This window comes from Cryptomeria japonica, chromosome 6 (assembly GCF_030272615.1).
Source record: "Cryptomeria japonica chromosome 6, Sugi_1.0, whole genome shotgun sequence".
NCBI classification, from domain to species: domain Eukaryota; kingdom Viridiplantae; phylum Streptophyta; class Pinopsida; order Cupressales; family Cupressaceae; genus Cryptomeria; species Cryptomeria japonica.
The window spans coordinates 371,105,911-371,177,999 of record NC_081410.1 but is presented as its reverse complement, the minus strand read 5'-3'; the positions used below and the strand labels follow the sequence as shown (position 1 = coordinate 371,177,999).

At 36.0% G+C, this 72,089-nt stretch overlaps 1 protein-coding gene across 14 annotated transcripts; it reads left to right on the top strand.

Moving 5' to 3' along the window:
- The first annotated feature begins 26,358 nt into the window (after positions 1–26,358).
- LOC131072220 (RNA polymerase II degradation factor 1) lies at positions 26,359–69,362 on the top strand. Of its 14 annotated transcripts, XM_058008333.2 has the most exons (21): positions 27,088–27,219; positions 28,969–29,064; positions 30,082–30,194; positions 42,350–42,637; positions 42,769–42,834; positions 42,932–43,072; positions 43,240–43,372; positions 43,520–43,599; positions 43,930–44,002; positions 44,088–44,200; positions 44,301–44,496; positions 44,596–44,630; positions 44,734–44,778; positions 45,482–45,613; positions 45,899–46,003; positions 46,098–46,148; positions 47,450–47,776; positions 48,110–48,271; positions 48,370–48,429; positions 68,547–68,618; positions 68,723–69,362. In XM_058008333.2, the coding sequence occupies exons 2-21, from the start codon at positions 28,995–28,997 to the stop codon at positions 69,089–69,091; spliced, it is 2,631 nt and encodes an 876-aa protein (XP_057864316.2). In that variant the 5' UTR covers positions 27,088–27,219; positions 28,969–28,994; the 3' UTR covers positions 69,092–69,362. The 14 variants fall into 14 exon arrangements, with proteins under 14 accessions (XP_057864311.2, XP_057864314.2, XP_057864313.2 ...); XM_058008331.2 differs by lacking the exons at positions 28,969–29,064; positions 30,082–30,194 and adding an exon at positions 54,613–54,703 and having other exon boundaries at positions 26,360–27,219; positions 68,550–68,618; positions 68,726–68,863; XM_058008330.2 differs by lacking the exons at positions 28,969–29,064; positions 30,082–30,194 and adding an exon at positions 54,613–54,703 and having other exon boundaries at positions 26,360–27,219; positions 68,550–68,618; positions 68,723–68,860.
- The last annotated feature ends 2,727 nt before the right edge of the window (positions 69,363–72,089 follow it).

The window sequence follows — 72,089 nt, the reverse complement described above, 5'->3', positions numbered from 1 at the left end:
TTCAAAATTATTTCATGCTTCATTAAAAGCAAAGAGGAACAAAAACATAATTAATCATTTGACAGATGATTCGAGTAGATTGGTTGGTAAATCAAAGGAGTTGGAATGCATAGCACTAAAATATTTTGAGAAAATTTTAGGATCTGCGGCGGGGGAGAGTGATGAATCTATTGGATATCTGCTGGATATTATTGACAAGAAGATTACGGAGGAGGATAATGCTATACTAATGTCTCCAATTACAAAAGATGAAGTTAAAAAGGCTACATTTGCATTCCATCCGCATAAGGCTCCTAGACCATATGGGGTGACCATGGAATTTTATCAGAAGTGTTGGAAGTTCATGGGTGAGGACATATGGTTAGTGGTGGAGGAATTTTGTAGGAAAGGCAAATTCGTGAAAGAAGTGAACAACACGCTTATAACTCTGATCCCAAAAAAGCAAAGTTGTTCGAGCATTGTTGATTATAGGCTTATATCTCTGTGTAATTCGTTATACAAGATAATATCTAAGGTAATGGTTAATATGCTGAAGCTTGTTTTGGACAAGCTAGTGTCTCCAGAGCAACATGGATTTACCCCTGGTAGAGAAATCATTGATAGTATAATCACAGTTGCTGAAACCATGCATTCGATGAAAAGGAGCAAGATGCAGGGGATGGGTCGATCAAGGATATACCCCCGATCTACGCCTTGGGAGAGTTAATTCAGTGGAAGTCGGGGATACAACCCTGACCGACACCTAGCGGGAAGGACTTAACAGAAAGCATAGATCAAACAATGGTAATGGTCGGGGTTGTAACCCCAATCACCACCTTTACTCAAAGAATGTAGTGGAGATCGGGTTACAAACATGATCACCACCATCACTCAAGAAAGGTGGGACAAAGTGGGTAGCGGGACTGTGTCCCCACCATACATTATGGAGCAAAGCTCCCATGTATGACGGGGCCACAACCACGCCACACACCAAAAGGGGCATCAAAACAATGGAAATAAAACAAAGGGATGGGTTTGGATAAAAACCCAACACACATCCTAGACTAGGGTTTCCATCAAAAACAATCAAAAATGGCATTACAAGTTTTAACGTTAACCATATTCATTGAAGTAAAAGATGTTAAAATTTTGACAGAGATAAAGCTCGTAACAAAAAAATGAGGATAGGTTCTGGTAAATCTGACTTGGAAAGAAATCAGGCTCCTTAAAAATCTCCACAAAAATAATGAGGGGAATAAGGGCATAAATTGATAAATAAAGGAATAAAAGAAACTCGATGTAAATCAAACCCTCAAATCAATAAATGAGAAGTCATGCCTCATTACGATGTTAATCAAACTTATAGGTCCGATTTACACTATAATGTCTAAAATGATATAAATTGGACTTGTAAGTCCGATTGACACCAATATTGATCACCATGGTGTAAGATCGAGTTTAAAACCCGACTTGACACCTAATAACCAAAAATGGTGCAAGATTAGGTTTAAAATCTAACTTGACACCAAAATAGGAAAGATAACTTTTTAACCAAAAATTTAACCAATAGAATGGAATTCCACGATCGAAATACCAAGTATTCGAGAACAAGTGAGACAACAAAAATGCCTCAAAACTCGACTTTAGAGAAAATAAGACGAATTTGAGAAAAAATCGTAGGGGTTAACTTATTTTTACACAAAACGAAAATAAGGACAACAATATTAAACAATAATAATAAGTATTGTAAAAATAATCATGTTTGCCTTACCCTGTGGTGTGCCACAAAGGTTCACAGATGGTGCCATGATTGGTGTGGCTTGGAGAGTAATAGGTGTGTCACGGTGGATGCAGAGTTGCCACGTTGTCTACAATCTACAAAGGATGCGTTGGGTGACAACCCATGCGCAGTGGTGACCATGCTATGCCCGACACAATCAGTACCACGTACGCAGGATGGTGGGCAATCTGCAGTGGTGGTATGAAGGCAGGTGTGTCTTGGAGAGATAAGGTGTCCACACTAAGTGGAGGGATAAGGTGTGCACGATTATGGAGAGATAGGGATAAGGAGATTAATGGAGAGATAAGGATTGGGGCAATAAGGTGTGTATGGAGGGATAATAAGAGATGAAATTGGCACAAGGAGATATAAGGTGTATATCTGAGGATGAGGCCCGTCAAAAATGTTGTCTCACTTGTTAGTTGCTCCAATCAAAAGCAACATTGGTTCATAGCTCTAGTCAAAAGCGATTCGGCTTCGGCCCCTTACCGATCAAAAAATAATAATAATAAGTATTTAGTTTATATAAAATTTATATTACAATTATCTCTATTATATATTATATTTTATTTAGTTTTTAATATAATATAAATGCTAGATTTATTTGTAATATAAGATAAAAAAAAATTTAAATATATATTTGTTGTTTAATTTTATGTGTATAATATTATATTATAGTTATAACGTATATAAATAATAATTGCAATGTAAAATAGTTTATTATATATCAGAATTTTTCTTATAACAAGTAGAGAACAATAATTTGCTTGACAAAATCAAGCAAATGTGTAGTGATAAGAACGACCAAACTTAGACTTAATACACCACATTGAAGATTGCAATATGGTACATGTTTTAGTGTAAGCAATAAACATTGTATAAAGATAGATATTTATAAATTGCTAAGTTTAAATCTTCAAGAAGACGTAAACGTTTGTGTAGATTTCACTTGTATTATATTTGTCATGTTTTTATTTGGAAAATAGTATGTAAATGTTTATTGACAAATACATGTATGTAAATTGTCAGGGTAAATTTTCCAAATGCATGTCACATATATGTATCATGAAATGCAAAAATTTCTTCTTTCAGTATTGTGTGTTTCCCTTATATTATATATGTGTTAAGTAGAGATGATTATGACAATTTTAAAGATATGTAAATATTTGTTCACGTGTATATATATGAAAAAATTACTTTCTTCAACACTGCATGTTTCACTCATTGTATTAATGTCAAGTGCATTGTTTCATTACTTTTCTCATATCATTACCACTAATTTAGCCTACTATTTCCAAAATACAGATGTTGGACTCTTGCACTGCAAATTGGTGCAGGAGCACCTTCACAATTTTGGCTTGTTTGATCCTTGATGGGATCAAGAATTGAATAAAGGACTATTGTAAGAGTCTACTTGTGTGTTTTAGGTTTCATTATATTTTAAGTTTATCTTAGAGTTGGTTAGATAGTTTTTCTCAAGTTTTCTTCCCAGTTTTGGCCCATAGTGCCTTGTAAGCCAAAAATGGCATTATAGTGCAAATATGCTCAAAACCTTGTAAAAAGCCTAGAAACGAATTGGAGTATGTGTATTTATTTATTTAAAACCATCTCAAATGATTAGGTGGAAGATATTTGTCTTATAGGTCAAAAATGCACTAAGAGTCAAAAATTGCTAATGTTGTCAAGCAATATTTTGACAAAAAGTGAGAAAAGTTGTAAAATCACTCCACAAAGTAGTTATGGATGCCATAAGGGTTTAAATGGTTTGAGTGTGCCTATATAAGGACACTTCAAACATTTTAAATAGGTTGGATTTGTATTAGCAAGAGGAAATTAATAAAATATGATTGTTTTTCATGCTTTTTAAGCTTAATCTGCTGTAACAATCCGTACAGAGCAATATTTCTATATTGTTCTTTCATGGGAGTTTGTGTCATAGTTTTATGAAGGTTTTTCATTCTTTGTGTTAGGGTTTTTACTGTGTTTTGGTTTATCAAAAAAAATCTTTTAGTTTTTGCCAGTTCGCTGCCTTGAACTGGGGTTTTGAAGAAAATGGGTTGAAACACTTGGTCTCCATGGGTAACCAACCAAAAATGAACCTTGGAGACCAAGTTGGACCTTTTTACATATTGTATTTTAAGTTTGTGATGTTCGTTGTGATGGAAAAGGTGAATTTGAGTGAATACTAGGCAAGTATGGTTATTTGGCTAGTAGCATGAACAAAACTCAAGATTTGCACCCAAAAGTGATTTGGAGTGAAAAAATGAATGAGGCAGAGGTCTGGGCATGTGACCAAGATTGGTAAAGGGACAGTTTTGATAGTGACAGTGACAATGACAAATTGATTGATTTTGCAATTGTTGGCCAAGTGTTTGGTAAAATGCTTGTATGGAAAGGGCAGGGGAAGATTTAAATTGCTATGGAATAGGTCTCCAAGTAGTATGGGAGGATGAAACAAGTTTGATGGAGTGAATCCATGGTGTAAGCACCCAAACCCTCTTGAAAACCCTTGTTTTGAGGCTACAAAATAGGACAGTCATAAATTGATCTTCCCAAGACCTCTCTTAGCACTAATTCATGATTTTGGCCAAAAGGGTACTCAAAAATATTCGCCGTTTTCAAATATTCCAAGTTGGGAGTGAGTAATGAGCAAAATAGTGTTTCAGGAGGGCTAAAAAGGGCTTATTCCTTGTAGCCTTGTTTTGCAAAAAGTGTGAACCCGATTTGTGCAAGGTTGATTGGTATTGAAGAACCTTTGGAATCCATTTTAAAACACTCAAGAAAGTCTCCTGACACCAGTGGTACTATATTTGGGGTTTAGACCTATAGTAACGGTTTGAGTAAGCCATGAGCAAGTGAGCTTGAACTAGGTCTTTGAGAACAAAACCAAAAGCAAGTTTTTAACTCCTTGTCTAAACCTTTTAAAGAAGTCTTTTAACAAGAAGATTATACTTAGCTTTAATTGGTCCTCCTGTGGGTTCCTCCCTATCACAAAAAGTCAAGCTAATTGTAGACACCTAAATTTGTCCATACCCAACTACACTTGACCTTATCCCATTCTAGCTAATTAAATAAATATTTATTATTTATTTAATTAATCATTTATCTTAACCCACCACCTTTAATTAAATAAATTTATATTTATTTAATTAAATTTAGCCTTCTCCCTTAATTAAATAAATTTGCATTTATTTAATTAAATTTATCCTTTACCCTTAGTTAAATAAATTTACATTTATTTAATTAAATTCAACCTTCACCATTAATTAAATAAATTTACATTTATTTAATTATGCCCAACCTTATCCTACAAATCCTCCTACTAAATCAATTAATTAATTCCTACTTAATTAATTGATTAGGCTAATTAATCTCCATTATCATTTTTCTTATTATTTTATTCAACCTCATCCTCAATCCTTGTCCATTAAATCCTAGCCCTTGAATCCATCTACCTGGATCAAGATGTAAACTTGTCATCATGTGACAAGTGTCCCTACCCCCCTCTTGCACACACATGTGTGCCATGAAAGGTCGCATCATAGCCACCCTACCTCTTACACATGTCATAGACATATCACTTTCACAAGCCCTCTACCTTTTACACATGTGACTTTCCAAGTCAACATATCTCTTACATGTCATAGACATGTCCCTTTCATGAGTTTCCCCATGTGTGTGAGCATACTTGCCCTTGCACCTCACTTCTCCTTGTGACACTTGCCACAAGGCTAAGAACATTATTGGACATGTACATCAACACTTGGAACCCTCAGGATGCATTATGTAGAAACAACACAACATATCGATCTTTACTTGACAATCTATGCTTACTAAACATAGCTTAAATATTTGCTACAAATCCCTCTCATGACTATGAAGAGATAATTAATCATGTCCAAAGGCACGCAAAATTCAAAGAGGGAGTATGCTTATGCAAGAAGGAGAAAAAACTAGAGTGATGATACAAAGCTCCATGTAAAAAGCATACTATTTGTACCTTATCATGTGACAATACTAGTAAGAAGAAATATGGACCTACAAGAAATGATGATAGGTTAAACATACACAACCAATAAATGATTTCAATATGGAGAGCCAACATAGATTTCTAACTTGTCATCTCACAAGCACTTGTTATAAAATACATTGCCAAATATGAATCAAAAGTGGAGAGAACATGTCTAAGAGTTGTACTGATATGCTAACAAGAATATCTACAAACTAAATTTAGATGACTCAGTCCTAACATCATATGAAAAATTCATGGTAGAAATTATGGTAGATTGTGAAATAGCAGCATAGGGAATATGTCATACGCTCCAAAAATTGCCCCCTGTTATTTTTAATCAACCTTTTACATTTTTGAATGTCAAACGAAAAATGTTCCATCGAATAACAAAAAAACAATTCCTATCGAGCTACTTGCATTCCTACATTGAATGACCTCTAGAGCTAGAAATAATGATAGTACTCGAATCTGCAAGAACTTTCTCCTGTGTTGCAAATCATAATGGATGTAAATGGAAAGAGAGAAAGGTAAAAGTCATCATCGATGTTTACCAAAAGTTCTACAACATCCCAAAGGAAGACTCAAAACACTTTGAAATATTCTATTGGAGAGAGCTACTCTTATACAAACATTTATGAAACATATAAACTATCATAGTGCTTACTAAAGATACAATAATAACAAATTAAAGCCAAATAAATGTAAACAAATATGATGTATTGCACATCAACCGCACCATCGAAATGGAATCTAAATCTAAAGAGGAATAAGATAGTGATAATGACATGAACATAAGGGACATAATAGAAATGAATGAATGGGAATAATTTTCACAAATGAGACTTTCAAATAATGCCAACCTAGATGAACTTGAAATGCTTGTTCAACACGAGTCTTATAGAAACAATAGATGGGATCAAGTTATGATACCCCAAAATCTACATAACATTTCAAAATGTTGTTCACCAAAAGTGATTAACCCAAGTACACCTGCAATCCTTCTATGAAATGGCCAATTTCAGTCTACGAAACACATCAGGGCTTGGACAACATAACATAGGACCCTAATTGATCCTCCTGCACTTCAGGTTCTGCTAGACCTAGGGGGGGACACCCTTTTGATGCACTAAATCAAACTCATTTACTCACCATGACAACATCAATAAAGCAGACAAGCCATTCCACAAGCTCACCCAATTTAGAAACACACTACAGATTGGCTAAATCTGTATAAACCATAATTGAAAACAGAGCTTGGAATGAAAAGAACACAAACCCCTAAACATAAAGGGAAATATATTTTCTTTTAAAATGTATATCTGAAACCATCCCCAAATCTGTCAAAGACCAGTGCCTTGTTCATTGGGCAACAGAGTCACACACAGAACTACAAAATGCCAATCACAACTGCAAATTTGTTTTCCTTACAAGATATCCCTGCATTAATACCTTATACTAATGCATTACTCAATCCATTCACAAAATTATCAGATCTGGAACACATTCCATTGTTTATGACTGATTATAGAATTTAAACTCTTCACTGAAGAATGCCTACAAACAATCATACAATCTCCTTGAGATGACAAATTATAAGCTTCCTTGAGGATTCAATTCATAACAATGAAATACATGCACAAAGACAATATTATGGGAAATTTACTCATGCCTGACACAAGTAAGACCTGCAACTAGAAAACAATCTATCATCATGCAATGTAACCTCTATACCCTGAAAAGATCCATATAATTTTACACATTTGGGTCAAGTAATTCAAAAATGGAAGCCATGAAAATTGGAGCCCTTCCTCCAAAATTCTGGAAGCCTTACAATGAGAAGAAAATTGGAATAAGAAGGAGAGGGAAAAAGGTTAGGTCTGCAACTGAAATTGCCAAGTGTCTCTCTTTCCAACTGAAATTCATTTCCTCTCTCTTTTCCATGGAAACTGCTCTCAAAATATCCAAAATTTGTTAAAATTAACTGCTTGATTGGATTCCTTATCCCGAGAGCTTTCCGGCGATATATAATACTTGCCTATTTGACCAAAAATAACCCTCAGGGCGAATTAAATCTGAATATCCCTCTGTCATTTAAATTTTTCCAATTTTTTATATAGTTTATAACTTGATTTTAACTTTGATTTTTGGCCTAATTTTGCACTGACGCCCTGCCACATGGCAACCTTTGATTGGCTGATGGGATCCACTGGGATGACACCTCACTAATTAGCCACCTGGATTGCCTCGTCACTGCCACCTATGCACCACTGGACTTCCACGCGTACACCACGTCATCACCACGTCATCACCACTGGACAGGACTTGTGAGTTGGACTTCCACCTGGACCTGCCACCTGTCTTTCGCCATTTCATGATGGCTAACGCACGTGCACCTTCGGGCTCCGAAATTGCGCGGGCCGTCAGATCTTCCGAACTTGCCCAATCATTAACTCTTTGCGATCCGCCTGAGTTTTTCGCCATTTTGCAGGGCTTAACTTGCGAGCATCTCCCCTTCGCGAAGTCGCGCAGGCCATCCGATCTCCTCAACTTGCTCACTTGTTAATCTGCTCCTTCTCTGCAAAATTCGCATGCCTCGAGATTCGTGCCTGGGTGGGGTCCACCTGGTCGCCACCTGTCAACCTCCTTGGTCGCCTCGGGAAGTGCACCTGCGCGCATGGGTTCCTCCTTGGGCACCCATTAGCACCATCCGTCAAAAGCCTCTAAGGCTTTGACACTATGAATGAGTGTGGCCTTAGTTATAAATACTAAATATTCCCATTCCCCAGCCAATGTGGGATATTGCTTTTTGCCTGGGACTGTAAGTTTGAAGGCTTTTCTGAAACTTTATGGCTCCTTTGCTGAATTTCTTGGATTTTAATGGCGGCCTTTCTGTCATTTACATTACTTGGAATTGATTCCACCTACCATTGCATCTGTTGCTTAAATGCATTTGTCTAAAGATCTAAATCCTTCTCCATACTACACACAACAGGGAGGAGATGTTTGCATTTTTCTTGGTTTCTCCAAGGTTTCTGTTTGCCATTGCCACCACTCACAGCAGGGACCACGAAGGGAGGCTTGGGTATGACTGGCCTTGTGTTTGCTGAAGTTGTTGCTGCTGCTTCATCCACGTGAGAAAGGGAGATCATTCTGCAACTTGCATTGGCTGAAAACCTTTCTAAACTTCTCCAAACACCCACCATTCCACACAAGGGAAAAGCATGGCTAATTTCATTTGCTGTTTGTTTTGGCTAACAAGTTCATACTACTTCTCCTCCACCATACCACGCAAGAGGAGGGAACATGGTTGAGCGCCCAGCAATTATATCTTCTAAAGTTTGCATTGCCTGTTTTAAACACCACCGCCAGCAAGGAGATGGGGCATGACTGGCATTTACTTGCACTTCACCACATCTTGTTGCACTCTACGCAAGGATTTGGCATTTAACACTACCAATTTGCATTTGCTGAAATAGTTTAACCTTTTCCAATTTCACTTTCCATGCAACAGGGAGGACTGGCATTACATTTGCCAATTGAATTTCTTGAAGCCTTCCAAACAGCCACGTTGGGGAAGGATTTTGGCATTTGTTGAAGTTGTATATGCTCTCCAAATTCCACGTGGGAGGGGAAATTACTCCTGCTGATTGCATTTTGATTTGAAGACTCTTTTAATTACCTCTACCATGCTCCACCTTCCAGCTGCATTTTTTTTAAATCCCTTCTCTGTCACTGAAGGAGGATTTGGGTATTAGAATCGCCAATCTGAAATTGCCTAGAGGTCTACAGTCTTTTCAACTCTTATGACAAGTCTCGTGACTACAATCCACATTTAGATATTCTGAAAATCTCTCAGTGAACAAAGTCACCAAAAAAAATAATACGGCACAGGCATGAGCCAGGTCGGGCCCCAAAGTGGGTCCAACTAAAAAAAAAATTGTTTTCATACAACTGGCCTCTAAAATACCTCAAGAAACTTAGACATACCTCTGGAATTGATCGACATCATTTTCGGATCATCAAACTTAGTTTCGCAACTTTCAGGCACTTGCGCCACATTTTTGCATTTAATCGCGAAGACGTAATTTTCAAACTAGTCAAAACACCTTTCTGGACCTCGCCATCTGACAGGCGTGTACTCTGATATACAAGAATGAACTCTACCAAACGGTTTTCCAAGATGAATCCCGAGTGAAGAGATATTAATTTTCGAAAATGACCAACTGGCTTTGTCGACATTGTGGACCTGATGAAGTCAATGTTCAGGCAACACATGATGCCTTTCTTAAAAATATCAAATGACCTCTGTAGACCCTCAAATCTGAGACATAGGTACCTCAAAGTACATATCAAAACTTAGAATTCTCAGTTTGACCAAAAGTCTGACTGGGTGCAAATGGTGCACTCATGAAAACGGCTACTTTAACTGATACGACAATGAAAGTACGGATAACTGAAATAGATGGCTCAAGAAACCCTTCTGAAAACCGATCAAACGGATTGGCAGAAGCTTGAAATTTGAAACATAGCTCATCATTTGTATAAAAAATAGCCCAGAATAAACATTCTGACATGACACTCACTGAGGCAACTTTCACACTTATGCAAAAAAAAGGCTCCGACTAGCAGCTGAAACAGGGACTTGTCAAACCATACAAACTGCAAATGGATTGAGCTTTGAAAACTGAGCAAATAGATTCATAAAGACTTGAAACTTTGCATGCTAACTCACATTTATGCATAGAATTAAATCCATTTTGGATTTCACCATGACGATCAACAGGGCAAAAGATATAAGCATTCAAAGTAGGCTGCTTAATAAAATATGCATTTGCACCTAAAATGCACTTTCAGCTCACCCCTTGAAATGGGTACCTAATAAATTGATCCAAACGGAAATCTAAAAGTTGCACATCACTGCAAAGGCCAAATGAAAGGTGTAGGACACATTTCCCAAGTTGTACCCTTTGAAAATCAACTAGTTCCATTTTACCCTCTCTCTAACTAGGCCATTCAAATTGACTCATTTTATGATCATTTGGAAATGCAAAGCAAAATTTTGAAATGGGCCTCTCAAATTCACTCAAATTTAATGAGTCCCAACACAACACAATTCATAAACATGAAAAAACCATGCAACCAAGATGAACATATGCCGATCAACCTCATCAACATCCTAAACTATTCGCTATCACCAAAACAAAACCTAACACAATAATTACAAACCGTAACAAAATTCTCTTAGATAAAATGTTGCACATGATCATTCAAGAAACACCATAAACAAGCAAATCCTGCCTAATTGTTTGCATGGGGAGTGCATTATAGAGTAAGGCACCACAACAAAAGAATCAAATACCTACACTAGCTCCAACAAGAATTGCTACATTTAACATACTCACATCAACTATACACTCAACGCTTAGGATTCTTATGAACTAAATGCAATCACTATAGGGAAAAACACTAACAATATTGCAAGAAGAGATTAAGCACATAAGATACATCTTGATTGATGAGATGATCTTCATAGAGCTAAAACTTCTACTAAAAATAGACACAAGACTACGTCCTTTGCACACTAATAACAAGTATACTTCAGTGGAGTGTCTATAATACTAATTGGTGATCTCGCACAACTACCACGTGTGATGGACAAATCTATCTACACATTGCACTCAAATGCCAAAACATTGTGGGACCAATTTACAATGGTTGTCACCTAACAAATAGTGGTCCATCGACAAGGTGAGACTCCAACACAAACACAATTTTGTCAAATGTTGCAAACCATACATAATGTAGAACCAACACAAGAAGATTGAATAAATTTTAATGACACACATAAAAGAAACTTGCATCTAGTAAAAAGAACAATTTGACAAATCAATGCACTTGTTTGCTACCAATGATCTAGTTAGACTTCGCAATGCAAGAATGTTGAAAACTACTAAATCATCCAATTGCAATAAGTACTACAATAACAACTAGAAGCAAAATGGATATTGAAGTTTATGGCGAGAAACTTGAAAAATAAATGCTACTAGATGCAAAGGCCAACAAATCATGCTCACAACCAACATATGGACATAAGCAGGTCTTATAAACGGATATCTTGGAAAATTCATTGATATTGTTTATAATCCTAGCTCCAAACCACCAAATTTTCCAACATATGTTGTAGAAAAAATTAATAATTACAGTGGGCCACCATAGAACCAATATGACTAAAAAATTATACCAATAATACCTGCATCACTAGGTAATTGCAGGCAAATACCACCCAAATATCGGCAATTGACACTCATCGGATTCATTTTGTTGTTATTGATGGCAACAAGATTAGATGGAAGTCATATACTAGCAGACACCGACATTGGAGTATCCAGGATTACACCAGCACCGACACTGACATCAGTACTTGAAGGAAGCCGACATCAAGGAAGATTTATATAGAAAATCATTTTGTAATTATTGTCGAGGCCGACATTGAATAACTTTTGTAAAAGCATTGTAAGTCGACATAAGGCATATTGTTTGTAATGGGTATATAGGTTAGTCTGCTAGGTCATTTTGAATATGATATAAGATATAGGATGCGACATAAGAGAATATAACATAACTGTATAATGCGAAGTATATGTATGTAGATCATTTGTATGCGAATGTTATATCATGTAATGATCTATAGATAGTTTGGAAAGTATTTTTGGAGGAGAAGAGATGCCGGTATTAGTGTTCAGGGTTTATGAACCGGTATAGAGAAGAGCTAGAACCAGAACTCTATTTGGCATAACAGATGCATTTTGAGTTCAATTTTATTGTTTTACATTAGCAGAAGCTTGTAGTTAGTGAGACTCTTTAGTGATGATCAGTATGCTCTAGGCAGTGTGCCTTCCTGCATGTGCATGCCCCCGTTATATGTTATATCCTTTCATATGGCTAGTGAACTGATATTGTGGGTCACAAATCCCACCATGGTTTTTCCTCTTCGAGGTTTTCCACGTACAAATCTTGTGTGTTATGGTGTTTATTTATGTGGATGATTTATTTGCTTCATGTTGTATGTTTATTTGTGTACCAATTTATATGTGTATGGTATAAAAGGATAAAATCTTGTGTTATCGGCAAAACACTGATTCACCCCCCCTCTCAGTGTTCTTGGATCCCAACACCAAAATGGCATGGGCTATTACCATACACAAATCGCAAGGTCTAACACTATAAAGAGAAACAATCAATATTAGAAAAAATAGAAAGACAAGGATTGACATTTACAACTATATCCAATGCCAAATCATTAAATGCCCTTCACATTCAACCAACCTTCTCTTTTGAGCGATACTTTAAAATGCAAGGCAATTCACATACAATTATAAGAAAATAAAGAGGAAGCTCGATTACAACATCTATTTCTCCAAAAAATTAAGGTGCATAATTCTGAATCTAATCTCTCTCACACATTCTTCAATTGTTCATGACACATGGATTTAACTTTTTAAAATGTTTATTTTGTTGAAATTGACTCCAAGACACGACAAATTCATCTACGAAAAAGTCAATATAAAAAACGACAAATACACATCAACTACACTCTAATCCTCACTTGGACTATATTTATTTCATACGATTAACATTACAAAATCTTATACGATACATAAATTTAACTCTCTTGAAATATTCATTTTGCAAAAAATAGCTCCAATGAATACCAAGGACATTTTCAGAAGATAAACATCAATAACAAAGAAGACATCTCAACTGTCAACAATGCATGTACTTTATGTAATCGATTTCTTAAGTTAAATCACTTTGATAGATTCTAAAGAACATTTTATATTGTAAAAACAATTTAAACAATTAAGATTTCTAAATTAATTTGCATCTATTCGTATTTTGAATTTTTATATATTAAAATCACTTCATTTACATTACAAATAATTATCACAAATAAATGCAATTTTTTGTATATTATAAAGTTTCTACCCTCCAATAAATTATTCATAATATATTTCACACCATAAGCATTGCACCTTGTTGGTGCAAGTGTTCGTCAATTAAGAAGGTTGCGTTGCTATAAAGTTATATCAAATTGTGACAAGACAATTTTGTTATTTGATAGTAAATAATTTTATTTTATTTTGTTAATATGATAATAGTGTTGGTTGACTAAGAATTATAGTGTATTAATGATAAAGTTATAAATTTAATTCATATATAAATAATATTTGTTATACTTAATGTATTGATTTAAAAGGCATGTTAATGGGCGTTATAGAGTTGATCCTTTCAAGAAGCAGAAAGATGATGTGATATGACAGAGACCAGAGGAAGGTTGGATTAAAATTAACTTTGATGGGGCTTCAAAAGGCAATCTAGGGCCCTCGAGAGCAGGATGTATTGTAAGAGATGAACTTGGGAATACATTGGCAACTAGAGCACAAAAATAGGTAGTACGTACTAATAATGAAGTGGAAGCCAAAGCTACACTTCTCGCTATCACTTTGGCAAGTTAACTCTTAGTTTCCAAACTTCATTTGGGAGGCGATTCCTACCTGTTATGGTTGAAGCAATCTCAAAGGGAGAAACTCATGGTTGGTAGTTAAGAATGTTTATTAATATTGTTGATTAGAAATTAAGATCCTTTCAAGATTTTAAAATTTCCCATATAATTAGGGAGGGAAATTGCGAGGCAAATACATTATCAAATTGGGGTTATGCTTTTGATGAAGAGAAAAGGGTGTAGTGGTGGGATGATCTATGTGGCCTCCAACTAGATGAGATAGTTGACATGGGTGGTGTGATGGGGTTGTGGGTGCAAAACAATGGTTATCACACATAGCTAGAGACACAAGTTTCCATTGAGCAGCTATCCAAATTTCATTCTTTTGACTCATTTATTTATCAATCCGAGGACGTGTAACTTGAAATGGGACTGCAAAGTATATGCACAAAGAATATCCAGGAACAAGTCTATCCTACTTTTAGGCAATTGAAAGTGATTAAACAACCATTTATAGAAAAAGGAAATTGCTTGAAATCACAACTTTAAAGACAATATTAATTTCTACTAACAAAATACCAATTCTTCAACTTGTACAGAAATAACTATTTTGCCCCGTCGTGGTTGTAGGAACAGTCACAAAGTTACAGATTGTGGTTGCAGGAATAAACAACGAGCAAGCGAATGAAACAAAATTAAGTAACTTGAAGAATAAAGTGTGTAAAAGACAACCATATAGAATCCTCACCAAATCGATCCCCTTGGATGAGTCTCCTAAGATGAGAACTACAACAAAAGTTAACTGATTAAGCCCACATCCATATCATAATGCTATATTGACTTAGAAAATAGATACTTTCTTTATTCATAAATCAACTAGACAACATAACATTACTCAGTACAAGATCAAGAACTCCCTGACATAGTAATGCATAAAGTATTTATGACATTTATCCCTAACAACAAATCCCATAACATTTGCTTCACTTCCCACTCTCTAGGTGGAAGCTTTATTTAAAACTCATAAAATCTAGGAAAGCTAAGATAATCAAGACTCTTGTCCTTCTTTGAACATTTGTAGATTTTCCCTATATACTCTCTAACATCCTTCATGACAACTAACAGTCTTTATTAACGGATCAGGATTAGTCTACAAACTCCTTAATGAGCAAGGACAGTAGTGACCAAGCCCATGACAGATCTTTGAACTCTTCTTGTCTTGTTGTCCATCCTTTGTCCACGTTACCTTGTTGCTATAAATGAGACCTTGTTCCTTCATAAAGATTATTCCATGCAACTGACACACAGAGGTTAGAGCAAGAATTCTATCCACACATCATGACCATTCATTTTGAACACACTTGCTAGTCACACATAAAAATAGTAAATACTTATAATTGCATTTATAAAGTTCATCACACATAAAAATAGTAAATACTTATAATTGCATTTATAAAGTTCATGGTTATGCCAAAATAAAGGTTTCAACTATAGGTAATAAGAGTTATCAAAACAAGCATATAAGGTTGGTTAAAGTATGTTCATGAAGTCCATCAACAAATATAAAAAACCCTTAAAGATGGTAAGCTATCTATAAAAGAAACATAAAACTATGACTCATCACACCCCGCAACTGAAGGTTTTGTTGGTGATTGCAAAGTTTCTCCTAACCTGAGATGAACATCATTGATATTAACTAAGTAGGCAGGATATTGGTTAAATTATACTAAATACACAGGTTGTTGTGGTTTATTGTTAGGATTAGGTGCAAGTTGTGTAGGAAGTTGAGTAGGTCTTGGCAGAACATTTGAAGGTGGCATAATAGTTGGCTAGGTGGTGGGAGGTGGATTAACCTGATTAGACCATTATTGTCCTCTCCAAGGCTATTATTGGGGTCAGTTGAATTGTTGAGCTCACCAATTTTCTTAAGGTGGCTGCCAATTTCCTTGAGCTGGCTTCCATTGAGCTTGAGGTCCAAACCAAGAATTAGTTTGGTAGTGTTGATTTTATGTTAATCTTAGCAATCATATTGATAGTAAATAACAAAAAACACAAGAGATATGTATAACACAGTGATACCCTAGGAAAACCTCCTCTTGGAGGAAAAACCCAACAACAATGTCTCAAATTTTATTATATCAAACACAGTAACAGAGTTACAACTTAGCCTTCTTAGGGCACAATTCAACTAGGGCACAACTTATCTGAGATATGTCAATCTTCCTTGAAGATCAGATCAAAACAACTGAGAATGGAGTATGTTATCCTAGAATGGAGTTTGTTCAGACAAGAACTAGTTCATAGATCTTGGATAATGTTCGCTTGACTAAATGTACATTCGCCAGCCCTTAGGTATATTCGCTAGTCCTCAAGCAGAGTCGAAACCTCTAGATGATTCGCCTAATCAGAGGAGATAATTCGCTAATCTTCGCTGGAGTAATTCGCTGCTTGTAATCAGAGATAGTTCACTGATGATCATAAGTGATTCACCAAAGGTCTTATGCTTGATGGAGAAGTTTGTTGAATGTGTGTGTTGAATGCTCTTAAACAACTCGAATATATAGGTGATCATACATTCTAATTTCTCTTGGGTTGGCCTTGACAATTTTCCCGCCAAGAAGAATAGGTCTAGGTTAAATACAAGTTACATAGTCCGCCCACTTAGGGCCCAAAGTATTTTTTTCTTCTAAGGTCGACAGGGCCACAAGTATGCTAGGTGTGTTAGGTTGGCCCTATAAGGGCTCCGACCTAGCTACATACAACAACACTCCCTCTTAGCTAGGGAGGAGACCTTCACTAGATCTGAGATACATGGGTGCACCCATGTAGATACATATAACCACCATGGCTACTCCTAGAGGGTGCAAACACAAGTGCTATGACATCCACCATGCCTACTCCCAGAGGGTGGAAGAGGGCTTTCACCTCAACCTTCTCCTAGAAAAGGGTGCATTACCACCATACCTACTTGCAGAGGGTGGCTCTACCATGCCTACTCACGGAGGGTGGAATGAGGGCTCTAACCTCATACTTCTCCCATAGAAGAATGCATCTCCACCACACCTATTCGCAGAGGGTGGATCCACCATACCTACTCGCAGAGGGTGGAACAAGGGCTTTCACCTCAAACTTCTCTTGTAGAGAAGAATGCATTAACAAGGGATTACATCTTGAACTTCTCCCTCACAGAGAAGAACTCATTAACAAGGGATTTCACCTCGAATTTCTCCCTCACAGAGAAGAACTCATTAACCAAATCTTCATGATGATGTGGCTCCTGTTGAAGCTGAAATGGCAAGCTCCCTTTGAAGCTGAAAATGTCAGGCTCCCTCTGAAGCTGAAAAATGTCAGGCTCCCTCTGAAGCTAAAAAATTGACATATCCTCCTTTTAGAACAAGAACCCTTCTGAGTTGACATTTGTCCTTGGCTCCTCCTGAGGTGTCTCAATGTCAACTTCCGCAGAAGAAGCTAGAGGAGTAGACCTAGATTTGCACTCTCGAGCAATGTGACCATACTTGTCACACCTAAAACATTGAATGTGAGAGGTTATTGTTAATTTGATTGCACTAATATGAACCAAGCTTTGATACCATGTTGATTTTATGTTAATCTTAGCAATCAAATTGACAGAAAATAACAGAAAAACACAAGAGAGACGCATAACGCAGTGATACCCTGGGAAAACCTCCCTCTTGGAGGAAAAAACCAACAACAATGTCTCAGATTTTATTATATCAAACACAATAACAAAGTTACAACTTAGATTTCTTAGGGCACGACTTATCTGAGATATGCCAATCTGCCTTGAAGATCAGATCTAAACCACTGAGAATGGAGTATGCTATCCCAGAATGAAGTTCGTTCAGACAAGAACTAGTTCGCAGATCTTGGATAATGTTTGCTTGACTAAATGTACATTCGCCATCCCTTAGGTATATTTGCCAATCCTCAAACAGATTTGAAACCTCTAGATGATTCACCTAATCAGAGGAGATAATTCACCAATCTTTGCTGGAGTAATTCGCTGCTTGTAATCAGAGATAGTTCGCTGATGATCAGAAGTGATTCACTGAAGATCTTATGCTTGATGGAGAAGTTCGATGAATGTGTGTGTTTAATGCTCTTAAACAACTCAAATATATAGGTGATCATACATTCTAATTTCCCTTGGGTCGGCCTTGACAATTTTACCGCCAAGAAGAGTAGGTCTAGGTTAAATACAAGTTATATAGTCTGCCCACTTAGGGCCCAAAGCATTTTTATCTTCTAAGGCTGATAGGGCCACAAGTACGCTAGGTCGGCCCTAGAAGGGCTCCAACCTAGCTACATACAACAACAAGTAGTTCCATTGTGGGTTCCCATAATTGCTAATATTAGGAGGATATTGGTTTTGCCATTGATTATTAGATGCATATGAATATGGACCATTAAAAGATAAAGGATTAGGTGGCATACCTTGTCTTGGAACCCATGGCTTTCTTTGTGCCACAAAGGAAATTTGTCCTTCATCATTCTCAATTTGATGAAAGTTTGGTTGATACATTTTATTGTCAATACTGGCCAATTTTTTACATCTACACTCCTTTTTCTTCTGTCTGCAATATGGACAAAATTCAGACAACATTGCTTCTGCAACTTCTTATTTTTGTTTATCTTGAAGAGTGTCAATTTGTGTGGCCATATTGTTGATGATATCTTACTGAATATCTTTGAGCAAATTGGTCAACTCCATTCTTGAGATCCCAGAGTTAGGTTTGCTTCCTGATGATATGTACTTGGATCCTTTGGGTTTTCTTAATGCAGCTCTTGAATAATTCTGCCAGAGTAGTTGTATGTCACTCCATGTAGCTTGAGTAATATCACTTCCAACGACAAGGTTAAGAGAATCTATACACTCTTCATTAACTCCCCTCAAGAAGACCAATTTTTGTGAATCTTCACTCAACTGATTATGTTGGGATTTCTTCAAACTAAAGAGGAACCTTCCTACATAATCTTATAGGGACTCTTCATCTTTTTGTTGCATTATGAAAATGTCATCTCCCCTCATATCACTTCCCCTACAATAATCCTTGTATTTCCTGAGGAATTTTTCTTTCATGTTGTCCTAGTCAATGACAAAATCTTCTCCTAAAGACATGAACCAACGGAGAGTATAATCCTTCAATGTGGATGGAAACAACTTGAGGCAAAGTCCGTCTATAGTGTAATCATAGCTTCTGCATAAGACATCAAATTCAAAAAGAAAGGTATCTGGATCTTCTGTAACAAGGCCATAAAAGCGAGGAAGAGCAGAAAAAGGGATGCTTTTCAGATTGGCATTGGCTCCTTGTGGAGGAATGGGAAACTTGAAGGTTAGATCAGGTGGTGGAGGTGGATTATTTCCACCACCGCCCCTACCAGCCATATTGCCTTGGTAAATGACTAATGCAATAGTTGGATTTTCTTCAGGTGGTGGTTCTGGTGGAGTAATGAAGTTGTCTAGGCCGTTATTATATAGGTCTATAAAGAGTTGTACAAAATGGTCAAGCTCTGGCTTAGTAGTATTTTCAGGTGGATATTTGTCAAAGTAATCCATATTAGGAAGGAATCTCCTGAGGGGATCTCTTCTTCTTCTATGCATACATATTTTGAAAGGTTATCATCTATATTGCATCAATAACATAAATAACTTATACTACACAGAGGATAAAATGTTGCTAATATATTATTTTGACAAATGAAATCCTATTGTTCCCATAAACTCTTAGTTTGTCGCCATCCCCAACAACGACGCCAAAATTACGGGTATAAAACAACAGTTATCGCACACAATTGGGTACTCAAGCTAGAGACACAAGTTTCCATTGAGCAACTATCTGAATTCCATTCTTCTGACTCATTTATCTATCAATCTGAGGACGTGTAACTTGAAATGGGACTGCAAAGTATATACACTAAGAATATCCAAGAACAAGTTTATCCTACTTTTAGGCAATTGAAAGCAATTAAGAAATCATTCACAGAAAAAGGAAATTGCTTGAAATCACAACATTAAAGATAGTATTAATTTCTGCTAACAAAATACCAATTCTTCAACTTGTATAGAAATAACTATTCTGCCCCGTCATGGTTGCAGGAACAGTCATAGAGTTACAGATTGTGGTTGTAGGAACAAACAACGAGCAAGCAAATGAAACATAATTAAGTAACTTGAAGAATAAAGTGCGTAAAAGAAAACCATACAGAATCCTCACCAAGTCGGCCCCCTTAGATGAGTCTCCTGAGATGAGAACTACAACAAAAGTCAACTGAATAAGCCCACAACCATATCAGAATGCTATATTGACTTGGAAAATAGATACTTTCTTTATTCATAAATCAACTAGGCAACATAACATTACTCGGTACAAGATCAAGAACTCCCCGACATAGGAATGCGTAAAGGATTTATGACATTCATCCCTAACAACAAATCCCATAACATTTGCTCCACTTCCCACTATCTAGGTGGAAGCTTTATTTAAAACTCATAAAATATAGGAAAGCTAAGATAATCAGGACTCTTATCCTTATTTGAACATTTATAGATTTTCCCTATATCCTCTCTAACATCCTTCATGACAACTAGCAGTCTTTATTAATGGATTAGGATTAGTCTACAAACTCCTTAATGAGCAGGGACAATAGTGACCAAGTCCACAACAGATCTTTGAACTCTTCTTGTCTTGTTGTCAATCCTTTGTCTGCGTTACCTTGTTGCTATAAATGAGACCCCATTCCTTAATAACGATCGTTCCATGCAACTGCCACACAAAGGTTAGAGCAAGCATTCTATCCACACATCATGACCATTCATTTTGAACACATTCACTAGTCACACATAAAAATAGTAAATACTTATAATTGCATTTATAAAGTTCATGGTTATGTCAGAATAAAGGTTTCAACTATAGGTAATAAGACTTATCAAAACAAGCATATAAGGTTGGTTAAAGCATGTTCATGAAGTCCATTATCAAATATAAAAACCCTTAAAGATGACAAATTGTCTATAAAAAGAAACATAAAACTATGACTCATCAGGGGCAAGGAGACGTATGAGCCTTTATCACATGCTTTGGAGAGTGATTGAGGGATCCGTACGAGTAAAGGAATGTCACTATGAGGATCCCTATGCTATAGTATGATGTCAGAGGTGGTGGCTTTTTTGTTGTGGTCTGATCCTAAAGGTTTATTGACGGTCAATGTGTGTGCCATTAAAGCAAGTAGTGTTGGGTTGACACGATAATTTGGGCAGTGCGAAGTTGGTGAGAGATAAGTTGGGAAGGTTGTCATTTGTTTCCTGCATTTGAGACAGTTTTTTCGTGCAAGTGGCTAAGGGTGTGGTTGGTGTATGTTTGTGTTACAATGGAGGCAATTTCCTCTCTTGTTTCATCTAAGCAATAATTGGCCTTTATGGGTGCAATTTATAAGGAGAGGATGCACAATGTTTTTAAAATTGAAGATCCAATTTTTTTGCAAATGGTGGATGTTCTCCTGGGGAAAGAGTTTATGGAATCAAAGTTTAGATATAGAACTAATGTGGATTTGGCTTCAATGTTTTTTGCATGGGGTCTAGAGCTTGGGACAAAGGGAGATGTCAAATGGGTGATGAGAGAATGTGTGAAGGAGGAGTAGAAATATTGGTTGGACACTTTCATGGCCATTTCTCATCAGGTGAGGGTTTTGTGTCAACGAGTGGTGAGTGGTTGCATTCTGTAGACTTCATCCCACCTTTGAGGCCACCCATCATTTGAGGAGCGGACATGGATAGAGAAACACACTGGGAGGAAGCACAAGCTGGATGAGATTATATTAAAGAGTATCTTCAGAGCATGGAGAAGATGTTGCAAGTGCTAGGATTAGGACACCAAGATTGCCAAACAAAAGTATGCTTAAAAAAAAAGATGATTACTAGCTCAACCCTAGGAAGCTAAAGGATTGACTTGCATTTTAGTAATATTTTGAATCTGTCATTGTAAGTCTCTAGGCTTTGTCAATATCAAAGGAAAGTTGTTTTTTTTTGCTATGATTCGTATGTTGGGTTTAGCCATGGACCCTGGTAGTTAACTGGCATGGTGGACAATCTGTTAGCCACATTATTGTAATCTTAGAATTAGTGGCTCTAATGTCCTGAATTGAAACTTTTCTAATTTTTCACTTTCACAAAGAACAATCATGGTACTGATATTATGGCTTTAATCAAGTTTGGGAGTTGATATTGTATTTCAGAAGTTGAATGTATATTTTCCTATAGTTTAATATAAATATAAATGAAATATTTGCCGATAAAAAGAATATTTATTTGAAAATAATTTTATTTAATAATTTAAAATAATATTATAAATAATTAAAATATTATGTTGATTGAGTTTATTACGATATCATGATTATGAATTAAATTGATTTTATTATTTTTAATTTTTAAGTTGAGAATGAGAAACAATTTATTTAGTGCTATTTTATTATTCGCTTTATATATATGTATATGTATATGTATTGCACACACACACGTACACATACACATACACATACACATACACATACACATACACATACACATACACATACACATACACATAAACATAAACATACACATACACATACACACACATACACACACACACACATACACATACACATACACATACAAATACACATACACATACACATACATATACACATACACATACACATACACATACAGAAACACAGACACACAAACACATACACATACACATACACATACACATGCACATACACATACACATGCACATACACATACACACACACACACATACACATACACATACACATACACATACACATACACATACACATACACATGCACATACACATACACACACCCATAGAGACACATACACATACACATACACATACACATACACATACACATAATGTATATGTATATGTATATGTATATGTCTATATGTACACATGTACACATAGACATACATACATATACATACATATATATATGTATGTATGTATATACATACATACATATATATATATGTATGTATGTATGTATGTATATATATACATACATATATATATATATATGTATGTATATACATATACATATCTACATACATATACATCCATACATACATATATATACATGTATATATATATACATATACATATATATATATATACATGTATATATACATGTATATATATATATATACATGTATATATACATGTATATATATATATATGTATATGTATATATATACATGTATATATATATGTATGTATATATATATACATGTATGTATATATGTATGTACATGTATGTATACATGTGTGTATATATATATACATGTGTGTATATATACACACATGTATATATACATGTATATATATATATACATACATGTATATATATATATACATACATGTATATATATATATACATACATGTATATATATATATATATATATATATATATATATATATATATATGTATATATGTATGTATGTATGTATGTATGTATGTATAAGATTAAGCAATTTCAATTATTTATTTTTAAAAATATATTTATATACATTTTTATTTTCAGTATATTTGTATATGGTGTTATATATTTATATACACTATTAACAACTCTTATGTGAATCTACCAGTTATACTATATAAATTAATGTCAATAATCAATGACTAAATAAATGACTACCATGACAACAAACAATGACCAATTAACAACAATCAATGACTAAATTAACAACTAAATATACTACCAAATTGATCAATCAAAACAACCAATAAATGACTAAAAATGGTTTAGTAAAAAATTTGGTCGTGTTATGAATGACCGACAATAAACTACTAATGGCCACGTGACCAAGACTAGTCATTTATATGCAATTTTTAGTAGTTTTTTTAGTCATTTATTGTTGTTTTTCTACTAGTGTCAGTGATGTTGATTTATATCATTAATATAAAATATAAAAAGTATACATTTTATCAAATCAAAATCAAGGATTAACCCTTATTCAAGTCTCGGAGCATAGAGAAATAATCAACAACTAGCAGTAAGCCTACAACCATCAAACTTCTCTAGCACCACGCTTGAAAATACATACAATTGCCTACACACCAACCTATCAAAAAAAAAAAAAAGTGGTTTGAGACTACCATCATAGGGAACCCAAATACAAAACATGACAAAAAAACTATTACCCAACGACCTAGAATAAAAGACAATGACACAAACTAAACTTTAAATTCTTCTTCTTGCCCGGTCATTCACCCAAAAATCCTCATCATGCCCAAACTCTCATTTTTTCTCTATGTTTCTTTTCTTGGCCTCCCTAGCAATTCATAGCTCTACTTCACGCTCTTGAATGAAATCTTTGTCAAGTGCCTCCCACCCCAAGTTTGCTTCCTTTGTTCATGCCTCTTTGTCTGTCCCATCATTTCACAAAATGAACAAGTGGAATGTTGCATTTGGTTACCCTCCTTCCAACATGATACCTTAATCGAATGACCAACATAGACCCTTCCTCACCACTGCCCTCGCCATGAGAGACGTCAACCCACACAAGGAATTGACTGGAACATAGGCCTTCACCACCCACACCACCTCCTCTCTCAACCTAAAAACCATACCCTAAGCCACCATCATAGAGATAATATTCGTATTTATCCTATAGCAAAATTTCGATTGCAGGTAATCCTCCCCGAGTAGGAGCTCCATTATTTGTAAGAAAAAGGGGTCATCAAATTTGAAAATCTCCTTGAGTTGCTTCTTCAAAATCTTGCCGAAAAAGGCAAGTTGCTGTTTAAGTGAATAAAGCGAAAAATTTGCTTCCATCTCCCTTAGCTATAAGTCTCCTAGGCCCCTTATGGCCTCAATCCCTCCAACTTTCTTTAGCACGACAACACCTAGAGAATGCCAAAACCCACCGTTCACCTTCACATTTAAACAACCTCCAACTCACCCCTTGTCAAAGTCATCATTAATGGTCATTGAATATCGCACGAGTTGTGGCGTACTCAACACCCTTCCACCAACTCGACACCATATAAGTCTTCCCACACTCCATCCCCACCAACATTGATTAATGTTTTTCAATAGGTTATCAACCACATCATTACCCTCCCTCAAAACATGGGATATTTTAAAGGATTCAAAAAAATCTAAACCCTTTCTAATAACTTGGATAAATTTGTTAATCTTCCATGCATTTTCCTCCCCATTCGAAAGGGCATTCACCACAATCTGAGAGTCGCCTTCTAAATGTAGACAAGAGATTGAAAGATGTCGTGCCATCCTCACTCTCCAAAAAGCCGCCTGCACCTCAACCTCATTATTCGTCTTATTAACTAGTCACCTAGCTCTAATAGCCAAAATGTTCCCATTCCAATCCCGGGCAACAAAGTCTGCCCTCAACGGCCTCGGGTTGCCCTTTGATGCACCATTGAAATTCACTTTTATCCAACCAACTTCTGGCTTATGCCAACCCATAGTAGCCCTGATATCCTCATTGCCCATTGAAGAAACCAAATCCACCTGGGAAGGCCCATTAACGGGCCAATATAACAATATATTATATTAATAAAATATAAAAATATATAATGTTATAATAAAATGGTAAACTATATAATACATATAATAATATATGTAGTGATAATAATATTATAATATTAATATATAATACAATTATTATATAATATTTTAGTCAGTGAGTGCATTTTTAATTCTTATTATATTTTCTCAAATCAAAAGTTACAATTTTCAATGTTATAAAAAAATTGACGTAATTCATAATCAATTTTTTTCAAAAGAAAATTATAAGTCAATTAAATTGAAGTAAAATAATTTTTCAATAATTTTTTATTAAAAATAACATGTAAACTTTAATAAACAAAAGAAAATTAATTTTGATATATAGTAAAATTAAAAAGAGTGCCATTGCTATAATTCCATAACAGAACTGATGATAATAATAATAATAATAACTAGCTTGGAGGCGTTGGATTATAAAGTAATCTTGTTGAAGAAATAAAGGCAATGCTCGTCACGAGCATCCGAGACGAACCCTAACCATAGAAAACCCAAAATTATAAGTTAGGGAGCCTATTTACGTTTTAGGCGCTTCTAAACCCACATCCAAACCATAATTCCAACGTATTGTATCTCACCATCGAAATCTGGTCTATTTTCCCACCTCGGGCTTCATTTGATTCGAAGACACAGAGGGGAACGAAGAGCAATCGCAGAGCTGCGTGTGTAAAAACCCTCACTCGAAAGTTGGCCATGGAGAATTCCCCAAGCCCTACAGGATCGCCACTGGCCGCTACGGAACAAGAGCAAACTCCTCCAAACATCACTGAACAAGTTCCCCCTGCCGCTGAAAATCCCGAACCAGAACAAGTCTTGCTTTCTCCTCCCACTGAAGAAAAGTTCTCTCCCAGGAAGGACGAGGAAGGAGACTCCGTGGCCGAGTTGAGCAGGGAGGAAGTCCCTGCTCCTGAGCCCTCTGCACCAGAGCTACCGGAAGCCTCTGCCCCAGAGCAACTGGAGGCCTCTGCTGATGAGGTCTCCGAGGCCCCTGCCCCTGCTCCCGCTCCTGCTGATGAGGTCTCCGAGGCCCCTGCCCCTGCCCCTGCTCCTGCCGATGAGGTCTCCGAGGCCCCTGCCCCTGCTGCTGAATCTGAGGCTTCGGAGCCCCCTGTTCCTGCTTCCGTCAATGGCAATGGTAATGCCACTGAAGCCAATGGCGAAGCGGAAAATCAGAACACCCCACCAGAAGCCGTTACTGCTGAGAAACCCCAGGAAAAGAAAGAGGAGGAGTCAATGCCCCCAGAAGTAGACAGCGTCGTGGTTCCGCCCCAGTGGCACGCTAAACCATGCCTTCATGTAACTAGCATTGGTGGGTTTATTTCCCACGAGGTACGGTTTCATAACCCTTTTGTTTCTCATGTTTAATTTTACGCCACGACGTAAATGATTTTCTCGTTGTTTCACCAGAATGTCTTCTGCTCAGAAACTATTAATATTTTTTATTCATTTTTGTAATTTTCAGAAGTGATACGAATGCTATAATGTTTGTGATTGCTATAATTTTAGTTCGGAATCTTACGTTGTTAATATTGGTTAATGTGTAAAGTATAATAATGGTTCAAATTGTGATAGGAGTTAGCTGTATTTAGGACTGAATACAGGTGCAGTGAATTTATATTGGAGAAGTGTCTCAGAAGGAAATGTCTAGTTTAGCGAAAAACCCACCAGAGTCACCAAGGTCCCTTGTTCTAGCTTTATCTCTAATGTCACAATACTACTGCTCGGTTTGAACTGTAGACCGTCATTTTGGCATTCTTGCAATAACTACCACACTGTTATCCCAGTGTTACTTCTCAGAATTAGCTGCACACTGTTATCCCAGTGTTACCTCTCAGAATTAGCTGCGTATGCTTCTCTGTTATGCTTTAAAAACACAAGCAAATATCTCCATGGAATTTCACATAGCAATACCCTTGGTAGGCTCCAGTGCCTCTCCATTTAAGATTATGCCACTTTGCTCAACTGAAAGGTGCCCTATACTTGAGATTACTACTTGGGGTGCATTTTAGGATTAGGGATCAATGGTTAGGATTTTAGTTTAGCTTTTAAGTTCAGATTTTCATTTTCGTACACGATCAATTGTAGTCTCAAACTAAGAGGATCTTTTGTTTTGATCATGCTTGAAATTAGAGATGAATACCATGGAACCCTTCTTTTTTGTTCAAGAATATTTGGAAATGAACCAGTTGTTTGCTCTCTACATTTTTAGAATTGGGTTTGTTTGTACTTTTTATTTTAAATGAATGATTAAAAATTCTTTTTATTTATTTATATTAGGAATGCTTTTAGCGGGGGAGATATATTCCAAATTGGAACATACTTGCTTGGTGTTAGTTAGAGATGAAAAGAAAAGCGTTTATGTTTATTTTTTATTTTTTAAGGAATGATTGTAGAAGGGGAGAAACACTCTGAATTGTATATTATTTGCTTGGGATCACTTAGAGATGAAAAGTGTTACCTTCTTTTCTTATTTTGCTAAAGGTATTTTTACTAATTGAACTCCAGAATACATGAATAGTAAGAAATTAATGCAGTGTATTGGTACAGATATTATTCATGATTTTTTACATAGGAGTGGTTGAGGTTGTTTGTACTCATATGTTAAGACGAAAGGGGGAGATGCAAGGATTACTTTTTTAATAAGAAAATTAAAATCTTAGGCTTTTTATTGTGTAAAGGTACATGCAGTATTTATGATCTCTCAAAAAGAGTAGTTTAGATTGCATAGACTTTCATTCTGGGTTTGACGTGAAAGGGAAGCTGAAAGTTGTAATGTGTTTGTTTTTATAAAGATTGAAATTAAAATCTTAGGTATGTTTTTTTCCTCTTCTTGGATAAATTCACATGCCTGAATAAAATGAATCCTTACTTTTCTCTTTGATTGGATCGATAGAGGGCAGTAATGTTGATTATTGAATAAGATTGAAGGGTATTTGGTTTTGTGAGAGTAGTGGATACAATTTTTTCTTGGGAAGGAAATGAAAAAAGAAGTGTACAATTTCAAAATATATAGCATATGTTAGAATAAGCAAGAGGACATAAACAATGCTTATTTTGGACTTGGCTTGACAATGGAAGTTCAATATGCTATCTCAAGCATCGGGATGGAGGACTCATTAAAGGGAGAAGACAAGTTGATATGTATCCTCTGCTGCAGATTGGATAAAACACAATGTAAGTACAATTCAACCACTAACAGTATTAGAAAAGCTCAAACACAATTAATAGCTATTGATGTGTAGAAAATGCTTTAGATGTGTGAAGAATTGAGGGTGCAACATTAAGAGTGAAAAGGAAAAAGATAGATTAGTATTTAGGAATGAAACATGGGTATATTGTAAGGATCATTTGTGAATACAAATTTCATGGGTACTTAAATCGTGAAAATTGTATCTGCTTGATTTTGAAAGGATGTGATAATTGCTTTGCTTTGAGATTTTATGTTATCGCAATTATCTCAAATCAAAAGTGCAAAGGGATGGGTGTGCTTCTCAGGACATTGTTTTGAGTTGTTAAAAGGCAACTTTAGGGTTGATGTATAGTTGATTAAGATAAAACAGTGTGTATTGGGAAATGATTTTAACTTGAAGATATTAATCCTACTTTCTAAAATAGCAAATTTAAATTTCCTGGATAAAATTTTCACTGATACTGAGAAAATAAGTTCTTTATTGTTTATATGCATTTTATAATCTTGGTTATGATTTTATTCAATCAACAGTTTTTTCCCACATCATGCAAGCAGAGACAGTGACTCCTGCACTAAGATTTCCAAATTGATGATTAATGTGCATTTGTAATTTTGGAATATAAACCTGTGTGTTTGTATGCATTCTGAGTTCCTTATCGTTGTTCGGCAGTGTTTACATTCTCTTGATTTTTATTGGGAGTGATAGTATCAGTGCAAGGTTACCAATGCCTAATGTCCTAATCACAGTTAAATTATAATATAAGAATACTGATGTTCAAAATGCTTTTCTTCTTTTCTGGTGTTCCTTTTACCCTTGAAAATGATTCTTTTCCCCTCAAAATTGCATATCAAGCAATGTATTGGCGTTTACATATTTCAAGGAAATTCTTGAATGGGAAATAAGAAAATGGAATGCGTGATTGGAATAGCTCTACATGGATATTATTTACAAAGTCCCTATGCTATACTTTCCTTGAATTTGTCTGATCCTGATCGTGCAGCAACATCGTTGCAAACAAAGTTGGATGGAAGGCTGCTGCTTATGATTGTTGGTCTCTTCATTTCAGCTCTCACAAAATCCTTATTGGTATATGCCTTTTATCTGTTGGCTCAGGTAATCACTTGTGGGCCTACTTGGTTGTGATGGGAGTGTGCTTAATGGTCTGGACACTATCATGAAAGATAGAATCTATTTCGAAAATATGATAGGGGGACAATGGGAATGAAGTATACAACGAGAAATTTCAAAGACTTTATATATAGATGTACTTGTGAATGGGGAGAAAGGTAATGGAAGAAAGTAATATTTATTGCAATGATTACTAGGAGCAGACACATGAGTGGGCTCTAGTCTGGGCTATGTTCTTTATGAAAATTGTGTTTCCTAGGTGTTCTTTATTCTTTTTTAATTGTAAGGCACATAATGATACCTATATCGTTTAATATCTTTTTGGAGAAATGTTCATATAATTTATTCAAATATTTACTTTTTAGTTGTGAATGGGAAGAAAAGCTATGGGAAAATCCAATAGTTGTTGCGGGGTTGGTTGGGAACTAACACACAATAAGGCTTTATTTTGGGTATACATTTTATGAAATTTTGTGTTTCCAAAAAGTTTTTTGATGTTTTGTATCGAAGATAGATAATGATATGTGTAAGGTTTCATATCCTATTGGAGAAACATTCATAAAGTTTTCTCTTGTAAATGAACAATTAACTTTTTCCAAAGATAGATATGGGTTCAATGTTAGAGTTAATGTGGAAAGCAAATGATCTGGAGCTATATTGTTTTCTTTAATCTTTTGAAGTTGTGATTTAAATACATGTTGGTTTAGCTCCTTGTGTACAATTGATATCAGATGATGAAGTATTTCCTTTTTCTTTTAAGCTGGCCCTTAGATTCATACAATGGATGATAACATTTCTTTCACTTATGGGGAAGGCTCTTTATAGCAAAATACTATACCTTTTGACATGTAAATATGATGCCTTTGTTGCTGTGAAAGACAAGCATAAGATGGCATGTAGTTAGTTTATTTTAACATCCTGTAGGATGAATTATATTTGGTCTTGCATTATTTGTAATCAATTGTCTTTGATGACTTATGATGAAGTGCTAATACCAGTGTTAGTTTTGACTAATCTGTGTTATTTTTTGTGTAGACTACTTTGATATATCAATTTTGTTATTGCTTTAGGCTTGGATCCGAGCCCAAGTTGGTAGTCATTTGGACTGAAAAGTCAGTTAGTGAACTGCATCTACTTAATCTTTGATGCTCTATTTCACTTAAAACTTATGATAAGGTATGATCTGACCATATTCAGTCTATTTTCTATAGTTGGAATCAGGGTACTTCTCAGGTTTGCAGGGGTGAGGAATCATCTATTGTATATAACCATTGTTCTCATGCATTAGAGATGTTCACGTACTATTTATTTATGCTTAAAATCAGTTAGGAGCCCTACTGCTTAGTAATAGCACTGATCAATTTTAGCAACCCAAATGTTGTTGTACACCTTTGCCTGGGATTTAGCAAACGCCAATTAATGGCCATCCAAATTCGAAAAATGACACTCTAGTTATTGGTAAAAAAGATATCTAGTCAGTAATAAATTCTTTTTTATCAGAATTCAATAAAAAAAATCATCGTAGGAGTGGTCTCTTTGGTGTAGAATATCAAATTGCCTCCTTTATCCTATTAAGAAAAGCAGATATTTAGTATTGCAGTGGAGCATAAAGTTTAAGAACTTTAAAATGGATTATGGACAAAGTATTTGAATGCAGCTCTGATATTCTATCAAAACGGGGGTATTTATATTAAGATTGTTCCTGAAAGTGAATTTATAAATCCCTAGATGTGCTTTTCTAGGCATATTACTTGGGCAACACAGATAATTGAGAACTGTTAAATGGATTATTGACAAAGTATTTGAATGCAGCTTTTAGATTCTACTGAAGCAGAGAGATTTATAGTAGGATTGTTCGTGAAAGCAAATTTTTAAATTCTTAGATGTCCCTTTCCAGGCATGTTACATATGATAAGCAACATTTTCTGGCCTGATGGAACTTTGAGTATTAATTGTTATTGGCATGTTCAAATCAAAGAATGAAACAACATCTACAATGGAAAATGATTGTCATCTAGTTGGTAAATTGCTGTTTAGGGCACAGACTATGATGAAAAGTGCAATCTGTAAAATGAACAGCTTGTCTTAATTCTATACTTGTCGTGGAAGTGTTCTAAATAAAAGTGTGTTTAATTTTCTGTTGATATTGAATGTGTACTCAAGGGAGGGGAAGGGGATAAATGTATTTGTAACTAAGAGGTATCAATTTTGAAGAGTGTGCTGGATTTAATAGAAAGAATGCCATTTGCCAGAGTGATGCAGGGGCACATATGGTTAATCCATGTCTGAATGGTTAGGATTTTATTTGTGTCCCGAACAGCAGTTTTAACAACAGAGTTCAAGAGATTGGACTACTCATTCTCCATGTAGTATGTAATCTTCTCAAGAACTGGTCAAATTATTTAGCAAGGAAGCTTATCAAAAGTCCATTTCTTGTTCATTGCTCAAAGAATGGCTATTGAGTGACTTTTGAGATTAATTGTTTTCATGCTTTCTAACTGCAGTAAGGGTGATTTATCAATACCAGCACACGTATCAGAAGGTCCAGAACCAGAATTATGATAAGGAGATGATTGAAAGGAACAGGATACTTATACAAAACAGCTGATAAAATCATCTGACAACTGTTTGGTATCATACTAGTTTTTAAGGAAATGTGTAAAAGGTAAAAACATATATTTACAAACTATCTTGTAGGATGGTTTTTGAACTTTACTACAGAGCCATAATTAATATGGATTGACCGACTTCTGAGTATTTAAAGCAGCTGATAGAACCAACGAAGCTATCTGATAACTGTTTGGTATTATATACTAGTGTTTAGGAACCATGGCGAAGATTAATTAGAAACGATCATGTAGGATGGTTTATTTGCTCTATTTAAAACCTAGATTATATATGGCTTCACTGAGCTTTGCTGTAAATTCAACAGCTTGCGATAAACAATTATATCATAACATCATAGTTAGAGTTTTTAATACAAGTTATAACAAATCATTATAGATGTGAAACTTTTTTGCAATTTGTGAGGCTATTTTGCACTTGCTGGACCTCAAATTTTTTTAAAGGGGAATGATTTTACAAAATAATATTATAGTAGTCTTGAGAGATTTTATTTAACAGCTTTATTTCAAAAAAACATTGTGGTAAGGATTTGCTTCTTGGACTTGTATCTGAGTATGGCTTGAAAGGCAAAAGGTAAGATCTCAGAGTGTACTTGGTAGTAATTTCATGAAAAAATCAACAATATTTATTTAAAATGCTCCCACTTTTAAAAACTTCACAAAAATTGAGGGTGTTTGACATGGTGTTTGCATAGAAAAAGTCACCTATTCAGTGCTTTGCAAAGTGTTTGTGTGAAGTTTGGATTCTAAAAGATTCAGGGGATGTTTGCTGTACTATTATTATTTTCTTGTTAAGGTGGGATAACATCTGTCAAGTTAACAGTAGAGATCAGTGCTTACTCGGACAGAAAATCCAAAGATTGTGGTTAATTTTACATTGAAACAAAGATATATTAATGTTGATCAATACAGCGGTTCAAAATATTACCGATGCTCTTAGTACAAAGGTGATTTGTAGCAACGCTAAGTGGATATATGAATACTTTACACTCAGATTGTATCTGGTATTTGAGTTTTAACAAGGCTTCCACAATTAGGTTCAAACACAAATCTTAGTAATGGACATGATGTTGTCTAAAGTATTAATAATCAGAAATCATCAAACACATGGATATGACAAGGACAGAACCTGGGAAAAAACCATCTATTGCAAAGAGTTTTGTTAAATCAATTACAATATTAGCAGATACAAATAGGCTATCTCTAACACCACAATTGTTCTCAGTGATAAAGATTGAGTACTGAATTATCAATGGTTACAATTTTAGTAGATACGGATAGGTTATCTCTAACATCACAAATGTTTTTAGTGATAAAGATTGAGTATCGAATGGCGAATTATCAATAGTTTAGTGTAATGAAGTTTTTAATTTTAGAGATATGCAAGATTTGAGAGTGGATTTTCATTGTTTTGTAAATTCCTGAAATCAAACACCATAGTTGTTTTCAGTGGTAAAGATTGAGTACCAAATTATCAATAGTTACAATATTAGCAGATACGAATAGGTTATCTCTAACATCACAATTGTTTTTAGTGATAGTACCGAATTATCAATAGTTTAGTGTAATGAAATTTTTAATTTTGGAGATATGCAAGGTTTGAGAGTGGAACGATATAATTTTAACTCTAGGTTAAGTAATGATAGAAGTCACATACGTTATTCAGTGTGTAATAGGTATTTATGATAACGCAACTAGAAATCTATGGATGGCAAGAATTGGCATGACTATTCACCAGTTTTTAAATGTTATCACTTTTACCCTTTATAATTGGATTCTAAAATCTGCAGCAGCAGTATACATTTTTAACATATTTATCTTTGGGAATACTTTGTTTATTTGTAGAGGATACTGAATTTTTTGGGGATAGCGACTCTTAATTTCCAGCAAAGGTTTTATAGTTTATAGTATAACATAATAGCATTTCATTTGGAGAAATATGGAAGGATAAAGATGATATCTGTTTACTGCTAATGATGTATTCTGATCATTATAATATTACCTGGCAAAACCAGTTAATTGTGGCCTGGGGCTCTGGGTGTGCTGGGTGGAACCAGAAGGCCAATATTTCCACCAACCCATGTTTTTAGGAAAAATCCAGAGTTTTTGAAAAAACTGGGAAAAACCTAGGGGTTGTTTTATAACCTGTGAGTTATACCATAACCCTGTAGGTTTTAAAAAAAATTGCCCTCGCCTGTAAAGCCTGATTTTTCATTTAACCTCTTTTAGAAAAAAAAACTTCATTTCAAATTCAAACTGCTGCAGAGTGCAGGTGAACAGTGGATCAGGTTCATCAGCTAATTAGGGCACACATTGAGAATTTGAGAGTATGGCAACACTGAACTTTTTATTTTACTCGTGTCTTACATTTGTTCCTCTTACTATGCAACTATATTTGGCATGAAATGACCTAAGTTACCGGTACGTCTAGGTTTTCCCCCAAATCCGGATACGATTCGTCTTGGATTCGGATTCGGATACGATTCATCTTGGATTCGTCTAGGTTGACTTTCACGGAAGGAAAATGGGTTATTTAAACCCTAAAACAAAAACAAAAGACGTATTTACAATTTCTCTTCGGCGACGGCAGCAGACAGAAAACGCATTTGGGATTTGTCTTCGGCAACACTTGTCTTCGTTTGTACTCGGCTTATGACAACGGCTCATGTCTCACGGCTCATGGCTCACGACAACGCTCAGGCAACAGCTCACGGCAATGCTCAGGCGACGGCAGTAGTTTCTTCATTTGTCCGAGTTGAACAAAAATGTTTTAGACAAATGTAGTTTGTGCGAATGGTATATACAAAATAGATTTTTAAAAAGTATTATACATTATCTTAATATATTGTCCCGTAACCTATATATTAGTAGTTATATAATTAGATTACAAATTTAAAATAATATAAATTTTATAAGATATATTTAATATTAATTTATAATTAATATGTTTAATTTTTAATAATGAAATATATAAAATAGTTTATTTTAAAATTATTATACATTATATTAGAATATTGTTCGTAAAACTATATCTTAATAGTTATATAATAAAATTATAAGTTTAAAATAATATTAAATTTATAAAGTATATATTTAATATATGTAATATTTAATATATATAAATATTTTTTTAATTTAGAATTAATATATTTAAATTTTAATATACATATTTATGATTTTTATATGTTTTTTATACCAACGTACCCAGCTCCCTCAAATTTTTTTTGCCGTACCTGCGTACCGTACCCACGTACCCGATTCCGATTCAGATTCCGATTCGGTAACTTAGGAAATGACAATAGCAGTTTTTATTTCCATATTTCAATGTTTTTTTAATTTGTCAATACTACTATGGCTCTGATAATCTCTCATATAATTAACTTTAGCATCATTTGTTATAAAAGCAGATTAACAATATAATGGCACATTTGTGAGGGGTGCATTTCCCAAAATAGATTGAAATTGGAAGACAGAAGGCAAAAAGAGGCATTAGTACCTGAAATCGTTTGGATAAGTAGGTTGAGGGTTGGTTACCTAGGTTACCATAGATACTTGCAAGAGTCAAACTTGTCCTTTTGATCAATCATTAATCTTTGGACGATTTAAAGGAACAGAAATATGATCTGGCATGAATTGGAAGGTGGTGAACGATCAAAATAATTTTATAATCACAAAGGTTAGTTGGTGGAGCTGGCTTACTGCTTGAATATAATATCTAAGCCTTCTTAGGGAGATAAGAAGTACAATAAAGCAAGAGATATCTCATATGGGTTTTTTATGTACTTCAAGACCATTATGAGCATTGAACATTGGAAGCTACAAATTTAGCAGTATTAAATCTTACATTTAGGAAAATTTTTGTGTACATAAAGCCCAATTGAAAGAGAGGCATGATGTTCAATAAAGAAAAACATTTTTTTATGGTACATTTATACACCTGAGATCATTAGCTGCATTGGAAACTACAAATTAGCAGAATCAGATCATATATTTAGGAAGATATTACATTGTCAACATCAGTCCAATTGCAAAGATAAGTAATGTTGAAAAAGAGTACTCTTAAAGTTCTCACTAAGAACAGGAAATTTGGAGATGGCACTTAATTAAGCAACAGAGCTAAATTTTTGGGGTATAGAATATATGAAGTCTTACAACGATCTGGGAGATAATATATTTCCAGGTGAAATTATTGAAAGTCAGTTAACTGCACGAAGCTTTTGGATCCAATAAAATGTCCATGTCTTTATTTGGAGGGATGGCATTTAGGGAAAACATGGGCAATATACACACCTAGATGGCTTGTAAAACTCTGAATCTAAATCTATTGTTGAGCTTTTTGTAGTTCTAATTATTTGTAGAGGGGGCAAATGGATTACAAGGAAATAAATGAATGTTACAAGACTATGCTTATGATGAGATGATTTCGATATGATACATCTAACACCAGAGAGAGGATGGTGCATGAGAATGAATTTTAGTAAGCAAGGAGTAACTTGGGAAAGCTCCCTAGCTGCTATAGGAAATGGCAATGATATAAAATTTCCAATCTTCTTTCCATTGTATTCATTGGAAGGAACCTTTGTAACATCACCCCACAAATTTCACACTAGTGCACATATGTTCATATAGAAGGAGGACATTAATTTATTGGATTTTAATAATAAGAACGTATTCCTACCACCTATCTATGAAGGGACTCTATTGCAGAGTGGAGATCTCTTTCTTTTTTTGTCATTGGAGGAGAATTATTTTACCACTGTTCTAAGTAAGTCGGATAGTACCATTTATAGTGCAGAACTATAATGCTCCTATGTTTTACATTTTGATTAAGGGGGGAGGAAGGCAAGCATTGGTAGAAAACATCACATTGATTCTTGCACAAAGGAGTCAATCATTGCTGATTGGAAATTCACCTACAATGTTGTCTGGGCTAATAAAAACCAATTGAAAGCAATACTTCACACCAATCAATCACAATCAGCCAATGTCATGAGGCTGGAATGGAATGCCTAAAGACACCAAAATAATTTAGGGAAAGTAAATCAGATTTTCTCATACAATTCAATATTTATACAGATGTGGACTGTGCAATAGACAAATCTCTATTTGAGTTTGTCCGAATTTTAGTTGGTGAAAAGGATGGTTCTACTCTTGAAACTTGTGGTGATCAGTTTGAAGAGCAATATTTAGAACTGGAGAATACAACAAATGAGATTACTAGGAAAAGCAACGACTTTTATGATAGCCACCCCATGGATCTTGAGTTGCCCAATGAAAGGAGAGAAGAATTTTGGGATTTTTCTAGAAACTTTTTGATTAGTCTAGTTACATTTTGTGAGAACATCGAAAGTGGACCAAAAAGATATAAAATCATTTTTTTATATTGCTAATTGTTTACAAATATTTTGCTCATATGGGCATCGACATGAGATCAATACAAGCTCTTGTAAGCACAACGATGAGACTAATAACAGCTCCTTTGAAGCAACTGTACTAGAAACTGCCTATGGAAGACCAAGAGTCGCAACTTAGAAATCCACTTATTTAGAAACCACCTCCACATTAGAAGTCAACTATGGAATACCAAGAGTCACAACTTAGAATTCCATATTAGATGTCCCATTGGGATTTAAACTTGGGTCTCCACATTGAGAATTCAATGCTTTAACCAATTAATTTCAACCCCTTGGACAAAAAAGTCATTTCAAAGAAGCAATAGATGTGTGTCATGATTCTAATTCTCATCTTAATATATGGAAAGCTCATTTTCCTATTTTGCCTGAAAAAGAAATCCATTAATTTGTGTGAAGGTTGGGCCAACCAAAGCAGTTCTTTGTAGATGCAGTTGATGCAAAAGGAAATTTGATTTTTGGATTGATGTGACCTTTTCTTGGTTTCAAACTGTGCTATTGCAAGGTGTCTTTTTTCTTGTCTCTGAGGATGAGAGGAAACTTATCTTAATGACTTAATATGTACCGTGCCAATTTTCAACTCCTGGTTTTGTTGTTAAGACTTACTGGGAAATATAAGTACATGAACCAGAAGTATATTGGACAACAAATTGTCTCTATACTTCAGAGGATGGTATCAACCTTAGGGCATATAAAGAACTATATTGGCAGTCTGGTTGAGGGAAGTACATTAACAACTATTCTCCAGGGACAACATTGTAGAACAGAGTCAGACTTAACCAAGATAATAAGCGAATCACTTAGTGCAAAGTTTTCAATTCTTGATTATATCTGAGTATCATAGCAGAAGCTACTTACATCACAAGGAGTATCAATGTCTAGGAACAACAAATCTACAAGGTTGATTTTGGATCCTGGTAACTCCAAGCAGTATCTTGGCTTGTGATTGCTTGAGGACAAGCAATCTTGGGCAAAGTGGACTGTAGTGCCCCCTGATTCAGAAATTAAATCCAGGTTAATTATTAATTTATTAAGGAAGACCTCATTTAGGAGCTGCCGCTACATGACAAGGGATTGTTACTTTTTTATAAACTGCCACTAAATTCAGTAGCTGCCAAAGGAATTAGAGATTCTGAATGAGACAAACCACATCAGCACTAAAAGATAAAGAGATCCTAAATAAAAGGAATCACAAAAGGTAAAAAGGCAGCACTTGGATTAACTGATGAAATTACAATTAGACATTTAAGGAGTGGGGACTCTTGGATAAATATTCTATTTAAGGGAGGCATCAATTGTGAAGAAATATCATGATATATTCCAAGTGAATCATACAGCTAAAGAGGACAAAGCCCCCCTAAGGTTCATGGAGAAATTTTAAGGACTAAAACCCTTAACTTCTCCTATCAAGTTGGTGGATGAATACCCATAGCTTGACCATAAATTAAAGATTTATACAAAGGAAATTGCTGCAAATTAAAGGAAAAATCACAGAAGAAAACACGGATAAGATATAGTTATAGAAATATTTCATAACCTTTAAGTTTGAATATTATAATACAAAATATGAGTTTAGATAAATTAATATTTATAAATATAACACAAATATCATTTTGAGTTAGAATTATTGTTTAAAAGCAGAGATAAGAATTGTTCAACAATGGGACATTACAAGCTTTTTTGGGCAACTAGGACAATCAGCCTCGCAGGCTTACTGTTAAATTAATGCTATCAAGCTATTCAACCCCTAAAACTCCCAAGTCAGAGGCTAGCCCCACTTATAGCTGTATTGCCTGAGCTTGAACACAACCAATATTTGTGTTTTTAGCAACTTAATGATTGATCTACATGTTGGGGGCAAAATTTGCCTTTTACTTGTATATAAAGATGATTTTCAATGGTGCCATCAGAGGGATTGATATGATATTAAAAAATATTCTCAATGATCTAGTCCATGAATCTCCAAACATAAGAGAAGTGACTACCTGCAGAGATGTTAAGCAAGGTGATGGACTAATAAAAAAAGATACCTATACTTCACAGACTTACTGCAAACTATATTGGGGATATGTGGTGTTGATTTTATCCATAAAAAAATAGCAAGATGGGATGCCGTAGGTGGCAAAAAACAGCATTTTGGTTTACTTCTTGTTGGTTTCTAACTTCTCTCATCAGATAGAGGGGAGAGCAGAAGGAAAAATGATATCATTTTCTTAGTTCGCTTGCTGATTACAAAGATATTTATCTGGTGCATAACTTTGAAGCAAACTCCTGCTAGATGATGTTGATTTATAGCTAGGTGGGATCCCTTGCTTGGGCTGACCTAGTTCACTTAATTGCTTAGTGGCCTTTGGCCTTAGCAATTCGGCTTTATATTTATCTGGCCCTATTTGGGCGTACAACTTATGTGTCATGTAAGTGTTATGGGGCATGACCTATTTAATATATAAATTGTAAATGCAATTTGGCGCCAAGGCCGACCTAGGTGGCAAAGGAGTTTGAAGCATATAAATAAGAAGTGACTTGAAGTCACAAACAGAACCTACACAATTCAGTAAAAATACATTCCTATCTGCTATCAAGCGAATTACTCCAGGGAGCAGCAAATCATCTCCGTGATCAGCGAATCATATTCAGGAGTCGGCGAATTTCTGTAGATGCACAGCGAACACCTTTGGAAGCATAGCGAACACCCTTGAAGGTCAGCGAACTCCATCCAAAGGCAGCGAACCTTCCTTTCTGACAGCAGTCTTCACTTGAAGGTCAGCGAACTGTCATTGAAGGCTGTGGACATCATCTGCGAACTTCATCTTTGTGACAGCAACATCTGCAGATAAGTTCACTACTACAGTGTGCCCTAGGTGGAAGATATTACTGTGTTTAGTTTGCTGATAGCTTCAAGTGTTGAAGCTCATTGTAAAGATTCAATTGGTCATTGCCTAATAAAGATCTGAGATATTGTAGCTGGGTTTTTCACCTCCAAGAGGGAGGTTTTCCCAGGGTATAAGCATGTTATGTGGGTGCTTTATTTTTAGTTTGGTTTTCTGTTCTATACTGCTAATCCGATTGCTAAAAACTAACAGATGAAACAGTGACTGATAAAGGATTAACAATAAGCAATGAGCATTTAACTTTACTTATAAGACTATTAGAGAGTTTGCACCCTTCTTATATGACATGTAGATAATTTGCTTATCATAAGTTAAAGCTTGAAGGTTCTATATAATTAGTTGGCTCACATATTAGGTCTGATTTTTCCCTTAATTATTTTTGTAAATAATTCAAATTTGTTTGTATGTATCCTATAAGGCCTTTTGCAGGACAAGCAGCTCAGATAGTGATTAATGATAAGAATCCTAATTTTGCGTCTTTTAAATAGAGTTTCCATGTCCGGGGCAAAAGCTAAGCACTAGATGGATTCAGAGTGGAGAAAACCATGAAGTGAACCATGAATGGTGCATATTTCCAAGAAGTGGATATTTTTTCAAGTAATGGAATGGAATTAGTAAAAAATTGGCAGATTATCTTGTAAGGATGTCCAAAACATCTTGCCAATATAAATATATACTCGTGTTTTAAAATCCTATTTGGTGCTAACAAAGTAGGGTCTCTGATGGAGTTGTTTTCTCTTTCTTCATCAGTCACATAAGCTTGTTGGTTATTTGATGCTGGTATGGTTAATTCTTGCATTTGATATCCTCCATTGCTGTGGTGTAGTATCAGCTTTGTGTATTGCAAGTGGTTGTGGTACATGGCACTTATGCATCACCATGACCTATGAATTTTCTTAGATTGAGAGGATAACATACATGTTCGTATACATCTCAAACTTTTTTATTACTTTATGAAAAGAGTTGTTACATTCTTTTCTCTGGTTGGTGTGTGAGATCCTCATATGCAAAGTTGGGATGACTTTGTTATATTACAAACATGGACGGGTTAAGTTTTTTGTTTGATCATGTGATAGATGGTATTGCTTAACAATTTGGTTTCTATATACTGTGTAAGCCTTGTACTTTTTTGGAAAATATTATTAATATATAGGGTGACATTTGATGCAATTGTATTTTTTCAATCATGCATTAAACTGCTTGTCAATTTCCAGGAGTTATCAAATATGTTTTCTGAGTTTGGAAAGATCTCAAGCATTGTATTTGAAAATGAAAGGAAAGATGCTGCAATCATTCGATATGAAACAGCAACTGCTGAAGGAGAAGAATTAGTTGCTAAAACAAAAGAAAAGCTTCAGAATGCACAACTTGGTGATCGGACATTGCGCATTGAAGCATTTCGTTCAGATTCATTGCTTTTTATTGGTAATCTTACTCCAGACATTGATGATGAATTGCTGAGAAAAATGTTTGAACAGCATGGTACAATAGAGAGAGCTTTTGTAAGTTTTTACATCCTGCCATTGTACTCACTATATGTTATCGAAATCGGGAAAGTTAAAAGTATGTGTTTTCAATTTGTTTACATTGCAACGGATATACTATATTTTAGAGCACAATTGGCTTCTTTTAGGTTTTGCGCAATGCGGCGGGTCAGAGTAAGCGATATGGTTTTGTGGAATATAGTTTAAAATCTCAGGTCAGTCTAGTCTATAAGCTATGTGAAGGTGACTTGTATGATGTGGATTAATTGAACAGTTCCTTTCTGCCAACTTCTAATGAATGCATCTTTTCAGGCTTTGACTGCTAAGATGGCTATGGGAAACATAAACATGGATGGCCGAGTCTTACGTGTTGAATGGTCGGACTGTAAGAAAATTGCAGATATGTTTTCAACTGTTCTCTTTGTTGATCGCATACCCAAGGAAAATCCAAATGTAAGATATTTTATTCACAGATTTTTTGTACATTTTCGTCTTCATAACTTTCTCCTTTTGAAGTTTCATGGAGCTCTTGATTGAAGTCCGAAGTAGGTTAAATTTTGGGAAAATATCCCGAGGGATTTTTTGGTGATTTTTCTACAACTGTGTCCAACGGGTTTCAGGTAGAAGCTTCTCTAAGATCATTGTTTGGGCAATACGGGAAAGTTAGGGACTGCCACTTAGCTATTGGGATGAGTAACCAGTTTCGTGGCTTTGGATTTATTGACTTCTATCATTCTTTATGTGCAGACATGGGTGAGTATCTAAAAAGTTTACTGTAAGTTTGACAAGTTTTTCATTATAACTGTCATTTAGGACAGCTACTTTTTGCATGTTAGGTTTCTACTGTGTTTATAAGTTTTGAGAAATCTAATAAATAAGAGAATTGCATTAACATCTCAGCACATCAAGCTTTGGACGGCCATGAGCTGGAAGGGCATAGCATACGTGTCAGTTTTGCAAATCCCACAAAGTCAGCTCAGGTGACTAATATTTGTTTTCAAGCATTCTATTTCATAATCATTTAAGTTACTATCTTAAGAGTTGAAGGATTTACTTGGCACAAAATGGCTATTTTGTTGTAATTAGTAGTGCTTAGAAAAAGTTAGATTTTCAATTTTTTTGGCATTTGACACTGTAGTTTCTAGTTATTTCAGATGATCTAAATTAGTAGTTATCACACTAATGTCATTTTTCCTCATCTATGTTGGTACTAATTACAAGGTACGGCAGCTCACTTAGCATACAGGCACCTTTAAGCACTTTGTTTCTAGCCTTTTTGTTTAATACCAAATAATCATTTGCAAATGCAGTCTTACAAAATGCGTTTTGGAAGCCAGTCTGGGCCTGCTCCTTATGGTCATGGTGGTAGAGGGGTATATCCAGGCATGTACACTAACTTTGTTAAGTTTTCTGGAGTGTTTCAATGTAGCAAATTTTTATATATGCTTCTGTGCTTTGTGTAATGCAGGTATGATGGGAAATGCCCCTGTAAGAGGACACATGCCAATGCCCACACCTTCACCAGGACAGCGTTTTATGGGACCTGGTCGTACAGGCATGATGGGCATGGGCATAGGGATGGTATAAAACTTTGTCCTAATCATTTAAATCAAGCTCTTTCAAACTTCTTGTTGGGATAATGGGTTGCCCCTGATGAACTGTTTCGACTAATATGTTGCAGCAATTTGGACGTGGATCTCATGTTAGCCAAGCATTGCACGATCATGGTCTTCCAGGTGGTGGCACTGGAATGCTAGGGACGGGTGCAGCTCCTGCAGGAATGATGGGTCGCCCTCCACTTATGAATAGTTTGCCTGCTAGGCGTGGAATGGCTGCTGGAGCAACTCTGGCACCAATTCCTCGTCTACCTAGCCAAGGTTCTAGAACCTATCTGATCCTCATGTCCTAAAGTATGCTATTTATGGTTTTTTAGATTTTCTTTTTTAACATTTATTTTTGTTTTGTTTCACTGGCAGGGCATGGTTCTATAAATCCTGCCACAATCGCACAGGTGAGCAACAATTTGATAAGCATCATAATTGGAATTTAGTTAAAACTCTTAACAATGTTCTTCAATTGTTGGGAGACATTAAGAATGTTTGATTTTATCATAGGTAGCTACTGCCCAAGCTAAAGCACGAGAAGTGAAGGCAAGAGAGGTACTTGTTAATTTTACTAACATGAAGCATTTGTACCTTAGAGCTGTATTGAGACCTGGTTGATGTGATTATTTGATACTAAGCATTTATACTCTTACTTGAATCCAAAGTTTCTTATACAGAGCAAAATGTTAAATTCTCTTTTTTAGAACTATATTCACTCCCCAATTTCCTTAAATGTATTTAAAGATAATGTTTTAGTTATTTCTTACTAAGGCTCTTACATTAATTGGGGAGTTGATTTGTAAATTCAGAATCATATTTTTAAATTTTTTACAATCCCAATTCTTTTGAAAGTGACTCTAAATGTAATATGAGTAAACTAGTTAATCAGCAAATATCTTGTATGGTGCCAAATGTGTATATGGAGCCTGTATATGTTGCATTGTCCATATACGTTACTTTTATGAATCATAACATTACACTCTAATTATGCTGGATTGATCTAGAAAAACTCAGGACTGAGGCATTCATGTATGAGATAGGCAAACATTTAGTTTATATTTACTGCATTTTCAAGCAGTCAACGATTCTTGTTGAGTTGAATTGCTATCGAGCTTATAATTTAAGGTTTCAAAATAAGTGAAAATGAAAGAGGAGTCTTATAAAATACTAAGTTAATCTGTTTGGATAAACAAAAAGATGATTCTTATATTCTGCCTTTATTTTTGAGCTTTAAAGTGTGAATTGTGTATATATTCAGGAATACTACCAAAATCAGACTCAGCAGACAGTAGATAATGCATTCAAGCAGGGTGATTCACAGTATGGTTATCAGCAACAATATCATCAACAAACTCAGCAGCAACAAACTGTACTGCAAACACAATATCAGGTTAGTACTGTTTTTTCTTTTTCAATTGACAATACTCTATGCATCTATATTAGAGGTTTGATTGATTGTGAAGTATCTTTGTTCCTCTTATTATATTTTATATTTTAATTGACAGGTAGAGTTTTTTTTCCAATCTCAAATAGCCTATAGTTTTTAGAAATGTTTGTTAGTCATAATTTATGTTATTTGACAATTTGTGGCATTATATGGCTGATTAACATTTGAATGCTGTAATCACTTGGTCATTTATTCTTGATTATTTCTCATATATGATAATTTCTTCAGCAACAGCTTGGACAGAACACTCAACAGCCATATACACAGTACTATTCACAACCAGCACCAGGTTATATTCCGTCACAGCAACCACAACAACAACAGCAGGGGCAGGTTTGTGTTTGATCATTTATTCTTAAGAACTTAGAAGTTGTTATCTAATCTATGGACAAGAATCATGTGTGGATCTCTCTTTGTTGTTCTGCAGTATTCTCAAAGTGCTCAATATTACCAGCAACAGCCTGCACAACAAGAACCGGTATGCCAAGGCATCAAATCTATTGATTTGGTTTTGCTATCTGCTCAATTGTGCTATGTATGTGTATCAGTTATTAGTATACAGAAGCATTCTAGAAATAAAATAATTGCAACTTGTTCTCATGAATGAGTATAACTTTTAACAATGAGCATTTTGTAGTCACAGATATTGGCAGTCAAGGTTTGACCATTCTGTTTCTCACTTATCTGTTATGGTAGAAATTTGTAGATCTTATGGTATTGCTGTGGTATTTAACTCAAAAGATTCTAACTACTTTGATATTTTCCCCATGTATATGAATGAGCAATCTTTCATTTGAGGCATCATTTGTTCATTTTTTATCTTTGTTCTGAGAAACTTTGATTTTTCTTCTGCCTTGCAATGAAAAATATAATGATTTTTATTTATTCAACTTTAAGAAAGCTGCAGACAGTTCTTCCCTGGTAAGGTGGCCTCTTAGGTGCACGTGAGGAACTCGTTGCAAAATTTTTTAGATCATGGTTTTGAATCTGCTCATTATTGAAAGTGAACGTGATTGACCTAGTAACACTACCATGATTTATCAGGCAACCTTCCATACTCATCATCTCTACTTGAAATATTCAACCTTGAATCTTTTCCTTTCTTCCTTTTCACTGATCTGTCTGAGCCTTTGCTTTTACCCTCCTTTCATAATGAGAAAGGTTAGTATCTATACATCATTTAATATTATGGATATGAAAGATTTATTATATGAATTCAAACTTTTTTCTCATTCTCTGGGTAATTTTTACTTGATAGTGGAGGTCACAGGTCCAAATCCAAAAGGGGTAGGGTTATACATCTCATTGAGCATCGCATCAGCATGCGGCCCCCCTCGTATTTCCAGACAGCAAGTGTGAACTAGTCGTCTGCTGACAGAAGAAACCTCTGCAAGTTATCCAACAAATTTAAGACGAATTTTTGTGAATTCGCCGAATTTCGATTTAGGGTTCACGTTTTTCTCTCGTTTTTTTCCCCGGCTAATTCTGATTAATCTGGCATTTTTTTGGCAATTTTTTTGGAAAAAATCGTTGACCACCTTTGACCGATTAAATCTGATTTTTTGGGGGAAAAAATTGGCAAGTTCCCCGACTGCTGATTAATTGCGTATAATTACGATTTTTTGCAGATGTTTGCTTCTATGAGAAAAAACAATTCCCTTATAAATTGGTATCTTACTTAGCAGTGACCTAAAAAACTTTTTTTAATTAGGAGGTAGTTTTGACTTTGTATGTGATTTTTAGTTTCTTCTAATGTTTTAAGAGTTTTATAATTCGCAGGCAGTTCAATCTCAACCATATGCTTATGTGCAACCATATGCACAGCAGTATGGCCAACAGTATGGAGCACCAGCTCAACAACAGTACAGCCAACCATATAACCAGACAGCCTCTCAAATTAATACTCAACAATATCAGCAGGCCACTCAACCACAGGTGCAAGCTCAGTATACCCAATCATATAACCAGCCAACCCCTCAAAGCAATGCTCCACAATATCAACAAATGAATGCAGCTGCTCCAGTAGCTAATGCAGTGGGTATTCTAACAGCGCAGTCCCAGGATGGGTCTCAACAACAAGCATACACAGCCTATTACAATCAACAGGTATGTGAATGTCTCTAATATTTCAGAATTACTAAGTTGATCAGTATGTTTATGCAAAGTCCTTGTATTGCTCTTTTTGTGCATGCTTTGAATATTTTTCACTCTTTAAGAATGTACAGGCATGGAAATTTATATTTTTCTTTCAGCAATTTCATGAGAAGTTATGATTAGTCATTTGAATTTATCCTGACAACAGAGTTGATCTTTCACATGTTCGGTAGTTGGTGTCTTTTACAGATTTGAAAGACTAAATTTTTCACTTCGTGTGACTTTTTTTTTTAAGATATATTTTTAAGAGTGATTTGTTACGGTATTATGGTCTTATTTATGCAGCAGCCACAGCCGCAGCCACAGCAACAGCAGCAACTGCAGCAGAATGTTGCGCAAGTTGCATCTGGTGCTGCACAAACCTCAAATGTTGTTGGAACATCACAACAAAGCCTGGAGGCTCAGTGGGCTGCGTACTATGCAAGCCAGGCAGCTTATCAACAAGCTGTGAGTTTACATCTATTTATGTCAACTTCTTCTGGGTTTTTAAGTTGTGGTGTAATTTTTACTGATTTTTTGCATATGGGTTATGCCTTTTGATGTAGGCAAGCTACCCACAACAGCAACAGCAGCAGCAACCCCAGGTGGCAACTTCTTATAACGAGGTGATTTAAATGGTCTTTGATTTCTTATATAGAGTGTATTCTATCTATATGTATTGTGAGCTAATAATTTTGTAATGTACACTGTACATTTTGCAATTGCTTGATATTTATAAGTTAAGATTATTACAATTTCAGAATTGTTATTGTTAATTTGAGTTTTTTTCAATATAGTATTGTAGTTAGTCTGCTCCATGAATTACATCTGTGAGACTGACACCAAAAACTTAACATGATATAGCTTTTCTTTTGATTTTCACTTTTTGATTTAGAGGGTATACATCGTAGTACTACATGAACTGACAAACTGTTTACTGTCCTGTGTGATGATCGTGATGCTATTTTTCCTAGAATTTATGGCTCAACCATTTCAATTAGTGTTATGTTCCAGAAGTTTGCCATTGAGTCTATTCCTAGTCTTTTTGTAAGGAATTTGAATTTTTCTTTTCAAGTAGCTGGAAACAGATTATGTGCAGATTCTGTGTTAATGTAGATCAAACATTAATTCAAACCAGTAGGGGTATTGCATCAAATATTTCAAACACCAAAATTTTTAGCAGCTTCCCCCTCTGTCAACTATGTTGGCAAATAACTATGGAAACTCTGAGTTAAACATTTTACATCTCACTATGATTGATTGTGAACAGTGTTCCACCAGCGTTGGGGACGGGTTTCCGGGACGGGGGGACTAAGGGCCTAAGTTTGGGGACGGTGGGGGGACGGCGGCGGGGTGGTGGTGCTGATATAGTTATACATATACATGTACTTGAAAAACTAGTTTTGAAAAGATGTATGACAGTATAATAGTATAAGAATTACATTTCAAATGAAACTATAGGAAATTTGAAATACTAAATCTAAATACCAATATTTCTTCAATGCTAATTATGTTGTTATATGGAGCCTAATCTGACTCGGAGGTTAAATTTTCCCTACTTCCATTAGTGTGGTTTCCCCCTATATTTTTCGATGAGGGTTTGGGGGCAGCGCCCCCAAGTTGGGGTCAAGGGGCATCTTCAAAGGCGTCCGGTGTTATTTTTCTATTGGCCCACGTCCAATTAGGGTTACCCCTTAATCCCCCAAAAAGTCAATTTTTAAATTTTTTTAAAATTTTAATTTTAAACATTGCACATACGTGGGGACGATGGGAGACGTCTGGGTGTCTCCCCGTCCCTCAAGAGACGTCTGCACGTCTCTCGAAGGATGGGGAGACACCCATACGTCTCCCAAGGAGACTTGGAGACGTCTCCATGTCTCCTTGGGAGACACGGAGACGTCTCCCCCTCTCCGGCGGCGCTTGGGTGGCGGTGGCGGGGGACGTCGTGTCCCCGTCCCCCCGTCTCCGAGACACGGCCAAAAAGGGGGGGGGGGGATGCGTCCCCGTGGAACACTGATTGTGAAACCTGACATCTCCACATCTCCTTGGGAGACACAGAGACGTCTCCCCGTCTCCGGCGACGCTTGGGTGGCGGGACGGCAGGGTACGTCGCGTCCCCGTCCCGGAGACATCCCCGTCTCCGAGACACAGCCAAAAGGGGGGGGGGGGGCGCGTCCCCGTGGAACACTGATTGTGAAACCTGACTAAGTGAGCTGGAGTAGGAACTATGTTGTGTACCAAAATGATTCATGGAAATAAAATCTTAAAATTATTGAACAATCCTCCTAATTTGGCTGTAGCACAAGAGCACTGAAACAATGGCAGCTCTGTGCTGAAAAAAAAAATTATGATTGAAAGAGAGCTTTAAGGGCTCTCCTTCACTATCGTAAAGAAATTAAAAAAACATTTTATATAAATAATCAAGGCCAAATAATTATATGCAATCAATGAGCACAAATTTAACCTAGAATGATTAGTTGGGACTGATAATTGAACAGTACATGCAATAAGTAAGCAAGTAGATAAGGTTAGTTTTAATTTTTAAAAAGTGATGAGGAAGAATGATGCTGAAGCTGCAGAGTCACTTTACCACTGCTCAAAATTTTATGCCTTCAGTTTGATGACTTTCTCAGAATCTGTATCAGCGCAGATGGCTCTATGGTTCAATCCTGAGTGCCAATGGGGTTGATCCTGAGTGGTATCATGCAAAAGTAATTTATGACATGCAGGAATGAGCTGACAGAATGTGTGCCTAAAAAGTTGTTTGCCTTCACCTTCCTGATATCTTAATTGTCAATGTGGTGTTTGGGGACACCGTCTAGGAGTTTGATGATTCAATAGGTGAACAAGTTCTAGGTCGAATTGTGTCCTTTTTGCCCTGTACCTTTGCTGGGAACATTCTGGTGAAGTGACCTCCTGCAATTCCTGATGATTTTTTTTTTGTCTAGCTGTTCCATGAATATCCTGAAAATATGAGGACTTTGTCTAAGACAGCTGGGGATATCAATCTATTTTGACTGCCCTGGGAAGGCTAGCTGGTCCACAAACACTCAACTTTTTATTGAAAAAAATCCAAACCAATGAAAAATTATATAATGCTTTTTTGCTTCACTGTTGCAGCAGATTTTCAGTCATTTTAAGGCAATATATCAGCTTTTATAACAGCTTTCATATCGGTGAATTTGAGGAGGTATTTATCTGTCGTTTTCACTGAATAAGCATTGGACAGCAACATTTCTCACGTCAGTTTTGTGACAGTCATAGAAGGGTTTGCTCGGCAGTGGTCAATGCATATACCAAACAACAACTCCTAAATATATCCTATTGTTTCATTTTCAAACCGTGGATACTGCATCAGTTTGGGTGATGGAATACTCTAAATCAAAGATTGGTCTAGGACATGTCAAAGTTCAAGAATTGTAATTGGAAAGTTACAAAAAGGAGTAAAATAACAAAAATGTTCTTAAATAGAAAACTCATGAAGCAGCCTTTTTCCTATCTCCATTTAGAGTCAAGAATTTGGAGTACTTGGTTTGCTAGCATCTCTCCATTTCTGTCTTCTATAGCTATCTAATCCCGACGATGGATCATTAGGTTTGGTCTGAAATGTTGATGTTACAAAATTGCAGATAATCAAATCCAGAAATCGGTGATATCTGTTGTTGCATGTGTCAAGCACTATGACTCTAGAAAATGGAGGATATCAGCGAGTGATCAATTACTTTGCAAACCTGATTTGATAAAAGTGCTTTCATTACATATAGTACTTGAAAGATCAGTTATGAAAAGATGTATGAATCACATTTCAAATGAAACTTTGGCAAATTAGTGTCATGTTCCCCAAATAAGGATATAAACCATGAAAATAAAGTTCACGATATTAATTATTTTTATATTAATACTTTACTTTGGGATTAATATAAATAATTTGTATATTAATTTATTTTGCTAATGGAAGCAGTTGATGAAACTACTTCGAGAGGAATAAAATGGCATAGCGGGAATATTGTTTGGGGGTGTGAATAAGGGAATTCGAAGTCCGGAGTGACAGACACAAACATAATATTTCCTCCTTTCGTCAGTGGGTTGCTGGCCTATCGGTGGAATCTGAATCGCGTGATCCGAGAGTGGCAATTGTGGAGTAGTTGACACCGCGTGGATCTCTTCACACATTTCCGGAATCGCGTAGGGCATGTTCCAAACGCAGGAGCATAACGGAGTATATTACATAACGCAGGAGCAGAACGGAGAGTGCCCGGGATTGAATATTGAACGGGAAGTGTAACTGATGGCTGCGGTATTGGGCGAGTGCGTGAACGTAGTAATGGTATAATCTACGAACGCGGGGTGCCTCCAGTCACAAAGAGAAGGCACGGAGATCCACAAACTCGTGGATAGAGAACACAGATCGCGGAATGCTGGGGCGCAGACCAGAAACAGTTGAACACAAATCACGGAATGCTGGGGCGGAGACCAGAAACAGTTGATGATCAGTAGCAGAAATAAGAGCATTTGTATCGTGCCATCCATGATCCCAAGCAGCGTAGCAAATGGTGACGTGCCAAGGGGAAACTATCGCAACGTTCCTGCCAATGCAACTCTACAGGTGCACCTTGAAATATTTCATTATAAGTTCTGAATATTGAATATACAGTCAATACTACGAAGACCATTAAATATACAAATTAATCTTGGATATGCATGGATTACATATTTGAATAAAACTCATAAGTATTCCTATCAGTTGAATTAAATAAGACATTTCTGCAATTTCGGGTTACACACAATTAGCTGCAATCAGTTTAGTAGGGAACTTTATAGTGGTATCAGAGCTTTAAATCCTGCCAGCCTGTAGGGTATTTTTCAGAAAATTTAATGCACAGTTGAGTATGCACCAAGGAAATTATAATTTCGGGTTGCACACAATTAGCTGCAATCAGTTTAGTAGGGAACTTTACAGTGGTATCAGAGCTTTAAATCCTGCCAGCCTGTAGGGTATTTTTCAGAAAATTTAATGCACAGCTGAGTATGCACCAAGGAAATTATAATTTCCGAAGTACTAGGGCCCATCAAAACAGATTTACAAACTCTCCTTTAGCACAGAGTAGTACGTCCATTCCATTTGAAATTGAGGATAGTCACACAGAAACTGACGAAGAAATTATCTTTGAAACCAACATGGGAGACCTCGATAACAATAGGGATCTGTTGGCTGCATTAATCAGAAGTCAGCAATATATGCAAGATAATGTTAACAGAATGACCAATTTGATGACTCAGTTTATGGCCAATAATATAAATCAGCACCAAAATAATGGAAGGCAGAATAATCAACATCAAAATAATGGGGGAAATAATGGGGGTAGAGATGAACAGTCAGTTAATAATCAGCCAGAAAGAACAGGAACAGCCAGACCATTTATGCCTACATTTACTAGAAATCAGCCACCTGAAAATGAACCAACAATAAGAGAGATACAAGCAGAAATACATCAAGATTGGTTAGATTCCGGTGAAGAATTCCGATCAACAATGACATTTAGAGAATATTTAGATGTCAGAATGAAACATAGGCCACAAGGATAGCGAGGAAATAACAGTGAATTGCAAAGGAAAATTGGGAAGATGTCCATTCCTTATTTTGATGGTTTTGGTAAGACAACTGCTCGAGCTTGGGTGCAAAAACTAGATACATATTTCCAATTAAACCCTATGATGGAAGAAGAAGCAATTAAATATGTTGCATTACATCTTGACGGTGTAGCACATGAATGGTGGCATCATGGACAAATAACCTTGGGCCATAATTTGATAGGCACTTATGTTGAGTTTACGGAAAAACTTATTGATATGTTCGATTCTAAAGACCCTGAATTACACCTTAAGGATTTGACTCAACTTAAGCAAATTGGAACTGTTGAACAATATATCTCTGAATTTGAAAAATTGGCAGTCTTAGTTACTGAAATTTCTGAAAGACATAAGATTGTGATATTTATAGATGGATTGTCTGATTTCCTCAAAGGGTGGGTTAAATCTTTAAATCCCCTTACTCTACAAGCAGCTGTTAAAAGGGCAAGAGAATTAGAACCATCTTCAAAAGGAAATTTTTTTAACAAAGGACCACCTCCTAAACCGGAAAAAGACAAACAACTTTTCAACAAAGATGATTTCCCTAGAAACAGGCTAGATAAAGAGGAAAGATAAGAACTCAGAAGGAAAAAACTTTGTTTCAGTTGTAGAGAAGCATGGCAGCCGGGACACAGATGTTTAGGGAAGGGGAAAATTCATTATATTGAGGTTATGTCTGACATTGAAGATGAAGAAAATGTTGATCCTAACATAGAACGAACACATCAGAATACTGAGTCAGAAACAGGTACTAAACAAGGAGGAGGAGTCATAGCATCCATGACAGGAACCCCACATTATAATATTTTCAGGGTTAGAGGAGTTTTGAATGGACAGCGGGTAATTGTTATGCTTGATAGCGGTTCTACTCATAATTTTATAGATGCAACACTCGTAGAAAAACGTGGTTTGCAGACAGAAAAACATGAAGGATTTGATGTTAGAGTAGCAGGTGGAACTAATTTGTCTAGCACTCATAAAGTACCTAAATTGAATATTACTCTTGCCAATTACACTGTTACTGATGATTTCTATGTGATTGATCTGGCTGACACTAATGTTATTTTGGGCATACAGTGGATGGAAACATTAGATGAATATACACAGAGCTTTAAAAGAATGGAATTCTCTTTTAAAATCGATGATAAGAAAGTAATCCTTCGTGGTATGTCTAACAGTGGACCCAGGATCGTCAGTGCGAAACGAATGGAAGCTATTTTCAGACATGGAGATGTGGCATGGTCAGCACAATGTTTAATCTCCAACAAGGTATCAGGTTTTGAATCTAAATCCTATCAAGCTGAATTGTTAACAGTATTAGATTCACATCATTCGGTTTTTAATGATATTCACCCAGGAGTTCCACCTGATAGAGGTTTCGAACATGCTATTGAATTAGAAGAAGGGGCTAAACCAGTGATAACTACTCCTTATAGACATCTTAAAACATTCAGGGATGAAATAGAAAAAGCAATTAAGGAATTATTGGATATGGGGCACATCAGACCTAGTTCTAGTCCTTTTGCATCTTCTGTAGTGTTGGTTAAAAAGAAGGATGGAACACTTCGAATGTGTATTGATTACAGAGCTCTTAACAAAAAAACAATCAAAAACAGGTATCCGATTCTTCGAATTGATGAATTGCATTGTGCCATCTATTTTTCTAAAATTGATTTGAGATCAGGGTATCATCAGATTAAGTTAAGAGAACAAGATATTCATAAAACTGCTTTCCGTTGTCATTATGGCCATTATGAATTCTTGGTTATGCCGTTTGGTCTAACAAATGCTCCGGCAACATTTTAGCTCTGTATGAATCATTTCTTTAACAAACAATTAAGGAAATTTTTGCTAGTATTTTTTGATGATATATTGATTTATAGCAAAACATGGGATGAGCATTTGAAACATATTGACACAATTCTTGGAATTATGGAATCACAATCATTGTATGCAAAGGCCTCTAAATGTGAATTTGGAATGACTGAAATTTTGTATTTAGGGCATATGATTAGTGCAACAGGGGTACAGGTCCATCAAGAGAAGATAAGAGCCATTTTGGAGTGGCCACCACCACGGAACCTTACTGAATTAAGGGGTTTCTTTGGCTTATGCAGTTATTACAGGAGATTTGTCAAAGGTTTTTCACAGCTTGGGGCACCCTTGACAGATCTTACCAAAAAGGGGGGCATTCAGATGGACTGAGGAAGCTCAACAGGTATTTGAGAAACTCAAAGAGGTAATGAGTTCCTGCCCAGTACTCGCTCTTCCAGATTTTAATCAGCCCTTTGTGTTGGAATGTGATGCTTCCGGTGATGGAATAGGGGCAGTTTTAATGCAAAATAAACATCCTATAGTTTATGAAAGCAGGAAACTTAATAAACTTGAGAAATTATATTCCATCTATGATAAAGAAATGTTGGCTAACATGCATGCATTGACAAAATTTAGACAGTATTTGGTTGGTAGTAGATTTGTGGTGAAAACTGACCATAATAGTTTGAGATATTTCTTGGGACAAAAAGATTTGAATGATAGGCAGCAGAAGTGGATTAGTAAAATTCAAGCTTATGATTTCGAGATTGAGTATGTAAAAGGTAAACATAATATTGTTGCAGATGCTTTATCTCGACGGCCCGAACTCAATGCACTCTCGGTAGTAACGGCAGATTGGAAATCTTTATTGCTAGTAGAATACTCAAAGGATTCTTTTGCTTGTGATTTGCTAGATGGTAATGTACAAGATGACAAATATAAGGTTGTAAATGATATTATTTATTACAAAGACAGAATTTACTTGTCTCCAGGATCGAAGTTGAAAGGGAAAATCCTCCAGTCTGTGCATGATGTTCCTTTAGCAGGGCACCCAGGTTTTTTCAAAACTTACCAGCAGATAAGGGAAAGATTCACCTGGAAAGGACTTAAGAATGATGTTCTTCGTTATGTTAAAGAATGCATCACTTGTCAACAAAACAAAGCAGAGCATACGTTTCCAGCAGGTCTATTACAGCCTTTGCCTATACCAGAACGGAAATGGGAAATTATATCCATGGATTTCATCACAGGCTTACCACGTTCTCAAGGTAAAGATTGCATTTGTGTTGTGGTTGATAGATTGACTAAATTTGCACACTTCTTATCTATTACTACAGAATTCACAACTGTTCAGCTCGCAAAACTTTTCTTCCGAGAGGTGTTCCATTTACATGGCTTACCAAAAAATATCATCAGTGATCGAGATAGCAGATTTTTGAGTATATTTTGGGGAGAACTTTTCAGATTGACAGGTACTGAGTTAAATCACAACACGAGTTACCATCCACAAACTGATGGACAGATGGAAATTGTGAACAAATGGATTGAGGGTTACCTTCGTAATTATGTGTCAGGTCATCAGAAAGCATGGGTCCGTTGGCTATATTTGGGTGAATATTGTTATAACACTACTCATCATGTATCTATCGGTATGACTCCTTTCAAAGCACTTTATGGGTATGATACACTTTCTTTTATTGATCTGGCTTTCGATCGGAGTAATGTTCCCAAGTCCCAGGACATGCTTCAGGAATGCCAAGATATATTGAAAGCACTTAAAGAAAACTTGCAATGTGCGCAGAATCAACAAAATATTTATGCAGATAAGAAACGTGTGGAACGTCACTTTGACGCTGGTGAATTGGTATACCTCAGACTGCAACCTTATAGGTAGTCAACTCTCAAACGAAGTGGGGCAGAGAAATTGAAGCCTCGTTTTTATGGGCCATTCCCGATGATTCGGAAAGTTGGCGCAGTGGCATATGAATTGGAATTACCTGATGAAAGTAGAATACATAATGTATTCCATGTCTCTTGTCTCAAAAAAACTTTGGGGCAGCAGGTGACAAAATTAGAGAACTTACCACCACCTAATGAAGAAGGGAAACTCGAAATGATTCCCGAAGTGATTGTGGAAACTCGGGCTCGGCAATTGAGGAACAAGACAATCAGGGAATACCTCATTAAATGGCAAAATTTACCATTGGATGATGCTACTTGGGAAAGTGAGCATATTCTTCAGCATCCGGGATTACAGTTGCTTGTGGGCAAGCAACATTGGGTAGGGGAGATTGTCATGTTCCCCAAATAAGGATATAAACCATGAAAATAAAGTTCATGATATTAATTATTTTTATATTAATACTTTACTTTGGGATTAATATAAATAATTTGTATATTAATTTATTTTGCTAATGGAAGCAGTTGATGAAACTACTTCGAGAGGAATAAAATGGCATAGTGGGAATATTGTTTGGGGGTGTGAATAAGGGAATTCGCCGGAGTGACAGACACAAACATAATATTTCCTCCTTTCGTCAGTAGGTTGCTGGCCTATCGATGGAATCTGAATCCCGTGATTCGAGAGTGGCAATTGTGGAGTAGTTGACACTGCGTGGATCTCTTCACACATTTTCGGAATCGCGTAGGGCATGTTCCAAACGCAGGAGCATAACGGAGTATATTACATAACGCAGGAGCAGAACGGAGAGTGCTCGGGATTGAATATCGAACGGGAAGTGTAATTGATGGCTGTGGTATTGGGTGAATGCGTGAACGTAGTAATGGTATAATCTACGAATGCGGGGTGCCTCCAGTCACAAAGAGAAGGCACGAAGATCCACAAACTCGTGGATAGAGAACACAGATCGCGGAATGCTGGGGCGCAGACCAGAAACAGTTGAACACAAATCACAGAATGCTGGAGCGGAGACCAGAAACAGTTGACGATCAGTAGCAGAAATAAGAGCATTTGTATCGTGCCATCCATGATCCCAAGCAGCGTAGCAAATGGTGACGTGCCAAGGAGAAACTATCGCAATGTTCTTGCCAATGCAACTCTACAGGTGCACCTTGAAATATTTCATTATAAGTTCTGAATATTGAATATACAGTCAATACTACGAAGACCATTAAATATACAAATTAATCTTGGATATGCATGGATTACATATTTGAATAAAACTCATAAGTATTCCTATCAGTTGAATTAAATAAGACATTTCTGCAATTTCGGGTTACACACAATTAGTTGCAATCGGTTTAGTAGGGAACTTTACAATTAGTAAAATAGCAAAATTGCAAATACTAAATACCAAGATTTAAGATTTTCATTTTAATTTTAAATACTTGAATACTAAATAAATTTGACAAATGAAATTGTCAAATTGGAGATTTCTATTATATCGAAAATATCATAAAGATGATTGCAATGAGTAGTATAATATCAAAATAAGTACAAAATACAAAATGTCAAAGTGTAGTGAAGGGAGGCCTCTAATCATTTGCAAACTCCTCGTCACTGGAACTATTGGACTCCTCATGGTCAAGATCCACCAAACTCACACCAGCCAGCCCTGCATTTGTAGTCTAGCATCCTCATCAATATGTGATGGCTCCTTTGGCTCTACATCCCATCGTGCTTTTGGACTCTCTTTGTACACAAGGAATAGATTGCCTTTTTGTGGCGTCCTAGGACGAGAGACGTCCAAACATCCCCGAGACACTCGAGGGACGCCTGGGCATCCTTGAGATGTCCTGGAGACATCCCCAACATCTCCGGATGTCCCGGTGGTGGTGGAGGGACGATGACGGGATGCCCGATCTCCGTGCCTACGTCTTGGAGATGTCCCTGTCTTAGAAACGTAGGGGTTTGGGGGAGGGGTAGAATGCATTTCCGTGGTTCATTGGTTGAAAGAGTCTTCTATAGTGAAAAAAATTAAATTTTGTTAATTTGTTATAATTCAACTCTAATGTGATGAATGCCTTATCAATCTTATTCTATGGATATTCAAAATTTCTTTCTATTCTAGAAAATTTCCTTATTTTCAGAAGGCATCCCTTGTCATCACTTAAAATAGCCTCAAAAAAGTTTGACCTGAACTGAATTTCCTTGCCCCCTGCTATTCTCTTTCTTGAAATTAGTTGCAACATAGGGTCAAACCCAATTGGTTGGCTAGGTTAATGACAAAATGAAATATCAAATATGATGTCGTGGTTTTGATTCTCTCTTTCAAAATCAAAGTATGCCCTAATGATTCTATTTGATGATGCATATTCTTCCTAATGAAATTAAGTGCACATTGAATGTCTTTAAATACCATGACATAATAATATGTAGCCCAAACATGTGCCAAAATCACTTGTCCTTTGATGAAGGGGGAAGTAAATAGCCAATAAACATACATTGAAGCTTATCATTCATTATACAAGTCTCATAATTTTAGTTCCAAGTTTGAAATCTGAAAACATAATTTGTAATTGACTCTTTGTTGTTCTTGTTTGCATTCTATGAGCTGAGTGGTTGATGTCTTGGGTTCAATATTATAATGACAATGTTTCATTAAAGCTTGCCAAAATTCGTAAAAGAGGTGATAGAAGTGTGAGGCAATAAATAAAACCTTGTAAAAGCATGACTACTCAAGCTTGTTGGAAATATTTTGGCAAGTAATGAATCCAAATGAAAATAAGCAAAAAATGTAGCTTGGAAAGTCCTTATTTGAAGCGAATGGTCATCGTACCATAATAAAAATCTCATATTTATAGTTAAAGCTTGAAATCTGAAAATATAATCCCTAATTGGATCTTTGTTCTTATTTGACATTGTATGAATTGAGTGAGTGATGTTTTGGGATCAATATTGTAATAAAAATTATTATTAAAGCATTAGCCAAATCCTCAAGAGAAGACAATGAATAAACCCATTTAAAAGCATTACCACTCAAGCTTGTTGGAAATAATTTGATAATTAATTGATGCCCATGAAAATAAGTGAAGCATGTGGGTAGGAAAGCCCTTTGATGAAGCAAATGGATCACATTTGCCATCACACTCTATTAAACAAAGTGCTACAAATTCACTTGGTGAAAAATAAGTCAAAATGTTGTGTACTAAAAGATAGTGGAATATTTCACTAGTATTGACTTGTGGTTTAAATCTTTGTGCATAAGTATCAACGAATTGTTCTAGATGGTCAATCCTAGTGATGAGGCGGTTCACATAAGCTGAGGTATTTCATGCAAAGTGAAATGTTATTGTCAACATGTTCCATTTTATTATTATTATTTGTATACATCATCTCATGTGTAGTGGTAGAGGATGTGGAAGATGTATCATCAACTAATGACACATTATTCTCACATATGCCTGGTATAAATTTTAAATGATCCTTAGGTTGTGCTTCTTCCTTAGGTATGTCTAAATCATGTGTTTGTTTAGTAGATGTACTCCACAATCACTCAAAGATAGATGTTGAGAACGTATGAAAGGATTCTTAGGTGGGGCTCCATCAAAAAAGTTTATATCATCATGATGCATAGAAAAATCCATGGTAACCACAAAGCAAGGGCAACTAAAATGTGTTTTGAGGAGCCAAATCATCATGAGATGAAGAGTCATCAACTTTATTATGGGAAGACATCACAAAACATACCATCAATAGACCATGAGTCACAAGATAGTGAATAAGGACTAGCAATGCCACGTGAAGGTGGAAAATGTATAAATATCATTAGGATCCTCAAGGCAAGATGAAACAAGAGAGGCATAACTAGGAGAACTCATAGGTGACAGCAAAAGTAGTGTGGTTGTATAAAGGAAATGCTTGCTAGGTATTTTATCACTACAAGAAGGAAGATACTTAGATGCATTATGAGGGGGTAAGGCTAATGTATCATCAATATTAATTGAATCATACAGATAAAAGGTGTTCAAAGGCAATACATCATTATGCTCGTGCACACCACTTTCACTAGTCATAGGTAGAGTAAAGGTAAGATGAAGCTCATGGACAAGTAAAGTAATTTTATGCAAAATATACTGATGAGAAGTAGTAAACTCATGAAGAGGAGAGAGATTGCAAACATGACCAAACAACAACTTTATAGAAGACACACTCCCAAGCATGTGATAAAAAGACATGAAATAGTTAAGAAGACAGGATCAGATGATAAAAACATAAGAATACATCAAAATCAGTATGACATGAATGAATAAAAGTTAAAAGGCAAAGGTCTTAATCTCTATGAGGATCCATGATAAAAGATGTAGCAAATGAAGCATGATCAAGGATAGTTCAATGAATCAAAGGAGGATGATATTTTAAAGGCCTAAATGAGAAAATCATAAAATCAGTCTGTAATCAGGTCTGAATCTAAAACTTTTAGTCTCACAAACAAGGGCATGTAGGGGTAAAGACCTGGTAATAAACAACAATGAAGGACCAAAACATGGTACATAATCAACAATAGATGCATAGAGAGTGGATTCTAATCAGATTTGATTTAAAGGTTAAAACAATCAGAAAATCAGATTAGAAACTTGAATGTTGAAGAATAAACCCTAAGCATAATTCCCCAAACCACACAAGGAGCAAAATGGAAGAAAACATGGGTAATGAGTTTTTCACTTTAACAATTGCAACACAATAATTTGTAGTGCACAGACACACTTTTCACTTTAACAACTGCAACACAATAATTTGCAGTGCACACACACATGCACATACACATAGACACAAGCACACACAGTGTGCACACACACACACACCAGGACAACTAATGCACAAGGTAGAGTAGCATAAACACCTCAGGTCTCACTCTATACTGGTGATTGGGTTCTTTTACCCACACACACACGCCTCATGACTATCAAATGCACAAGGTGGATTAGCGTAAACACCTCAGGTCTCACTCTGTACTGGTGAGTAGCTCAAACACCTCAGGCCTCACTCTAACTGGCGATTAGGTTCTTGTACCCACTACCTAGTCACACAAAATCAGACCCAATGCAAAAAGGAAAGATGCAATTCATTCTCCAATTTCTTATTTTGAACACACACACGCACATACATACACATTTCATGACAATCGATGCGCAAGGTGGAGTAGCATATACACCGCAGGTCTCACTCTATACTAGTGATTAGGTTCTTGCACCCACTACCTAGTCACATGAAAGCAAACCTAATACAAAAAGGAAAGATACAATTCCTTCTCCAAATTCTTAGTTTGAACACACACACACACACACACATCTAATGAGAATCGATGCGCAAGGTGTAGCAGCATAACCACCTCTTTTCTCACCTCAGGTCTCACTCTGTACTGGTGATTAGGTTCTTGTACCCACTACCTAGCTACACAAAAGTAGACCCAATGCAAAAAGAAAAGATACAATTCATCCCCAAATTCTTAGTTTGAATACAAAAGGGACATACATACATCTCATGACAATCAATGCACAAGGTGGAGTAGCATAAACACCTTAGGTCTCACTCTATACCGGTGATTAGGCTCTTGTACACTACCTAGTCACACAAAAGCAGACCCAATGCAAAAAGGGAAGATACGATTCATTCTCCATTTTCTTAGTTTGAACACAAAAGTAACGCATGCACCCACACATTTCTTGACAATCAATGCACAAGGTGGAGTAGCATAATCACCTCAACACACACAGACACACTCAATGCGCAAGGGGAGTAGCATAAGCACCTCAGGTCACACTCTATACTGGTGACCCACTACCTAGTCACACAAAAGCAGACCCAATGCAAAAAGGAAAGATACAATTCATTCTCCAATTTTTTAGTTTGAACACAAAAGGGACACACACACACACACATCTTTTGACAATCAATGGACAAGGTGGAGCGGCTTAAACACCTCAGGTCTCACTCTATACCGGTGATTAGGTTCTTGTACCCACTACCTAGATCCACTGTAAAAAGGAAAGATGCAATTCATTCTCCAATTTCTTAGTTTGAACACAAAAGGTACATACACAGACACGTGTGCATGCACACACACACACAAATGTCAATCATGCAAAAGGTGGAGTAGCATAAATACCTCATGTAATCAGACCCAATGCAAAAAGGAAGGGGGAAAGATACAATTCATTCTCCAATTTCTTAGTTTGAACCATAGGGGTAAGCATATGAATAAGCCACATACATGAGTTCACTTCAATTCCAATTTCATAAGCATATATGCAAATGAATGAGATCAAGTAAATCCTTCAATATATTAATTAATGCCTTTACCAATATACATAATGCATATAATGGGAGACATGACCAAATGGCGAACATTTCAGTCAGTATGAACAAATTCCCAAAACTTTCCCAACACCCAAAATAAAGTTTATGCATCTCAAGAGCTTTACAATGGTATAGAAAAATCTATCATAACATGCAGAATGAGACAATAATTGCACATTTAAAGTTCTACACAACTTTTGTCAAATAGGAATGCAGAAAATCCATTCCTGAAATTGATCATAGAAATAAGAAGCTTAAAGTAATAATAAATAGACCCAAAAAGTTTCATCAGAAAATTTCGTGCCCAAGATGCTTTTGCAATTTGGTCGATGCTTCTACAACTACTGTGATGCTATCACAACTTTGGTAAATGGTGTTTTTTGACTGGGGGATGTGGGGCAGGTTTCGGGGACCAGGGGACCAAGGGCCTAAATTTGGGGAGGGTGAGGGGTTGGCAAGGGGACAGTGGCTGAGCGGTTGGGGGGTTGGGGGGGGGGGTGTGGTGGTGCTGATATAAAAATAGAGGTGAAGTGAAATCTTAAGGCAAAATCTGCTATATAACATCTTTGTGCGTCCATGAAAGGCCAACTATTTTTCACAAAGTTAAAGGTTGCAATCAGTATGTGATGGCATGTGCCATATAGCAAGTAAATTGGTGACCTCCCTGGTGGAGGTGGTGGTGCTGTAGGGGGACGTTTCCTCAAAGTCCCCAAGTCTTAGAAATGTCTCTCTATAGGGGATGGGGGTTTTCTTTGGGGGGGACGCATCCCCATGGAACACTGGTAAAAATTCACATATGATGAAATTTTATACAAGGGTACTTAACATGGTTCCCTAGCTTCTCAAATTGCCCCACAGCAAAAATGTGTTCTCTTAGTCAAAAAGCACCTCTAAAACAATGGGAGCAATCGACACTTCTTTGTTTCCATAAGCTCCAATTCACTCAAGAATAGCCTAAAATCTGCAAACTAAGGTTTAAAAATGACAGGGAAGTCCAATGGGCATGTCTTGTGACACGTTGAATCACACAAATGCAGTAGCCATTGAGGTCCAACAATTGGAATTGAAAAATGACAACTTCCAAATTTGTATTTTACCTCTTTCAAGCAAAGTCCATGAATCCATTTTCGATTCAGTTTTACTCTGCAATAGCCATTGGAGTCTCACACTTGGAATTACAAAATGACAACTTTCAAATTTAACTAGTACTTTCCCCTCTTTCAAGCAAAGTTTCAATTCAGTTTTACTCAACTAATTATTTAGCATCAATCCTCAATTCATAATTTGAATCCACAACAACACGAATTACCATTTTAAAATTCTGCTCATCTAAACAAAATGCACAATTGAGTAAGTAAAAGTTAAAAACTCTTTCCAAGTTCCATGTGAGACCTCTGCAGCTCTGATGAGGTTTACATATCTCTTGATTTGTGAAGTGAAGACAGGCAAATCTAGAACCTGAATTGGTAGATACGAGAGGTCCACTCCCACCTAGCTTAGGAGGTAGGCAACATGTGGATAACATACACAAATTATACACTCAACTCACATCAGACAAACTCACTTGGTCATCGTTTTCTAAACATATGGGGAATCACATTTGATTCAAAGGAGAATGACAATGCTAGTCTAAAGCTTTCATGAAACATTATCCACCTTAGCATTCTATTATCTGATCAAACATAAGCTAGAGTGGCTCTTAGGAGGGTTTAGGGAATACACACGTCTCTAGCAACCATTTGTGCATAAACTTTATCATTTTCCTTACTAATTTGATCACAGCCATAAATTGTTTTGCTATCCAACAATTTCAACTCCAAAGATGGCTATTTTCCAAAATTCATAATACTAATATTACAAAATTCATAAAATTCGTACAAACCATGCTTTAGCTTTTATTAATGAAAATATGTTCAACTGTTTGGAAGAGGTGAGAAACTTGGGTCGGAATGAAGTTCATCGGGCCCTGAATATGATGGTAAGCAATGGAACCACCTTAGGATTCTATTATCTGATCAAACATAAGCTAGAGTGGCTCTTAGGAGGGTTTAGGGAATACACACGTCTCTAGCAATAAACACACGTCTCTAGCAACCATTTGTGCATAAACTTTATCATTTTCCTTACTAATTTGATCACAGCCATAAATTTGTTTGCTATCCAACAATTTCAACTCCAAAGATAGCTATTTTCCAAAATTCATAATACTAATTTTACAAAATTCATAAAATTCGTACAAACCATGCTTTAGCTTTTATTAATGAAAATATGTTCAACTGTTTGGAAGAGGTGAGAAACTTAGGTCGGAATGAAGTTCATCGGGCCCTGAATATGATTGTAAGCAATGGAACCAACTGTTTGGTTGTTGCACATAGCAAAACTCGAGGTCTTCGTAGGTTGGCTAAATCCAATGAGAATTGTTGTTCTATTCACCATTTAATAAATAAATTATAACATATTTATTATGCATATACTAATAAATTAAAATTAAAATTTTGAGCATATTTAAATTATAATGTTTTTAAATTTTATTATCATGTATTGAAAATTAATATAATATTGTTTAATTTTTTAAAAATTTAATTTAATATTATTTTATTTTTAATAAATAATAATCCAATTTGACTTTTTTATTTTATAATATAATTTTCTAGGTATACTAATATTTAAAAAAAATTAAACTTATGTAAGGTGAATTTAATGTCGATTTTTTTTTTCAGATTTTTTAATCTTTGTCAAACTTCATCCAAGCTTTATTGTTGCCGAGCTCGAACTGGAATTGAAACCTTGTTACTTATAGTGCATGTTCCATTACTTGGCCTGGGCTTGACTCATTTATGGACCATAGAACTGTGGTTGGAGCCTTGTTTTCTCCTCCTTTTTAGCGCATAGTATATTTGTGGACAACGGATATGAAGACATTGGCAACATTGTTTGGGTCAAACAGGTTATGGGAGACACTAGGGAGGTACAAACCTTGATATGCAACCACCACATATGATTGACTTTCTTTTAATCCTTTTTGAGGAATGAGCTCCTTAAGTCAAGGAGGCAACTTGCATCCTTCATTTTATTTTAGCTCTTGTAGTCGATATGATCCATCTTGGAAGGATTTTCCAAGACAGCAGGGGAAGAGGTTGGATGAGGTGGTGTTCAGTGACACATTTTTGTTAGATGTGATGATGCAGGAGTGTCCTAGGGGTTGAACTATCTTGCATCACCCAAAGAAATTTCCTTTGTCTTGTTTGAAGTGTATATTTTGTCTTTTGTGGTGCGATTTTGGTTTTGTGTGTTTGAAGGCCATATTGTGAAAATAGTGTAGCAAGCTTAGGGAATACATGTAGGATCCAGTTCATGCATCAGAGTTTGGATATTGATAAAGACCCATCTGTGTCCAACAGGTGGAAAAGAACAAAACGTCTTTTTTTCAGTTATGTTAGACACTTAAGAATGGTTCGAAAAGTTCAACTGGCGTTTTGAGGCATATAGGAAGAGTAGGGAATTTTTAGAACCAGAGATTGGAAGTTAAAAGTGTCAGGTTTCTTGAAGCTTTTGGTACAAATGTGTGGTTTGGTAAAGATCTTTCAGTTCTCACATCTGTGTGGGAGGGTTAACAATCACTGAATCAGCATAGAAATGGAAATTTCCTTTTGGCTGCTGAATTTGAGTTGAAGCCTGTGTTGAGCAAATGTTAATTGGTTGTTCATTTGAACTGCTTACTGTTTGAATCATGAAATACTTAACATATATTACATCTTGTTTTCACATTCATTAAATACTGGGATTTTAGATTGCAATAGAGAGTCTATGTTAGTTGGCTGAATATAAGTTGGCTTGGGTATTTTAGGCTTTGTTGGAGTCCCATAAAATTTTTGAGTGACCCATAAGACACAAATCTTATGCAAATATGAAAAAGTATGTCATTTCCTGATTCTTCTTTGATATCTTAGTTCTTGTGCTTTTCTTGTGCAACTTTGAGCAAATGTTAACTGGTTGTTCATTTGAACTGCTTACTGTTTGAATCATGAAATACTTCACATCTATTACATCTTGTTTTCACATTCATCAAATACTGGGATTTTAGATTGCAATAGAGAGAGTCTATGTAAGTTGGCTGAATATAAGTTGGCTTGGGTAGTTTAGGCTTTGTTTGAGTCCCATAAAATTTTCGAGTGACCCATAAGACACAAATCTTCTTTGATATCATTTCCTGATTCTTCTTTGATATCTTAGTTCTCGTGCAACTTTGAGCAAATGCTAACTGGTTGTTCATTTGAACTGCTTACTGTTTGAATTATGAAATACTTCACATCTATTACATCTTGTTTTCACATTCATCAAATACTGGGATTTTGACCGCCTCTACCTTGTATATTTATACAGCACACACACATATATATATATATATATAATTTTTTAATTTTTAATTTCTTTATGGACTTATACAAACATGCCCAACCCTGCATTTTTTTTTGCTGTACCTCTTGTCACGTGGGACCCTTAACCCTTCCCGACACCCTAACCTCTCTGGTGGTGCTCTCACTAACACAGTTCAAGCTTTTGGTATAGTGGCAGCTGGTCTGTGTTAACAAAACTGGGACTCTGCTGGGGAAAGTTCGATCCCCACCGGTGACAACCTTTTCACCTCGTGGTTGACTGTGTCCAGTACGGACCACTTGACTCGGGGGGATAAACACCCTAACCTCTCTGGTGGTGCTCTTACTAACAGTTTGAGCTTTTGGTGTAGTGGCAGCTGGTCTGTGTTAACTGTTAACAGTACCAGCATACCATACCAACATACTTGATTCCGATTTGGCAGCTCAGATCATATCCATTCTCATTTAATGTAGCATGTTTCTACCCTGTTCCTGTGGGGCATTATTTTGGAGAGTAACTTATTAAGCAATATATGGAGAGGGCCATAAATCTTGTTATTTAGTTTTAATCATGTACAGAAAGAAAAGAGATGGATTAAAATCAGTTTTCATTTTGCCTTGACTGAGTCTTTTAAATTAAGGACATGCATTTTTTGTGCAGCAGCCTGTAGTGACACCAGATGTTGGACAAAAGCGTTCTGCTGATCAAATGGAATCTGGTTCACAAAATCAAGTATGTATTTTAGCTTAATTTTGAAGTTACTGCCATCTTTATTAAATGTATTAGATTTTAACACTCAAATTAAATCTTTGGATTCTTTTAATATCTATTTGTAGCAGTTGACTTACAATTATCAGCAACCGATGCCAACAAGTTATACACAGCAAGTTCCTTCTGCAGCTGGGGCCTATCAGCAAAACCAGGCAATGACAGCAACCGCTTATCAACAGCAGACTGCAGTACCCCCTTCTGGCTATCAAATGCAAACTACTGTTCAGCCTTATCAGCATCAACCTGCTGCGGCAGGATACCAACAACCTGTTACAGCTACAGTTTCTACTGTATATGATAAACCTGTGGTACCTGTTGGAGATGGATATCAACAACAGCAACCTGTGCCTGCAGCAGCTGTGTTCCAGCCCGTTGCACAAGGACAAGCTGTTAATGCTCCTGTGTATGATTACAACAAACGTCCAAGGTTCTGACAATGTCTTTGATGTCATTTTGCATCAACTTTGTAGTTTAGGTTTTATTTCTTAGTGGTATTTGTCAACCCAAGTGAAGGGAATTAGTGGCTTTCTCAAGGAAGAATGATAGACATTTTTTCTAGCCATTTTGTATCAGTATTAGAACTGGGGGTTATTTTAATAATCAGCAATTGTTGTAGATTGTTGCTTGGTTGCATCAGTTAAGAGTTTTTAGTTTTAAATCCTACACTTCCCAGTTATAATATAGTTTTAAAATATATTTGTAATATTTTTGTTCTTATGGCATATTGTGATTGATCTCAGTCACATTGTGCTTTTTCACATGCTTATGTTTTTGTGGCTTATCTAATTATTTGCGGTAGAATACAAAATGCATATGGTTTAATGAACCTGATATGCTTGATGTGAGATGGGGCACATCTATGCGTTGAATCAGAAACTATACTAATTTCTATTCACTAGCTTTAAGTTTCTGTAGCACTAATTCATTAGAAGAATGAAAGTTAGTGGAGAGCATCTGTTGGCAGCAAATAACTTGTGTTGTAACTTTGTTGCTATAGAAGTGGCTAATTATGTTTAAATAACCAGAGTATGAACGTTGTATATTAATTCAAACAGTTATTATCCAGCCTTCACCATGCGGATTACCAGTTAGCTTAATCACCTCGGTATTTGCTGTTGTAAACATGTGTATCCATGTATGGTGTGACGTGAGTGAATGTTACTTCACAAATCACAAACTTGCGTTGTTTTTACTTATCATTCACACTCATTTAATGTGAATTGTTACTTCGTAATAAATTTGCTCGAGCACCGGTGCATAAGAAAAATATGCAGAACTTGTCTTGGATATGAGACATGGTTGAAGATTTTCAATGAATTTGGATTTGTGTTCCGATCTTTTTTTGAAAAACTTCTATTTGGTGAGGAAGGGAGTTGGGTTTCTCTCCTGTTATAAACTTATAATCCTTAAAAATGAAAAATCAATGCCTGTCTGTCATCCCGATATAACTCAATAGATGGCTTCCATCATAAACATAGAAACTGAACCCCAGTGAAAACACAAATCAGGAAAGAGGAAGAATGGAAGGAAAGGAAATATAGAGAATACAAGGAAGCAAATTATTCATACAATATTAACACCCTATAACCAACTTATGGGAAAGATGGATTGAAGGAAAACAAAAAAATGGGTAAACATAGAGAAAATGGTTCCCACATTATTCATCCAACATAACCACCCCGTAACCCATGGAGTGATTTGCAACTGAACTGATGATGCCATATGATTCGCCAGGAGCATTAAATCACTCAAATTTCTACAAAGTTGCAGCCAACCTTTTGGACCTGTGGCAAATCAGTAAGCTGGGAAAGGGGCTTGTTCAAAGCTTCAAAGTTATAAGCATAAATATTCCCCCACTTCCCCCTTAACCACTAGTGCCCAAGTTGACTCCTTTTGGCCAAAGATTGAAACTGCTGCTCTAGCTCATGAAGGGGTCCGATTGGAACGGTGCTTTTGAACTCAAGCCATAGATAGGCAACGCCTTCTGCTGCAGATTTCAACTCAGAGCCAAGCATTCGCCTCTCACCTTTGAATTCCAATCTAACCAAATCATCTGCCACTTGCTTGACCATAGGCTTATTATAAACCAGAACGAGAACAAAATTTCCATACACCTGCTTACAGTGCTGTCGATTAATGGGCCTACCTTTACCTCTATCCATTAGTTTACCCGGCTTTGTGTGCCCCATGTCCAAGTAGGCTTCCATCTAGAATGACCTTGATTCTTGCATCACCAATATTGTCATGTATTAAGAAAATCTTATTTAGGTGCACCTGTGAGAGGCTGCAAATGTTGTAGCACCAAAATAGATTCACTTAATCATTTTAATGCATGCGAATATAGGGTTTCATCGCTTCCCGCGTAGAAAAAGAAATATTAATCCTTAAACACTTGGCCCGCTAGGATGAAAATTAAATGTGGCTCGAAACAAATTAATCATACGAATACTTTTACAATTAGTCTGCTACGATGAGTAGTGAATGTGGCTTCAAACAAATTAATCATAAGGAGTCGTATTGAAAAGGGGTCTTTGAGTATAAAGAACTCAAAGGGTCCATACAGATACTGTGGGCTTGAAACAAATTAATCATACGAATACTTTCACAATTAGTCTGCTACGATGAATAGTGAATGTGGCTTCAAACAAATTAATCATAAGGAGTCGTATTGAAAAGGGGTCTTTGAGTGTATAAAGAACTCAAAGGCTCCTTACAGATACTGTTGTCATACTATACTTGGACCCTAATATCTGTCCAAGAAATTCCTTTTAGCTAATAAAACCTTTTGAGAGTCGATTCCAAAGTTTGTTAGAAAATCAGCCATAGAATGTTGCTACTCCCTAGCAATTTTAGAATTTGAAATGAATCAAGGACTCTCCATGCTTGTTTTAAAATGTTGATGATCTTCCAACTAGGGGAATGCCTCTTGGATATATAACTTTCAGACGAATCTTATTAACCTAACAACCTGTGTCGGTACGATTTACCTATATCTTAGTGGCGGTTTTAATAAGATTACCACAATAGTCTCTTCAATACACCTAACATCAGACCTTCCCTAAGTGCTTCTTGAAGTACCGTCAAAATTTATGTGAGAAAGGGGAGTCCAATTTACCAAATTCGTAGAATTTTTCAAATGTTTATCAATTTGGAGTCCATTAAAAGGGGACGCTTGAAAATAATTAATTGAATATGTGCCCCATTTAATATATTCCTACCCTTTTGTGAACTTGTCAATTTTTTTTATTCTCATTTATATGCATCAATTAATTTTGAAGAACTATTCTATTTTGTCATTCTAAAGATGCCAAACCAATGAAGAGGGGCTAGTGATCCAAATGTTAGAATTCTCTTCTTTTAAGTATAAGAAAATGTTAAGCACAAAAGAGTTTAAAATAAGTATTTGGAAGAGCTCTTGACCATTTAACTTTA

Coding starts and splice junctions, on each gene's coding strand:
- LOC131072220 (XM_058008321.2), top strand. CDS start 26,584: ATGGAGAATTCCCCAAGCCCTACAGGATCGCCACTGGCCGCTACGGAA. Junction 42,835..42,931: donor AATATAGTTTAAAATCTCAG/GTCAGTCTAGTC, acceptor GCATCTTTTCAG/GCTTTGACTGCTAAGATGGC. Junction 44,631..44,733: donor ATCCTGCCACAATCGCACAG/GTGAGCAACAAT, acceptor ATTTTATCATAG/GTAGCTACTGCCCAAGCTAA.